Source organism: Saccostrea cucullata, unplaced genomic scaffold, assembly GCF_032062105.1.
Source record: "Saccostrea cucullata isolate Sc308-1 unplaced genomic scaffold, CSIRO_AGI_Scuc_v1 ctg2237, whole genome shotgun sequence".
Classification (NCBI taxonomy): domain Eukaryota; kingdom Metazoa; phylum Mollusca; class Bivalvia; order Ostreida; family Ostreidae; genus Saccostrea; species Saccostrea cuccullata.
Window position 1 is genome coordinate 1 of NW_026938099.1, and position 60,802 is coordinate 60,802.

The 60,802-nt window shown below is 32.0% G+C and overlaps 1 protein-coding gene and 2 long non-coding RNA genes across 4 annotated transcripts; all 3 read left to right on the forward strand.

The window, feature by feature from the left end:
• Window positions 1-5: 5 nt before the first annotated feature.
• On the forward strand, window positions 6-1,671 carry LOC134249434 (uncharacterized). The gene is made up of 3 exons (XR_009988281.1): window positions 6-86; window positions 408-485; window positions 625-1,671. It is a non-coding gene; the product is annotated as an uncharacterized LOC134249434 (long non-coding RNA).
• A 924-nt stretch (window positions 1,672-2,595) lies between these two features.
• Window positions 2,596-6,306, forward strand: LOC134249433 (uncharacterized). The gene is made up of 3 exons (XR_009988280.1): window positions 2,596-3,200; window positions 3,746-3,866; window positions 4,266-6,306. It is a non-coding gene; the product is annotated as an uncharacterized LOC134249433 (long non-coding RNA).
• Window positions 6,307-28,498: 22,192 nt separating this feature from the next.
• LOC134249432 (uncharacterized) lies at window positions 28,499-53,435 on the forward strand. 2 transcript variants are annotated; one of them, XM_062731785.1, is made up of 12 exons: window positions 28,499-28,798; window positions 34,068-34,168; window positions 35,370-35,525; window positions 37,292-37,419; window positions 38,169-38,310; window positions 44,353-44,454; window positions 44,784-44,924; window positions 45,263-45,378; window positions 46,019-46,153; window positions 49,853-50,036; window positions 51,388-51,490; window positions 52,972-53,435. In XM_062731785.1, the coding sequence occupies exons 2-12, from the start codon at window positions 34,120-34,122 to the stop codon at window positions 53,351-53,353; spliced, it is 1,638 nt and encodes a 545-aa protein (XP_062587769.1). In that variant the 5' UTR covers window positions 28,499-28,798; window positions 34,068-34,119; the 3' UTR covers window positions 53,354-53,435. The 2 variants fall into 2 exon arrangements, with proteins under 2 accessions (XP_062587769.1, XP_062587770.1); XM_062731786.1 differs by having other exon boundaries at window positions 51,391-51,490.
• Window positions 53,436-60,802: the final 7,367 nt, after the last annotated feature.

The window sequence follows — 60,802 nt, forward strand, 5'->3', positions numbered from 1 at the left end:
CTTCAATTTATCTGCATCAAACTGTGACAAAACAAATAAATGCTGTGAAATACATATAAATCGTATGAATGAACGAGAAAATCTAAGTGAGTAATTTAGTTTCTATATTTTTTTTCTATTTATTATGAACATAAAATCAACAAGTTACACTCGCTTAAAAAGTACTTTATTAAATTTCGCTTGATTATACCTGTCTATAATTATGTTAAGTAAAAAGATGTAATCAAACTGTATATGATTTCTTTTATAAAAATAAGATTTATTTCTTAAATATATTTCTGAGAAAAGTCAAGAAAGATTATACCTAAATGATCAATGTTCATTTTCCTTGATTTTTGTGAATTTCTCTATAGAACAAGTATTTGCATTTTTTTTTTTTACTTTTTTCACGATTTTTTTTTATCTAGAACTGCTGAAACATCCGTTAAGGAACAGGTCCAGTTGTATAGTTTTCATAAGGCAAATTTATACAGCTTTTGATCAAGGTGTTTTTATTCTCTATGTTTCCTGTAAATACACTTTTAATCTCAATTTGGAAACTTGAATTGATTTGATTTCGAATAACGTGTGGCACGTCTATTAAGATAGTAATAATTAAAGTGCATGAAACATTTACAATTGCAGGTGATAAGTTTACCGACTTCGAGAAATGCAAGAATTCCTCCTGTCAACAGTGCCGTGTAAATGGATGTCCATTTGTTGATTGTTTTGATTGTGTGGATACAGTTTTTCTGCTCAGAAGTATGATTAATAATGTTTTTATATCATTCAAACAGTGCAACATGCAAAACATGAATGTCCAGAAAGAGTTTCGTTTTCATACAAGAAGCGTAATTTGCAATAATTATTATCTTCTTTAATTATCTGGTTGTATAAGTTAAAAATGATGCTATTCAAACCAGCAACCATGTTTTAGCACAGTTCTGGTAAGTGTTTACTCTTATGTCTGTGGTATATGCGCCAGGGTTTCAAAATATTAAATAATTGCAATAGACGACATGCGAAGCTGTGTTTTGAAGGTCGGGTCATTTGATTTTCATGAATATTAAAAGAAATTTGTGACAGTTACACACTTTATAGCTTTCGTAAACATCGAGCACAGGTTTTTTTTTCAAAGTCGAGATCGAAATATAATGTGTATATTATATTTATAAAGGATGTGTGAAAATATCTTTGTTGAACAACCTTGCGCTCTATGTTTTCTACATAAAAGTAACTTGATTTTGAATCTGTTTGGTGAGTACATTTACATAGAATTAACCTCTTGTTGACCTACTATAGGTAATAAGTCACGTAAATCTATACCGTCACAGGTGAATACCTCCGGAAAGCTTGTTTATTTTATGAGGCTACACATGGAGCTTGTATTTGACCAGTACAATTAACCAATTTCATTTTTTAAAATCCAAAACAAAGTTCTCACTAGACTTCGATGAATATCATTTATGTTACACTGTGGGCCTTGATGATTTTCCAGGACATTTTTCTTAATTCTAAGGCGTGTAATCGTAATTTTCCTGGGCATTGCCATTTCGAAGAACACACGAAACAATATATATGTACTAGAATATGTATATAAATACACATTTAAACATTTCCTTCCGGAAAAAAACTAACAAAATCCACGCAAACTATTCCAAAGAAGTTACAATTTCATTTAATATAAACAAATACATGTACACTATACTAGCTTCTTGAATATCCAAAGAAACTTTACACTTTATCCACGTTTTGGGCTCATAAATTCGGACAAAATATTCGAATGTGTTAACAGAATGCAACAGAGAAGATAATAATTAAGTTCGGATTTCATCTCCCAATCTTGTGAACTTTATTATGAGACAGAAAGAATCCGTGTGAAATATAATAATAATGTTTCTTTATTCCAACAACTGAAATTGAAGTGTATAATTATGTATTTGTACACGTCATGTATTGATCAACTATCGATAAGCAATGCAGAATATTAAATATGTACAACATTTAGCGCGAAATTCAGAAATACACAAGTCATACATGTCAGGAAGGTAATATCAGGGGGAGGGGTGAGACTTTGTTTGGAGATAAATCTTACCCCCCCCCCCACCCCCTTAAGAAAATTAAACGCCTTTACGCTGTACGATATGAATAAGATATATATACACATTGATTTTAATTTTTTTCAAATCAAAATGAGTAAAATTTTGTCTCCTACATAAACAATTTTTTTTTTCAAGTTTGGAAACTGGGTTCCTCTTTTTCTTTCGCTTTATCAAACTTTTTTCTATGTATTTTTTTTTCTATTTTTTCTCAAAACAACAACTAAAAATTCCTCGAGAACCAAAAGAAGAACCGCACCCACTACAAGTTAAAAAAAACGAATAATATGCAAAATAAAAGATAAAAACAAGCATTAATATTATCATATTTATCCTATCTCAAGCTACAGCTCACAATGTATTTCTTAATATAGTACCTTATTTAAATGTCTCCGCCCATTTTCTTGTAATAAAAAAACATGCTCTGTTCGAAAGAAAATGTTCCGGAATTTGTATGTGCGGTAGGTGTTGGAAAATTGATTGTATTTCTTGATATTCAATGTTACAAATTATGAGTCACCATCATTTTGATTAGAAATACTATGTTATACATCATGAAAATTAAAATAATGTTGTAACTTTAAGTATATTCTGTGATATAAGGGCGAACAAAGGAACCAAGCTACTATACTTTAGTGGAATACTCCTTTTTAGAAAACAATGAACTGACGTTAAATGATTTTCTTTTCAAAATCTTGATTTGTGCATTCATATTTTTAGTTTGTTCTCTTTGATTCAAAATCCATGCAATAAGTTCTTGAGAAATATTTTTAATGAAAATATGAACAAACATTCTGTGTCTTATTTAACAATGAGATTTTACGTCTATTCTTATTTAGAAGTCCCGCAGTTCCGTCTTTATTTCCTGAATCTAATATCAAAAGAGGCATTGAAAGATTTTATTTCAGTGTATTTCTGACGAATGATTACAATCTAAATTTTTATCAGCTTAAAACGTTTTCGTTCACTCTCTAGACCATATTTACCGCTCGACCTGCAATGAGCACAACACCAGAAAGGGAAACAAATCTTACCACAAACATATACCACAAACAAAATTGGATACTAACGTCAGTTACAGCATTTATAAATCAACCAAAGACGACAAAAATCAACAGTGAGGTAAAATAAAACTCAAAAAGATTGTTTTCAACATGCATATAAATGATACTTGATTTTACAAGATAGTCTACTACTGGAGAATAACATTTTTTGCAATACTTTATTCCTTCATAAATTTGAAATCTACAATATCAGTTGTGAGCCGAGCATATAAAGATCTCTCAAAATCAGAAATGGGATCATGATCAGTTGCCACAAATGAGTGATGATTCCCTTCAAAAGGCCACATCTGCGTCGTGCCTTTCGTCACGATGAGCTAATCAGGAAAATCTATAGACCATTCAATGTGAGAAAATGGGCTACCAGTTCCTTTAACATTTTACTAAATGACTGAATAATGTGACATAAAACATTTTGTCGACCACAAAATTTGAGAAACGTTGGATTTACAATTTTTAATATCGTTGTATTAACAACATATTTATCTATAGATTATCTTATTTTTAACACATATACTTAAACAAGGTAAGGTGACGATAGAAATATTGAATCAAAATTAATTATTAAACTGATAACTTTTTATTCCTTATTCCTTTTTTAAATAGACCGCAGTTCCTCCGCATACTTCATTAAATATATCACTTGAGGGTAAACCAACAGTCATAACAGACCAATTCTCATACGCAGCAACAACAATGAATCAACTGAAAATAAAGGAAATTAATGGTAATATTACATTGCATTGGAATAACTCGACAACGTTAACTTTAGATTTTACAAATAACAAAAAAGGTGCATATTATTATCCTTCACATTCTCTTGATTCTCATACTTTTAAATAACTGTTCTATTAAATTACGTTAAATGTAAGTACATGTAACACGCGCAAGATGATTTCTTTGTATTTTACTTGACGTGTTTTTTTTATTACTAACAATAATAAAAATATGATTGGGTCACATCACACCCCGCATGAACGATTGACCAATATCAGCCCTTGGGCCTTCAGCCCTCCGGCTGATATTGATGTCTCGGGCTATTGCTTAATATGGTAGAGAAAAGTGTTTGTATCATTCAATTATATTTTATACTAAGTATTGATTGAAATTTACTTTTACATTTTAGGTACTACATAACAGCTAGGCCAAAATTTCCCTCAAATTGAATTTTCTGAAGCGTTGATATTTTGTTCTAGAATACAAAATCTATCTTGATATATCATGAAAAAGAAATTTAATCATATATTTTTGCACTCACAGTTAGAAACATGCCCTATCAGACCTCTGTAAGAAGGTTCTGGAATCAGACATTCGACTTGAGAATGAGCTTTTTTACAAAATCATCAATTACATTTTAATTTATTGCACAGTTTTGTAAAGCAATTATCAATTAAAATTAAAGACAACACTTCTGATACTTAATTTCAGTAAAAGTATACTCGTCTGGTAAATTTGAGTAAAAATAGAACATACATAGAGTTATGCTTGAAATTTCACCATTGAAATACGTCACAAAGATCGAGTTAGAAGTAAGAATTGGTATTGCGAGTTAGAATTGGTATTACGTCACAATGGTCGGATTCGTAATTCAGACTATTCTGGGTTTTAATATTTCAAAGCGAATGTCATACCGGTTAAATAAACTGCGCTAAAAATAATGCCGAGAGATAACAAGGAAAGATTTATTAAAGAATCTCGTCAGAAAGAAGGATTAACGATGGGAAGAGAGAAAAGCAAAATACGTAATAGCGGTAAAGTGAGTAATAGTGAGAAATCTCTTTTGTTTTGTTTATTTAATCATTTTTCTTTATTCATATATTAATATTATTATTTATGTTGTTTGAATGTCCAAGCATATGTATAATTGATACCTATGTTGCTTACTTGATATTAAGTTTTTTCTTTTCTGTCAGTACTAGTAAATGTTAGGTACTTTTCTGTGCTTTATAGATGTCCTTACTCGTGAGAGTCATATATTATATATTTCTCTCTATTATTATTCATTCCATCAGCATGTTCGATTCAGTGCTTACTAGAGTTACAATAATCTGGGGCGTATTGTACTTTATATTTCTTTTACCTGTGATAGTCATAAGTTTGCAAAATAATTTATGTTGCTTCTTTATTTCTTAGTTTATTTAAATGGCAGCTAGTAACTGTGCTTGTTTACCCTTAAAGTGTCATTTCAATGGTTCATTTAAATTATCTTTTTCTTTTTACTAGAAACGTTTATTTTTACAGATGTCGACAATCAATACAATTTACTTGACTTACTTGACTAGTCTTAATCTTAAGAACATATACATGTAGTTGGAACAGATCACAAATATTTCGATGGTGATAATGGTGTTGACGATACTTGCCAAATCACAAAAAAAGTTGTATTGTCGCAAGAAAATGAAGAGAAGAAGTCCCAGTGGCGCAGTCGGGTTGTGAATTTGGGCATTATCGCAGACGGGTTGAAGAGCTATCAACTATGCGGTCATCCACTCAATAACTTGTTCAGTTGTGTGAGCGAAAGAAAGTTCTCCCTAGCACATGTTTAAATTGCTAAATGTAATTTTTCGGAATGAGCACCTAAACGAGGTACCAACAGACGGAAAACACAAAACACGAAGTGGTGTTAACATGAGATTTTATTACTAAATTAGCGGCAGCTTGGTAGTGTTAAAGTTTCTCATTTGACACCCCTTTCCATCAAGAATTTGTTTATAACCCTGTATAGAACTGTTGCTCTTTATTAATTATTAAAATGCAAATTTAATGCCTTTTTTAGCATAGTGATTAATGAAGGACTTTGTGAAACTCAAAGCGAATTGTTTATTGGCTTCTCTGAGCATTCCTACAATTACCTTGAAGAGTCTGAAGGAGCAGGAAAGAGAAGTTTGGAACTAGCTGGATTTAATGGCTGAAGAAAGTTGTCTACAGATTCTTTGCTGAGAAATTAAAATGTGTTTTTATATGTTTTGATATATTTATATGTTTTATGTGTTTCATGTAAAGAAGAATCTGATAAAGGAGTTCTTTGTTTAGAATAGACCGTTTCACAATACCTGCGGTACTACTCTTTTGCAGGGCAAAATGATACATTTTAGCAAAATATGACGAAAAGCTTTTTTTGATATACATTATTTAATTATTTATGAACAAAAACTTCGGAAAACGTTTTTTTTAATTTGCCTTTCAAAAAAGTATTGTCGCAGTTATCGTGTAGTGGCTACATCCAATTACTTTGTATCGTATAAGGGAAAAATTATTCTCATCTTATTATATTATTCATATTTTAAAAAAGGAAAACTTTTAATTTAAATATATTTATATTTATATTTTCAATTGTGTAGTCTTGATATATATATTTTTTCTTTTTCTTTTTATACATGATAACTTATGTTGGGACATGTAATGGATTAATTTTGGGAGTGAAAGGAACCTTTCAGCCAGTTTTGATGGAGCATGGCAGATTCGGGGCACAGGGCGAGCATATAATAGCCTCGCAAGTATATTTACAATTATACAACATACTAAAAATTCTATTATATATGTAACAATTTGTCACTGCAATGCAAAAGTTGACATGAAAGAATAAAAGTCATTATAGATTATATTATATTAAATCAGGCAATCCATCGTTATTTGGGGAGAAAACAAAAGAAAACTTATTGGGAGTTCGGAAATGGCCAAGAAATGTAGAATTTATGCAGCAGCCAAAGTCAAAGCAGTCCACCAAGAACACACAAATGCAGTGTAAACTGGACGGATTCTTCTAAAGCGATCGAATCTGCAATGGCCTGCCAAATGCTACGTTGAAGATGAAGGAGTAAACGTATTAATGTACTTAATGGTATCATCCTATGCAAAGCTCAGTGATAATTGTTATGTTCAGTCCATATTCAATTGTTTTAATGAACACTTTCATCAAAAAGACGTTGGTATTTGTATGAAAGCTTCTCATCACCATGTATTGTCTACTAGGTTCAAATGCAATTTTTCCTACTTCAGGTGACAATTTTAGTAATGGATAATAATTTTACAATTCTTTTTAGCTCACCTGAGCCGAAGGCTCAAGTGAGCTTTTCTGATCACATTTTGTCCGTCGTCCGTCCGACTGTCTGTCTGTCCGTCCGTGTTTACGAGAGTGCATTTATTGGGTATTTTTCATGCCAAGATTGTACTTATTGGGTACTTTTTGCTTATTGGGTATACCCAATAAGAAGTGTCGCTGAATATGCTTAAAACACCCTAATTGGGTATTTGCAGGTTAGTACCCAACAAAACTTGGACACGACGATTTGTCCAAAAAAGTGTCCAAAAAAGTTGCTTTCACGGACGCACCTTGTTTTGTTGTTTCAGTTTTACATTCGGAACTCTAAATTCTCGAGAGTTCCGAAAATCAACTTCCGTTGATCCTGATCATAACAACGTTTTTTTTTTCATGGAGAGAAAAAATATGGCGACTAAGAACATGAAGAAACACTTAATGTCAACAAGATTTTCTGATTTTATTCGATTAACATTTATCCATTGCTGGTTTCTGTTTAAGGAAAATAGATTTTAATGTAATTTTGAAAACAATTGTGCACAAAATTAAAATAGATATATCGGAACAATTAATCCTAAGTTGCACTTGTTTGAATTTAGAATTTTCTCTGTCTTTTTAACTCTCTTGGGGGCGAGAAGTATTTAGTAAATGATCGTATATTGTTAGATAATTTTTAATAAATCGAAAGTGTTTATTATTTAATTTTATATCATATCCAACTAAGTATGTTCTGACAATGTATATTGGAAAGGGAAATGAAAATTTCAACACTCGTGTGTTCATAAATCAGCTGTAAACAGGTAAATTATCAGTTCATGTAGACAGTATTACAATCGCAAAGTGAGCTGAGATGATGATAAATGGGATAATTGACAACAACTAAATAATTGTACGTAAGTTTATCTCATCTGATATGCAAATTAAGAGATCCATTGTATTACTGAAAAACTTTCAGTCATAACATTGCTTCTTTCTGTCTTTGATTTTGACTGAGTGTCTGCTTTATTTTGATTTTTTTTTTTAAATTATTGTTTTTGTTATTTGTTTTAATTAATCTAAAACAATACTGAAATTGATATAGGGTTTCTATAACTATTTCACATGATGGGTGTGTAATAAGCATCGCGTTACACCCGGGGCTTCCATTTTTGAGGATGGGGTTAGTGGTTTTCTGCACTGAGGAATCCCCTTGGGCTATTAGGAATTTTAAAATACACATGTAATACATGAAAAGCACCACCGGTATTTTCACTCTTTTTTGCTATTTAATTCCCTAATATGGAAATATTCCAGACAGCATGCTCATATTATCCATAAATCTCCACAACTGCATCCATTTTGCAGTACTACAAGACTGATTTACTTAAAAACGATCTTTTATTTCCTAATTTGAATTCCCCCCTTTCCTTTGTTTAATATAGCAATATTTGCATGTACATATATGCCTCACAGATATCTCATTATTAAATTATATACATTTACTCAATCAGCTCAATAATAAGTGTCATGCAATTAGGTAGCGTTTTTTAAAGCCATATATGGCGTAACTGATCAAAAAATATATTTTTGAAAAATACAAAATTAAGTAAAGAAATATAGTTAATACATTTAAATTAAAGCTTTTCATACAATTCGGAGCACGGAGAACACCTTGTTTTATATAATAATACGATTTTATCTTCTCCTTAATGTGTTATTTAAATCTTTTGTATTTTCTTCCAAGTCGGAGAAAATTCCGAGAATCCAAATTAAATGTTGATATCTTTCTAACGCAATTGACTTAGATTTTGAAATTTACGGAAAATTTCTATCTTTATCATGTTTTTATAAATTAATGATACAAATAATAAGTTCTTATAATTTTAGTCTAATAATTTTCATTGTACATACGCCATATATGGCTTTAAATGATTCAAGAAGAAAACAAAATGATTTTTGCTTCGTTTTAATTAGACAAACTAGTGAATGACCAGAAAAGGAATATTTAAAATCTTTTTTTTCAATTTTTGAAATCATTCATTTATATATGATTAAATTTTACTAGCGAAAATTAAATAAAACTTTAATTCTAAAAAGAATCATTTGTAGTTAATACCCTGACTTTTTTCACGATGAACTTTTTTTCAATGTTACTTTTTAATTTTTGCCTCTATATTTGGGCTTGTCATTTTTTACTCGGGGATGTTAACTTTATTGCCACAAAGCTGTGGATTAGTACTTGATTTCCTTTACTGCACAGCGATGACTATGATTTAATAGCACAAAAAGCTAATGGGTTTGCGTATGTGAATTTATATGATTAATGCTTACTTGTGATTTTAGGATAACTGGAGATAATGATTCCTTTTTTCCATTGATATTACATAAATATTTTCCTAAGTATTATGTTACAATAAATTGGTTTAGATTTTTTTTATAAAAGTAATCAATAATTACAATGGAAATTAAAACCATAATCATGTTCAGAGGATTTTCAATATGTAACAGGTCAAACAGGAACTGCAATTGTGAACATTGCAGAGAACACACTCATCAGAAGATGACCCTCGGCCCTCAGAAATAGGACAATTGTAAGTAATCAGTAAAATGAACAGGGATACTTCATGCCAACCATAAGATTTTTAGAGACATTTTCCCTTCTTAAATTAGAAGAGATAGAGGGAAAACTTGTACACATTGTACATGCATAACTCACGGTGTAGTACCTAAACGGTTGCTATCAGAAAGAAATGCGCGTTCTTTGTTGCTATCTGAAAGTTGGGCGGTTTCTAGTGGAAAAAAATGGATGAACTTGCAGGGGCGTAGTATCCGGGGGGGGGGGGGGGGCAGGGGGGGCCCCCCCCCCACTTTTTTTCCCAACTTTACTTACACTATAGGAAATGTTAATTCAAAGCCTGTTTGGCTCCCCCACTTTTAGAAATGTACCGAAAATGTAGTATAAGAATTGGTACTAAAAGTAGTTGACACTGAGAAAAAGTTGACTAACCCCCTCCCCCACGAAATAGGATTTTCGACTTTGGGCAACTTTAACTTTTTTTTTTTTTTTTGATTGTCATCTTTTTCAGGTAAGTAAAAATTTTTTTGTATTTGTAAATATTTTTGGTTATTTTATATTATTGTCCAATTCGATAGGTTTCTGAAATGCCAGAGCTTTTTTATTAGGAGAATCTTGTGTTACGGCTACTATTAGACAACGGCACCGGTAACTATTGGAAAAGGTTTAAGTTTTCAAATTTCATGAAATCACATCCTCAATTTTCATATGCTATGCAAATTATAGTTAAAGAAAACTATCATATATATTCTTTCTAAAAAAAATTGACTTGTCATGTATGTTACTTTCGATCATAAATTTAATAATAATGACAAATTATTCGTATATATTTATATGTATGATGTAAATAGTTGAGTTTGTTTGTACATGTACCCTGTACACAAAGGCTTTGGAACAGGGGGAAGCTAAGCCTTCCCACTTTTTTGCAAAGATACATGTAGACATACTATATGCACTGAAAACTTATGCTAATTTTTTTGTTGGTGTAGCCCCCACCCCCCACCCCCTCCCTCTCCCAACTTTCAATTTGCTTCCGACGCCTATGGCACATGCACACACAAACACCCTCACACACACATCTGTTTTGTGTTATCCATTAGACCATGTGATCATTCAATTCATTATAGTCCAGCTATGTTATTGTGCCAGATTGATTAAATTTACGATTTGGAATTTTAAAATTTTAACAAAATTATAATTATCGATTCACAAACCCCGAGAGATAATTTATCACAAATATTTACGCAACCCACCTCTACAAATCCAAACATAAACCTACATTTAGCAATCTCTTTATCTGATAAAAAAAATATGAATTGATAAATGAATAAAGCTCACATAAAGTTATAAAGTTTTGCTGCCCAACGTCGATAATTACACAAGTACATGTAGAGTGCACAATGTACATAAGAGTAAAACGTGGACACTCAGGACAGTAACGTATGTACATATTAAGGAGCTTACATTGATTACGATTTATGTACGTAGGACGTTCATATACTGTACATGCACAACGGTAAAGCACGTTGAAGGTAAATATAGGGGGGAGATCTGCTCCTCCCCCCTTTTTTGTTTAGAGAGTTTTCTGTGATTGAAAAAAAAACTTTGCTGTAGTATTGTCAAAGACTCCCAGAGTCACATTAAGTCTATTTACAAGACATTTGACAGTAAAAAGAAGTAAAAAACATCAATATAGAAACCACAATTTCTTTCGTGGCGGGGAGGGGGGCTTGTCTTTTTTAACCTATATAATTTAAAGAACTCTAAAAAGCCTAATGAGGCAAGGGGGGAAAGGGGGTCGATGTTTTGAATATTGCATGTTAGTCGTAAAACGAACCAACGCATCACCGTACTCCGAAAAAGAAATATGGAATTAGAAATATTTGACAAAGCTTATACTTTGACTTTTCTAGATATTATACAAGTTTAAGTGCACATGTAGGCTACAAAAATTCCCAAAGACTCTAACTTAAGAAAGTGAAAGAAATTATTGTAAAAAAAAAATAAATAAATAAAATATAATATATGCTATTTCAAATTGATTTACTGGTCCTTTCGCAAAGCCTTCTTTTTGATTTGGGTAGCAATGCTTTTCGAAGATCAGCTCTACTTCGCAAAAATACGATACATTCGATTTACAGACGCGTGCTCCCCCCCCCCCTCCACTTTGTTCCAAGCATAACCTTTACTTTCTAAAATGTTCATTGAAAGACCTGTTTACTTTCTTCCAAGCATAACTTTATCTATATTGAAATTTTCATTGAATTCCCTTTTTTATTGCAGTATAGTCAAAGAAGGGTAGGAAAGAAGTTTGAAATTTTTCCTTTTTTCCATGTCAGCTTTTTTAAAATAAAGATTTGAATTTTTCTGCCCCCCCCCCTTTTCAAAAGTTACACCCCTGAGTTAAGTTGGAAAAAGTCAACTGCATATATAGACGTCTTATTTCACATGCAATTTGGGGTATTAAAAATGTATATTTTTGACATTTGCTGCATAAGTTTGTCTCATATCTCTGTTAATAAGGAAATTTTCAAATAGCAACCGATGCGATGTTTTCAGTTATAAACCGGTGCAATATATGCTAAGACCCTGATAGCAACCGTAACTTTAAAAAATCGTGTTTCATCCAAAAATCTCTTTCAAAATACACTTTTTAAATTTTAAAAATCATTTCTAAGTATTATTATAGATTGACTCATCTTCATATACCAAAATACCCACAATCTGAATAAAAGCATGAAAACTGGGTATTTATTGACTTATAATTTGGTACAGGCTTCGGAAATTTTACTAATTCTAAATTATTAGACGGCTATTCTTCAAATTACACATGACAGCATCTGTAGAAATACCTTACTTGTTACGTGCACCCGGACTTTTCAGAGACTATCTTGATTTGGGGTCATTTTTTTTTTTTTTTACAGTTTTACAACTTGTTCCAAGAGTTTTCAACATATTTATTTCTGCTAGCAGCCGTACAATTTTCGAATAGCAACAATGAATGCGATTTTGTTCCGATAGCAGCCGTTTAGGTACTACACCGTGATCTTGTAGGTGTATTTTATTTAAGGATCACTACTTCATGTCTGATGTGCTGAAAGTTATTCATAATCTGTTTGACTGTAATTTTTCATATTTTTAATTGCCATTCTCTGTAACCACTTAAACTTCGTTGCCACGCATGGTCACCGATTTTGATGAAACTTCACCCATGCTTAGTACTTGACACCAGAAACAAATATCAAACAAAATTTCGTTGCTAAGTGTCTCGGTTGCTATGGCAACAGCAGGAAAAGTTTGAAAATTCGAGATTTTCAGCCACTTTAAATCCTGAGTGTGACTTAATAAAAACTAGAAAAAGCAAACAAACCATTCTAACAAAAACATGACACCTTGATGTCACTTATACTGTAATGAAACTGCTTAGAATATATCTCTAATTAAGTGGTAACCAAGGGTACATTTGGAATACATTTAAAATGCTGAAATATGCTGAAAAACACTCCGTATTCACTAATGTTAGGTTTTACATGCTCAAACTCAATCAACGACTTAAGAAAAACAATGAAAATGTTTGACCTTAAGTATATAAGTATAAGCAATATTATTCTATAAATAACTTTTATAGTTGCCATGGTAACACAGTGTAACCATGCAAAACCAGTAACTAAGATTGAGTTAATGCTACTGTCTTGAGGAAAAACATGAAAATTCAAGACTGGCAAATATGCATCCTTAGGACCTTGCAACACCAAAACCATTATAAAAATTGGGTATAATTGCTACTTTGCAGTGTTACCATGGAAACAAAGTACCAGTGCTTAAAAGTGAATTATATTTCGCTGCATTGAGAATTAAATTGCCATTTAATCAAGAAACATATTAAAGGACTCAGCTTGAATAGTACTTATCTGTTAGAACTGAAGTTGAATATCATATATTGATAAAATTTGATGAATAAAACAACACTGTTGCTATGGTTACCAAGACGGGAAAATGTTCGATTTTGTGAACTTTATATCAATATTAAACCCTGTGTGCCAACTTCTTGCATCCACTTAGAGATTGGATGATAGTCAAAATTAAAAGTCAAGTTAGCTGTTAATAAATATCAATCATAAAATTTTTGGGAATCTACATTTAAGGGTACGTATCCAAGGAAAGAAAATATTTTTCAGGTTTTTAAGCACATATTTTCTGCTTATTTCCATAGCAACGCTCTATTTAAAGAATCTAACCTGATTTTTTTCAAATGGGAAAACTTGGAACACACCAACATCTTATAAAATTGATCATTAGTTATGAGGAAATGTGCTTTTTTAAAATGATAGGATCAGATTTAAACATACAGAGTGTTACTTTGAAGGCTCTCTGTCATATAAAAACCTTGGCAACCATTGCCAACCAAAATGAAATATCATATTTTGTTCTTGGTATATGTTTCAAGGCTCTTTTTTCTATTATTTGGTCACATTTTATCCTATAATTGCTTTTTATTTTTACGTGTATGACTTTATTCAATTCAATGAATATTTCTTTTTACTTTTGAATACTTTGTTACCATAGTAACGTATGTAATAGTTGATTTACCAAACATGTTCATTATGCATTTGAGACATCTGACCTTCAACTTTTGGAAACAGTCATTGCCAATTGTTTGCTTTGCTGCAAATGTTAACTATGGGGCTCTAAACATGTTAAAAAATGCCATTTTTAGAACTTTAAGACACGTTGCCATGGTAACTATAAAACATAGCAACCAATTTTTGCCTGATTTCAGTTTAGGGTATCAATGACTTTTATCATAGAGAGTTTGGAGAAATTCTGAGACTATGCGTGCCACAGCTCCTATTTAAAATTTCAAATCATTACAGAGAATGGCTCTTAACTTCTATCCAGCTTAGTCAATTTTAATTAAATTTTGTGCAAAGCATACCCCAGGAAGGGGGGATGGAGTGTCAAGTGTGTCTCTGTCCCTGTCAATTATAATTTCAAAGCAGTTAGTAAGGTTTGGGTCAATTTTAAATCCTTTTTAGCAGAACCATTGGGCTAAAAACAATACTAATGTGAAAGCTTTATCATTAAGTGTAGAGATGTTTTTGAAGATTGTGTACCCCTAATGTACTGATAGTGTTACATTAGAAGTCTAAAATTTGCAAGGAATATATAGGTGTAAAATCTTTTTAAAATATCTTTCTTTACAATCAGAAGCTAACATACTGTCTAATTAATATGCAACATTGTTTTGTGTGTTGAATAATGATTCCATTTTGATAAAATTATGGCGGATGGGGGGTAGGATGAAGATGCAGTTAGACGTAGAAGAAAAAAAAGAGTTGACAGAATTTAGTTTTTCTTCCATTTTATTTATCAATACATATTTCTGAATAAGAAATATACTTTTACTTCTTGTTTGGGTTTGATCAACATAAAGGGTGATCTTGCTGTAGTCAAGAAAAACATGTTTTATACGGCAAAGAAATGCCTTTATCTAATTGCAGAATGAATAAAATAGACAGAGGCAGAACTGAAGGAGATGCATGAAATGAGGAGTATTTCAAAGATTGCCTGAGCATAACCACTGCTACTGGATAAACATATGGCGATATAAAAGAGCAGAGTCAATGGAGGTATCATACAGTATAGGCCATGAGAGACCCTGAAGAAGAAAGTATTGAACAGAAACAAAAATAAAACTATTTTGACATTTATTGAAATATAGGATAAAAGTCTTACATGTTAAATTTGGGCATGTAATGACTTTTCTCTAGCTCTAAGACTTATAACAGTGATGATTTGATTTAATATCTTTATCCCGATTTGTCGAAAAGATTTGGAAATAGTGCATCAATTATTTTAAAGTTTTGATACAACGAATTCATTCATTGTACTTGTAACTGAGTTTTCTGGTGCAACACTGTTTTATCGGCTTCAAAACTAAGTTTGTGATTTCCAAACCAGATTAATGAGATCATGTAATATCTTTTAACATCGGTGACTATTTAATTCATTCTTTTACATCTCAGAAGTATTTTTATTATTACAGGGAAAATATGCATTGTACATTATCTGTAATAAATAGGATTATAGAAATTTTCCATATAATACAACACAATCTTAGCAACTGAAGGCAAATATTTTATCAAAGGTGTGATCTATTTATCAATATGGTTTTCAACATCTTGCTCTACCTGTAATGACTTGCTCCAAGTTCCAATATTTAAATTAAAATTTTGCAAACATGGTTATAAAATTCCATAAAAGTTTAGGCACAAAATGCTTATATATTTCCTATCATTTGTAAAGTGTACACTGAATGAGATGTGGAATGTTAGAATTAAAGTATTAAATGTTTTGGACTTATGTATGCTTATGCAGATAAATTTGAATTCAACTAGGGAAGGTAAATGTCATACTTTTTGTGTTTGCAATCTAATGCAAGAGTATAAATATACAAGACAAATTTGACAATTTTAATGAAGGGTATAAGTAACCCAAGAAGAATTGGACAGGTAAACATCACCTGTTGTGTTTTATTCTAATGCTGGGATGTAATATCCAAGAAGAGTTGAACCAATGTCCAATACCTATTGGGTTTTCTTTCTTATGAAAAAAATTTGAGCAACCCAAGAAGAATATCCAAAACCTTTTAGTTTATATACTATTGAAGGGATGAAGATATCCAAGAGAAATTGGACAGGTGTCCATTGCATGTTGGATAGTATTCTGTTGAGGGGATTCTCAAGAAACCCATGAATTAGACAAGTGTCCATTGCCTGTTGGGTGGGATGTAGATATCCAAGAGGAGTTGGACAGATGTTCATTACCTGTTGGGTGGTATTCTGATGAAACAATTCAAGAAACCCAAGAAGAATTGGACAAGTGTCCATTACCTGTTGGGTGGGATGTAGATATCCAAGAGGAGTTGGACAGATGTCCATTACCTGTTGGGTTGTATTTTATGAGGAGATTCAAAAAACCAAAGAATTAGACAAGTGTCCATTGCCTGTTGGGTGGGATGTAGATATCCAAGAGGAGTTGGACAGATGTCCATTACCTGTTGGGTGGTATTCTGATGAAACAATTCAAGAAACCCAAGAAGAATTGGACAAGTGTCCATTACCTGTTGGGTGGGATGTAGATATCCATGGGGAGTTGGACAGGTGTCCATTACATGTTGGGTTGTATTTTGATGAAACAATTCAAGAAACCCAAGAATTAGACAAGTGTCCATTGACTGTTGGGTGGGATGTAGATATCCAAGAGGAGTTGGACAGATGTCCATTACCTGTTGGGTGGTATTCTGATGAAACAATTCAAGAAACCCAAGAAGAATTGGACAAGTGTCCATTACCTGCTGGGTGGGATGTAGATATCCAAGAGGAGTTGGACAGGTTTCCATTACCTGTTGGGTTGTATTTAAAATTTGATGATGCAATTCAAGAAACCCAAGAATTAGACAAGTGTCCATTGCCTGTTGGGTGGGATGTAGATAGGGTATCCAAAAGGAGTTGGACAGATGTCCATTACCTGTTGGGTGGTATTCTGATAAAACAATTCAAGAAACCCAAGAAGAATTGGACAAGTGTCCATTACCTGTTGGGTGGGATGTAGATATCCAAGAGAAGTTGGACAGGTGTCCATTACCTGTTGGGTTGTATTTTGATAAGGAGATTCAAGAAACCCAAATAGAATTGGACAATGTACACATGTTCAATTGTTCTTGGGTAGTTTAATCCCTTCGTCAAAATACAACCCAACAGGTATTGGACACCTGTCCAATGTTTGTTGGATACCTTCATTCTGTCCAACATGTAAAGGGCATTTGCTTATTATTAATTGGTCATGACTCAAAAAGGTTTCTGCTTAAATACTTAATTTTGTTATTCAAGAAAGGTTGAACAGAGTCAGAGATGTGTTGAGTTGTATTTTCACAAATCAGATTTTTTGCACTTAGATATTAATATATTTTAATATTAGATATTTTGAAATATACAGGGGCATATCCTTATTGCTAAGAACAAATTAGTGAGGTGTTACAATAAAAGAGCTATATTACAGAAATTGACCAAAATATGGGTTCAAAAGCAAAGGTTTTCAGTCTTGTCTGAATTTACCAGCAAATATTAAATATATAATAAATTTGAAATGAATAAAAAAAACAATAAGAAAAAACCCAATAAAATACGGACACGAGGATTAATATCCAATAAGATTTGAACAGTAACTACCCAAATAATGCTCTCTCGTGTGTACACTTTTTTTGTATCCAATAAGCAGTATCCAATAGGACTTGGACTTGATGTACCCAATATATAACCAAATGTGTGTCTGTCCGTCCGTCTGTCCGTCTGTCTGTCTGTCCGTCTGTAAACTTTTCACATTTTCGACTTCTTCTCAAGAACCACTGGGCCAATTTTGACCAAACTTAGTACAAAGCATCCTTGGTTGAAGGGGAATTTAAATTATAAAAATGAAGGGGCATATTTCCTCGCAAGGGGAGATAATTAAGAAAAGACAAAAATAGGGTTGGGTCATTAAAAAATCTTCTTCTCAAGAACCACTGGGCCAGTAAAGCTGAAACTTATGTGGAAGCATCCTGGGGTAGTGTAGATTCTAAATTGTTCAAATCATGACCCCCGGGAGAAGGGCGGGGCCACAATGGGGAATCAAAATTTTATATAGAAATATGTTGGAAAAATCTTTGAAAATCTTCTTCTCAAGAACCACTGGGCCAGAAAAGCTGAAACTTATGTGGAAGCATCCTGATATAATGTAGATTCTAAATTGTTCAAATAATGACCCCCGGGGGAAGGGCGGGGCCACAATGGGGAATCAAAGTTTTATATAGAAATATATAGGAAAAATCTTTGAAAATCTTCTTCTCAGGAACCACTGGGCCAAAAAAGCTGAAATTATGTGGAAGCATCCTGGTATAATGTAGATTCTAAATTGTTCAAATAATGACCCCCGGGGGAAGGGCGGGGCCACAGTGGGGAATCAAAGTTTTATATAGAAATATATAGGAAAAATCTTTGAAAATCTTCTTCTCGGGAACCACTGGGCCAAAAAAGCTGAAACATATGTGCCCATGGAAGGATCATGGGGTAGTGTAGATTTCAAAATGTCTAAATTATGATCAGTGGGGTAGGGTGGGTATGCATTATGTATAACAAGGGGGAAATCTGGTAAAGAACAGAATGGTCAAAGCTTCTCAGGTGAGCGATGTGGCCCATGGGCCTCTTGTTTAGAGTGAAGGCATCAATGAAACCAAACATCTCCAAGAAATCAGACAGCAACCATACAAAAAAGGGATTTACTTGCAGCTTGATTGAACTCAGTAGCCAGCGCAAGGTGTAGAGAAATGTAAATGTCAGAGGACATACAGAGCAACCATCAGAATCAAAACAGAGAACAACAACTCAAGGCTGATTTCAGAAACATAGTTTCACATTTATATTGTAAGGGTATACATTTTTAAAATAAGTGAACTTTTAATTACTCGTTCTGAAAGAGTAGAGTGTGTCAAATGGTTGATCAGTCTAATTACAAAAAACCCTGAAAGAAGGAATGCAGTGTAAAAGGGAGGAAAGTAACAATAAATAGACGAACATTCCATATGGAAAACCATTGTCATGTCTTTTCCTTCATAAAGCACTAGAGGAATTTTTCGAGAAGTTAGCCAACAAAGCTAGTGAATTTTCTGGTTTAGGATCTACGCAGCTGTCTGAAAGCTTCAATTAGATGGTGTCTAGTAAAGCTCCAATAAGGCTGTAAGTATTTATCAATGTATTTTACATGTACGAATTTTCATTATTCAATATACATGTACATGACCATAATATGTTGATTACTCTGCTTTCCGCCAAAATAGCTAAAAAGAACACATCGCTAAATGTAATACGTTTACAGTATCTTGCAAAAATAAGGTGTCCGGAAAAATTAAGTGATCTGCAGGATTATATACTAACTTTTTTGTTTCAGTTTATATATATTTCAATTCTTTTTTTGTTATCTGTTAAATTTTAGGAATCCTTGTACTTATAAGGATGATGGTCAAGTCAATTAATTGTTTACATTACGACATTTAGATTTATTGTTAATTTTATATAATTCTTGTATACTCTACTTTAAAATTAAATACTTGTTTGCTTTAGGTTTTCAGTAATGCTATAAAATTTTAAAATAACTTTTCTTATAGCTGAGTAAGAAAAGGACACTGTCATCAGGACATGCTTTTTTTACTATTTAACACACAACCCGCTTAGCCAACAAGCTGAAGGGAAAAAACGTTTGTTTTAGTGTCAGCGTAGTGTGAAAAGAAGACGCATGGAACTCAAAGGTCAAATATTATCAAAGGATGTCTCACAATTGGTCTAGATCTGTAGGGTATGAAAAAGTAGTGGTATTCTATTGAAAATCAATTTTTAAAATGCTTATCCAATACTTTGTTTTGTATTTTAATTTATTTGATTACAGGTGCTACCTACATTTCTAAAAATAGTTTTGAAAAATGGAGATGTTGATTTGTAGGATATTGATTTAAGCCTTTTGAATGTATCTCCAGAGAGCAGTTCTTTGTTGTATGTTGACCTAGAAACAATAGGCTACGTACGTAAACATATTCTGAATAAAAAACTAATACTTCGGGTATCTTATAATTTACGTATTTGTATAGTTTGATTTATTTGTTGCAGAAAGAACATCAGATATACTTCAGATAGCTAAAGTTTCTGCTGACCAGACCTAAATGTGTACATGACTTCAATCAGTGTAATTGCAGAGGTCGCATCAAGAGCAACCGGATTTACTTATGAGGGTGGTGTTTTGAAGCATCATGGACAGCCTTTGGATGCTGTAGAACCTGCAAGGGGACAATTTGTTTATTTTGTCAGATCATTGTCCAAGTCTCTTGTAATTGGTCATAACATCCAAAACTTTCATATTCCCTCACTGATGTTTCATTTACACATGTACAAAAATGCAATTCGATACATGTTTTCAAGGCAGTGTGTCTGGTTTTATTGATACATATGGACTGCCCAAAGTGATTGATTTGGACAAAGTTTGCAACAAAAACAAGAAACACTAGTGAAGTTTTTATAAGGTGTATGAAGCTCACAATGCTTTATCTGATGTGACAAGTTAAAAAAAAACTCAATGAAGAGAAGTTGGCAAGACATTGTGATTCTTCAGATGTATTCACTTTGTCCTATTACAGTGTAAAAGCTAAACTTAAGCTTCTTTGTACAAAAAAAGGTTATTTCTGCTCTTCTATCTAAGAGACTCATCAATTGTTCATTTAGTTTAAACAAGTTTAAAAATTATTCAAAAAAGATGCCAACACAATGGAATATATAACGTGTTCAGTGAACCAAAGTCTGTTTCTAAAACTCCTGGTATTGAAAATCCAAAAATGTTATGAACAAAATTGTTAAATTTATAAGAAAAAAACACTTTAAATCAAATTGTCTACATGAGTGTCATAATTGCACTTTGTCTGTTCAGACAATGAAATGTGATAACTTTTATCATCACAATTGTAATATAATTCGATTGACAACGTTTCTTTTGTTTTATGTGATGTGTATGTTTAGATCTCTATAGAATTTCGCACTGTGCATGTACATTTATGTTTATTAGGCAGGTACTTAAATATGTGAAATTTAAAGAAAAAAATTTAACAATGGTTATGGAGTTAATTATTGAAGTGTTTATTAGTAGTTTGTTAGAAAGTTGTTAGAAAGTATCTGAAATGCATGTACATTTGAGTGAACTAAGTGTCGTTCTCAGCATTCAGCAGTTACCTTTCTCGTTATTTTAGGATGAATATTTGAAAGAAGGATATGGAGATAACGAACAATATTCAATACCAAAATAGGAGCAGAGCAAACACGGACCTCCAAGACATCAGAGGTGGGTTCAGGTGCCATGGAGGAGTGAGCATCCCTGCTGATCGGTCACACCCACCGTGTGATCCTTGTCATGATCGGGAAATAACGATAAAATCCATCGTCAATTCAGTGTATAAATAATGGACTAACAATTAGTATGAAAAAAGTCAGTCAGCATTTGTCTCAATGTTAAATTGTATTTGCTGACACGTCATTGTATTGACCATAGAATTTATGAAATGATGACTTTAAGCAAGACTGTTGATATTTTTATTTCATCAACTTGCTTGTCAATAATTTACCTCTTTTTTTTAAAATTGTTTATATGTAGAGCATGCTCTTGTGTATAGAATCAACTGAGATATATACACTCCGTATGCAGGTGATGAAGGTATATTGCTGCATAAGTAAAGGAAGGCTATTTTCAGGAAATAATTAAAAGTACACTCTAATTGGCATAATACGTGCCTGAAATGTTACTGGATAAATGAAAACTACACGCAACACAATTCTTAGGATGCTAACATCGTGCTTTGAATAAATATAAATTGCAAGAGAAAGGAAAACCATTATGTATTCATTTATTGCTTTAAAAAGTTTGATCGCCGGATCATGACATTCGTAAATGTATAACTCATGCAGTTTTGAATTATTTGGTGTCATCATCTTGGTTATTTTTGTAGACCGTATCACCAATACTAAAAACACAATATCCGTATGCAGAATTGATAGAACATTTTTTAATGCTTCAAGAAATGTTCGAGAATGATTATAAATTACAAAAACTAGCATCCTTTTCATCCAAGTTTGAATATTTCATATTATTACGTTAAGAAATATTAACCAACAGTCTCTAAGACGTATACCAGGTTTCGCATTTACACAAATAAAAGGTCGCTTGGGTCAAAATTTTACAGAAACCAGTTGTAGCACCTACAAAATGAATTTGCTAGTAGTTAGAATGTCTTCCATGGAAATAATTCATGAAAAGCATATTTCTTGTGTTCAAGGCATTTAATAACGTTGAATTAATGTTACATTCACTACATGAGGCTGTCCAATTTGTCCTGTAGTACTTTATGCAGCATTCGAATGCCAGTACATGATAAACACGATGTCAACAGCCATTTTCATGTAGTGTTTCGATATTGAGCCATGTTTGGGATAAAAGCAATCAAATCCCTAACTTTTTCAGAAATCTGCTTTCTAAAATTTCTAGTGATTTTTTATTGTGTTATATCAAAAAATATGTATTAAACTAGGCAATTCACAGGTGCCAGTAGTAGCTGGTGTCCGAAACCAAGATTTTCTCGATTTGCACTTTACCATCAGTGAACCTTATTCTCCCGGACCACTGATTCACATTTCAGTAGAATAATCCCCATGCTTTGGGGCTTCCCTTTCATACTTGGTCCTCAAGTGGACTCTCATGTCCGACTTACGACGGCACTCGGCCAAACAAGCGACCACTTGGCATAAAAACGTCCTGGACTGTATTCTGTGGCTCTCCTCCCTGTGTGTAGTAAATTTTGTCTTGGTGGGAAATTTTATCCTATTGTATCCATATCTCTAGGGTCAAATTTTTACTTCAATAAACTTGGTATCGCATTGTAGTTGTACCTCATTTACGTCGTCTAGGTCTGCAAACAGCTCAAGAAAATCGTCCTCCATCTAAAATGAATATTACTTAAATCTTATAGATGTATTTATGTAACATTTTACATGCTGAAAAAGTACTATGAGTTATACATGTATTTCAATTGGAGAACAGCTACTCCAGTGACCTAACGATTACAATTCCTAACAATGCTATTCTACACTATGCGCACCTTATAGAAGAATACGACACATATGGGCAGGGTAAACACGTCACCGAAAGCAAAACCCATTGTGAAGTACATGTCACCCATTCCACCGTTAGGAATCCAGGTTTAGTACTACTCATGTTCTTTACCGATACAACGTATGTCTTACACAGACACATGTTACTTCAGCAGTTATTTTTTTTTCAAACAACAAATTAGATAAATACACATGTAAAAATATTTTTATATTAAAATAACAACGTTCCTCCCTCTCTTAAAAAGATTTATTTGACTAACTAAGATGAGTATCTGGAAATAGACTTAAAAAGACTTCCTCTTTAAGACTGTTAAAAGATTTTAAGGGGCGAAGCTGGGAGTAGAGGGAAAATCTTTACTGTTGTTTTCCTTGTCTTTGTCTTACTCCTTATTTCTGTTACTGATGTTGGTGTTGCCACATCCTGAACAGTGAGAATGGAACAGAGATGAAGCGATATTTTTTTTTTACTTTTCTACGTTATGATTAAAAAAAATAAATGTGTCATTGTCATCATTCATTTCTTTCGTGATGCCATTTTCTGATTTCAACATATAAATATTGCATGCAGCTGATCTCAATTTATTGAAATGGTAACAAAATTTCCAATAAATCTTCGATTAAAGATATAACTATAGATTTTGATTTTAAGAAATCCGATAATCATTCTGAAAATCTCGTAATTAGTAAAATAATTCATACATTGCCGTCAAACCCAAACACGTTGAATCTCTCAAATATTTACTTTTTTTTTCCTTTCCCTGATACGATAGGTTAAAGCAATTTTTCGATCTACATAACTTATTGACCATGGTCATTTTTAAATAAATGTGGAACTAAAAACGTAATACATGTAGATCATTTCAATACACACTTATAATTGCGTGACTTTTAGTAATGTTCAATTACATTTTACTTAAGATTTTAAATTGGAAGGCTGGGTACCATATTTAGATTATCTTTGCTATTTCTTTACAACTGTCTTTTCTGTTTATTGAAAGATCTACCATGTTTCCACTTGTGGTAGCACTAAAGTTTAAATTTATCATTTCTTAGAATTAACTGTATTTCAAAGAATGTAAAAGTATAGCAAAAAAAAAACCCTTCGTTTTTTTTAAATATGTTATTTGCCTTTATTTAAATTTAACACAATTAGTCTGATAATCAATAAAAAAAAGTCAAATCTATCAGATATTTAAAGTACATGTATTAACTTCCCAAACACATGCGAATTTGAATATTTAAGAGCAAATAATTGAGAAACATATAGAAAACAAGCATTTACAATTATTTTTCAACATATTATTCCGAAATTTGTATAACAGAATGTGTTCAGGTATACGGAAAATTAATAAAAAAAAATCGATTTAGTAAATTCATTGCATCATCTTGTACCGGCAAAGTTGCGCATCTGGGTGAATCATTTTGTTTGAAATATCAATCAGTATTGATCAGTGCCAAGTAAGTTTAAATGTTACTTCATTAACAAATTTTGTCTGCATCTAACTATGAACCTGTATGCCATGTCCTTGAGCAATACAACAGTGTCCTTACTTTATATAAAAATTAAAGAAATTGAATATTTTTTAAGAACTTCATTTCATTAAAACATGTATTTTTATGATTATTAAAATTATTATCCTCTGCACTCTATACTGAAAGTATCAATTCTAATTACATGTAATATTTTATGAAATAGACTACGTGGCGCAGTGATAAAAGCTTTTTCTCTAGTTTTTTTTTACAAAAAGTTTTTATCCGATTGGACGTTAACATTGGTCCTTACGATGATCCCTAGGTCCCATGTTGCAGATTTTGAGACTTTTGTAGATCTCGTGATCTCTTAAGGATCTCGTATCGCAACACGTACAAGCACCATAAAAATCCCCCATGCTCAAAATACCCATAATATCGAGCAGAGCTCTCTAAGTTCGACAGTCAATTTTAGTCAATTTTAGTTTATATCTGCTAAATTTCCTGTCTATAATTCAAAGAATTTCAAAAGTAGTATTTCCCTGTTCGCGGGAACCTACATGTAGCTACAAATTCTCCCACAATCAAATTTCCCTGTCACACAGGAAAATATTTGCTAACACATGAATGCAGTACTGTTTGGAAGCAAAGGTATATTTTTCTCTCTAAATTTTATTTAGTAAATATGTGTCTAATTGTTTCTCTCTTGTCTACCAGTTCGCCCGAATACTTTTCTACACCATTTCCTTAAAAGTTTGCAAATATTTGCTGATTAATGGTATGTCAATGTATCTAGAGTAACAGGCCAAATTATAATTTTGCTGTGATTCTATTTTTTTATGAAATATTCACTTTTAAATTTTTAAGGAATTCTGATGTGCTTTTAATTTAAGCAATAGTGGATTTTGAGAATATTTTTGCTATGTAAGTCTACCTTGATGACTCAAAAGTCTTTTAATTATTTGTTTTGCTTCATTGATGTTTGACCGATATACATGTATCGCAAATTAAGGTGAGATGTTCCTCAGATATCTACTTTGCATATTTTCGTAATGTATACAAATATATTAAAAAAATTAATCACCTTGTGATTTCTAAAGTGGTTTCTAATTGTGTTTTAAACTTTACAATGCTAGGCAACATGATCAAATTCATTCTATGGTTTCTTGCATAAATGCCTAGTAAGTTGTCTCAATTTTTTGTGAGTTAATTTGTAAATGTAGCATTACATTAATTACAAATCTTGGCAAAGTTTATACTTTATTTAAATGGAATCCGGATAGGCCACACAGTACACTATTGCGTCAATACTCTGTGAAGGTTTGTGTCGGTAGTGCGATGACGCGCTATAATGCAATGAAGATGAAGCGATGGTTCGACGGTGATGAGGTAATGGTGCGATAGCGCGATGACGATTATGTTATGACACGATGTTGCGATGAAAATGATGAAATGCATGTAAGATGAGGCGATAGAGCGATGACGCCATGGTGCGATAGCGATGACACGATAGTGTGATGACAATGTTGCAATGAAGACAGAGCGATATTCACTATCGCTCCATCGTGCTATCGCACCATCGTCATCGCATTATCGCGCCATCAAGCGTTGAGTCGAAGCTGAATGGTGCCATAGTGATTTACATGACTCTTTGTGTATTTCAATTGGAGAACAGTTACTCCAGTGACCTAACGATTACAATTCCTAACAATGCTATTCTACACTATGCGCACCTTATAGAAGAATACGACACATATGGGCAGGGTAAACACGTCACCGAAAGCAAAACCCATTGTGAAGTACATGTCACCCATTCCACCGTTAGGAATCCAGGTTTAGTACTACTCATGTTCTTTACCGATACAACGTATGTCTTACACAGAAACATGTTACTTCAGCAGTTATTTTTTTTCAAACAACAAATTAGATAGATACACATTTAAAAATATTTTTATATTAAAATAACAACGTTCCTCCCTCTCTTAAAAAGATTTATTTGACTAACTAAGATGAGTATCTGGAAATAGACTTAAAAAGACTTCCTCTTTAAGACTGTTAAAAGATTTTAAGGGGCGAAGCTGGGAGTAGAGGGAAAATCTTTACTGTTGTTTTCCTTGTCTTTGTCTTACTCCTTAATTCTGTTACTGATGTTGGTGTTGCCACATCCTGAACAGTGAGAATGGAACAGAGATGAAGCGATATTTTTTTTTAACTTTTCTACGTTATGATTAAAAAAAAATAAATGTGTCATTGTCATCATTCATTTCTTTCGTGATTGCCATTTTCTGATTTCAAATATAAATATTGCATGCAGCTGATCTCAGTTTATTGAAATGGTAACAAAATTTCCAATAAATCTTCGATTAAAGATATAACTATAAATTTTGATTTTAAGAAATCCGATAATCATTCTGAAAATCTCGTAATTAGTAAAATAATTCATACATTGCCGTCAAACCCAAACACGTTGAATCTCTCAAATATTTACTTTTTTTTCCTTTCCCTGATACGATAGGTTAAAACAATTTTTCGATCTACATAACTTATTGACCATGGTCATTTTTAAATAAATGTGGAACTAAAAACGTAATACATGTAGATCATTTCAATACACACTTATAATTGCGTGACTTTTAGTAATGTTCAATTACATTGTACTTAAGATTTTAAATTGGAAGGCTGGGAATCATATTTAGATTATCTTTGCTATTTCTTTACAACTGTCTTTTCTGTTTATTGAAAGATCTACCATGTTTCCACTTGTGGTAGCACTAAAGTTTAAATTTATCATTTCTTAGAATTAACTGTATTTCAAAGAATGTAAAAGTATAGCAAAACCCTTCGTTTTTTTTTAAATATGTTATTTGCCTTTATTTAAATTTAACACAATTAGTCTGATAATCAATAAAAAAAAGCCAAATCTATCAGATATTTAAAGTACATGTATTAACTTCCCAAACACATGCGAATTTGAATATCTAAGAGCAAATAATTGAGAAACATATAGAAAACAAGCATTTACAATTATTTTTCAACATATTATTCCGAAATTTGTATAACAGAATGTGTTCAGGTATACGGAAAATTAATAAAAAAAATCGATTTAGTAAATTCATTGCATCATCTTGTACCGGCAAAGTTGCGCATCTGGGTGAATCATTTTGTTTGAAATATCAATCAGTATTGATCAGTGCCAAGTAAGTTTAAATGTTACTTCATTAACAAATTTTGTCTGCATCTAACTATGAACCTGTATGCCATGTCCTTGAGCAATACAACAGTGTCCTTACTTTATATAAAAATTAAAGAAATTGAATATTTTTTAAGAACTTCATTTCATTAAAACATGTATTTTTATGATTATTAAAATTATTATCCTCTGCACTCTATACTGAAAGTATCAATTCTAATTACATGTAATATTTTATGAAATAGACTACGTGGCGCAGTGATAAAAGCTTTTTCTCTAGTTTTTTTTTACAAAAAGTTTTTATCCGATTGGACGTTAACATTGGTCCCTACGATGATCCCTAGGTCCCATGTTGCAGATTTTGAGACTTTTGTAGATCTCGTGATCTCTTAAGGATCTCGTATCGCAACACGTACAAGCACCATAAAAATCCCCCATGCTCAAAATACCCATAATATCGAGCAGAGCTCTCTAAGTTCGACAGTCAATTTTAGTCAATTTTAGTTTATATCTGCTAAATTTCCTGTCTATAATTCAAAGAATTTCAAAAGTAGTATTTCCCTGTTCGCGGGAACCTACATGTAGCTACAAATTCTCCCACAATCAAATTTCCCTGTCACACAGGAAAATATTTGCTAACACATGAATGCAGTACTGTTTGGAAGCAAAGGTATATTTTTCTCTCTAAATTTTATTTAGTAAATATGTGTCTAATTGTTTCTCTCTTGTCTACCAGTTCGCCCGAATACTTTTCTACACCATTTCCTTAAAAGTTTGCAAATATTTGCTGATTAATGGTATGTCAATGTATCTAGAGTAACAGGCCAAATTATAATTTTGCTGTGATTCTAATTTTTTATGAAATATTCACTTTCAAATTTTTAAGGAATTCTGATGTGCTTTTAATTTAAGCAATAGTGGATTTTGAGAATATTTTTGCTATGTAAGTCTACCTTGATGACTCAAAAGTCTTTTAATTATTTGTTTTGCTTCATTGATGTTTGACCGATATACATGTATCGCAAATTAAGGTGAGATGTTCCTCAGATATCTACTTTGCATATTTTCGTAATGTATACAAATATATTAAAAAAATTAATCACCTTGTGATTTCTAAAGTGGTTTCTAATTGTGTTTTAAACTTTACAATGCTAGGCAACATGATCAAATTCATTCTATGGTTTCTTGCATAAATGCCTAGTAAGTTGTATCAATTTTTTGTGAGTTAATTTGTAAATGTAGCATTACATTAATTACAAATCTTGGCAAAGTTTATACTTTATTTAAATGGAATCCGGATAGGCCACACAGTACACTATTGCGTCAATACTCTGTGAAGGTTTGTGTCGGTAGTGCGATGACGCGCTATAATGCAATGAAGATGAAGCGATGGTTCGACGGTGATGAGGTAATGGTGCGATAGCGCGATGACGATTATGTTATGACACGATGTTGCGATGAAAATGATGAAATGCATGTAAGATGAGGCGATAGAGCGATGACGCCATGGTGCGATAGCGATGACACGATAGTGTGATGACAATGTTGCAATGAAGACAGAGCGATATTCACTATCGCTCCATCGTGCTATCGCACCATCGTCATCGCATTATCGCGCCATCAAGCGTTGAGTCGAAGCTGAATGGTGCCATAGTGATTTACATGACTCTTTGTGGATTCCAAACATGTATACCGTATAAGTGGACGGGGTACATTTAGCGAGTTGTCCTTAAAAATGGGTATCAATTTTTAGCAAGAAGTAACTTTAGAGATATTAAAAAGGTCACTAAAGAAGCCATTACAACTAAAACGGAATTGATATTCTTTAGCGATATTCAATTTAAGTGATTTCAGCACCCTCTCTAATAATGCCAAAATTAAATCCTCACTAAAAATACTGCTCATAGGGTATTTAGGCACAGATTGTCAGTCCTTAGAGTTTTATGATGCGAACTTCCACTTACGCGTTGTTTTTATCACTTATTTGAAATAAGTTAAGAGACCTCTTTTTAAAAAAAAATCATCCCAAATTCAGAAAAACATAAGTATCAAAAAATTACCAATATCATCAATCATTATCAAAAAAAAATTTCAAAAATTACCATGTCTGTATACTGGTATATAGGGGACTTTTTAAAAACTGCTAAAAAATTAAATCATAAAACCTATTTTTTTTTTAAGCATGAGAATCGACACTGTAACCTATCGAGTGTAACAAACACTACTTATATTTATTTTTGTTAAAACATGTACTTATGATTCATCTGGCTCAATTTTTCTCCTATCCAGTACATGTATCTTTAAAATCAAATGCAACAATAAAGAGCTTAAGCATTTTAAAGAATTGCCAAAAGATATTTAATTCAAACACAGATGTTATATGTAATATAAATATATAAATATTTGAATAACTTGTCAATTTATTAGGTGTAAATGCTGACAAATGAGAACGTGCAAATTTGCTGATGTGGATCCTTGTCATGTTAAAATACCGGTGATTTATCAAAATATGTGTGAACGCAAAAGAATGGTAAAGTGTGTATTTGCACAAGTAATTCATTGTATTTAAAATCACTTCAAAAAATCACTATGTTATTAGTTTTTAAAGCACTTTAATCCTTTATCTTATACATCACCATCTTGTTGAGCAGTTCATACAACCACTTTTTTATACAATCATAAATAAGCGAGAATATGTTAAGAAACAAAAAAAAAATGAAAATCTTCTTACATCCACAAAAACAAAATACATAGAGCATTTTATTATTATTATTATTCATGACTATAACGTTTGACATCAGTTAAGATTATTTATGTCTATAATGACATATTCATCTTAAAAACAATATTTAAACAAATTTAATTTTACTTTTAATGATTTATGATACAGATGTAAATATGAAAAATTAACTCTTTTTTCCCGTACTAACAAACAAAGAGAGCATTTTATTATTCATTTAAATCATGGACTTATACATGTATGTTGATATTATATTCAATGTCATTATTTTCCTCTTGACTAAAATAACATTTTATACGTGCATCTAGTACGACAATATATTAATTTCCTTGTGAAAAAAATCTGTGTCCTCAAATATTTTGCTCAAAAGTGATTATTCAAATTAAATTCTATTTGCCTGTATTTAATGATCGAGCGTGCGTTGAGTGTGTCCCAAATATAACTCACTTTGAAAAAAAAAAAATCAAAGTGCGTTGATTTTGTGCCAATTTTAACCCACTTTGAAAAGCTTTTTTCACTCATATAAGGCACTGTATATATATAAAGTTTAGGGCTTCAGATTTGGATTTGTACTTGGCACTATAGATCATTGAGTAATGAGGTCTTTATAGTGCCAGGTACGTGGGCACGGGGCCTTGTCAGTTAAAAGGTCTCATGCAAGCTTAAGGACCAACCAATTTTACTTCAAAGGACCGACCACTTGGAGGACGGAGGAATTTTAACCAACTTAGCTCCGTGACAACCGTTATTCGAACAAACGTCCTTCCGATCACGGAGCTTGTTCTCTAATTTCTGAAATAATGAATTATTAAACAATCATTTTCTTCACGGGGACTATTTATAGCATATACGTGTTGACTAGATGGTGGTGTACTTCTCTGACTCGTACACTTTTTTTCATTATGCAATAGTTAATAATAGTTTACATTTTATCATCAGTTTTAATCAACGCATAGTTTTTCATGTAAATAATTTTACTATTTACCCCCCACGACCAATTTTTAATAAAGAACTTAAAAATGATACATGTATCATTTTATTTTGCACTAATCATTACGTGACGTTCACTCTACACTGATAATTTAAATTCAAACATGGGATTTGCCAGTGTGACCAATCAAACTTAACAAATTTTGCTTGATTTATTTAATACCTATATATAATTCAAAACAAACATTAAGCCATAACTGTGACTTAGTTAGTTTGCTGAACATCATGAATTTTAAGCATACTGATTTTTTTTCCTTCTAGACTAAAATAAAATCTTGCAGTCATGCATGTAGTACAATATTAATTTAATTTCCTCGTTTATTAAATCAGTTTCCTAAAATATTTTCCGTTAAAAAACCGGTAGAGAACAAAATATTTAGTTTAATTATATTTATATGTATTTAATGATGTTAATTGATTATAAAAAAATTAAGATCGTGTCAAATGTTCATAGTTATTTCTTTATCAATATAAATTACATGTATTATTTTTAAGTTGAAAGATATAGATATATTTTAACCTTAACCTTCCTTTCATAATTTCATACATACTTGATAAGATTTCATCGGTTAATCTTGTATCTAAAAGATGTTTTTCTGTGTGTTGCTTAAAAAGATTTCCTGTTCTTGGAAACCAGAAAACTTCCATCTCATTAAAATTAGTTCGAGTCAGCTATGGAAGTCAATAGCGATATTTAATCACATTATAATTCTAGAATGGAAAATTAACTGACAGGAGTTAAGGAGAATATTGTCTATCTCAGCCTCTAAGACATTTAAAATAATTCACAACTCGGAGAGTCTTTTATTTTTCTGAAATTTTAAAATCCTGTAATACATGTATCTCATTCAAAGAGCACGATATATCATTCGTTTATGATAAATATAAAGTATGCCAAACATTTTTAAAAATCGCATTTAAATATACATATAAGGTGAGATAAAATTCTCTGCGGGTTGACGACAGCTTCCATATATAAGTCGAAGTCAATGTGTTTAAATACATCGCAAATTGAAATAGAAATTCTTTTGTACAAATGGTTTACCTACTATAAACATGCAATGATGATCTTCAAACTGTGTGAAAGGTAACTCATATTACAACTCCTCGCAAAAAAGACCCAAAGATTTCTGTACTGTAACATGAACAGAATAAATGAATAGTCAAACGCTTGGATTTATCCACCAATCCAATTTAAGACAATAGCTAGTTGATCTTGTATAATTTTTGTATTGATTAAAATTTCAAACATCTTGATTAGGCAAGTTTTTAAAATATCAAGTTTTTTTTTTTCAACAATTAATTTGAATACTTATTTTTGTTTGATGAAACATCTGCTACAAATATTTTAGTTCTATTTCACAGCAAAGAGAATATTTTCAACTGTTTTGAAATCTTAAAAAACATCCAAAATATACTATAACTGACTTTGCGGAAATTTACCTGGATTCAAGAAGAATGGATGATAAATGTGTATCCTTATCCTGTTGTTGAGGATTTTATCTACATTTTTTTAATCATGTGTAACAAAAGAGATAAAAGAAGCAAATGGAATAAATATTTATTAAAATTATCATCTGTAAAAATCCTTTTTTTCAGAAGTAATAACCTGTGCTTTAGTTGGAAAGAAATGAATATTGGGATAAGGAGTTTTGATTCTTAGGGATTGAATTCATAGTGAGTGACAGACAGTTACTTTATTTTGTGAAATTAACGTTATGTCGAAGCCTTGAATTTATAGTATCGTAATAATTCGTGAAAATATAAAGTAGACTGAGATGTAGGGCTAAAATCAAATAATCTCCCCTCCCTTTAGAAAATAAGAACAAACCACGTCTTTTCCACTGTTAAAAGGGACTTGGCGAAAAGTACACGTTGCAAATTACAAGAGGTACCGAATAATTTGAATTCATCCCACTTCATATATCCGTAATTAAAGATTATAGAAAACCTATCTAAATTTAAAAGAAATATTGATATACTGTACATAATAAAAGACTTGCTCATAAACTCAGGTAGAATTGCAGAAAATAAAATTCTCCTAAGAACCTTCTGTTAGGTACAGTACGAGTAAAACATACGAACATATAATTTTCCCCAAATACACAAACATAAACATATCTATTTTATTGTATTTAGTAATTTTCCAGTTGTTGAATGAAGACGTGTACTTTTAACCTTTTTGAGACAGTTTTTTTTCTATTTACAGGACTCTTCAAATACAGGAACGGACTACACAGTGTTCTATTTATCACGTAAAAATGTTTCAGTTGTGGAAAAATCAAACAACGAATGTGTTGATTTTTTCAGGTTCCAATCTCTCTCTCTCTCTCTCTCTCTCTCTCTCTCTCTCTCTCTCTCTCTCTCTCTCTCTCTAATACATAAGATTATATATTTTATTTGTATTGTGATTAAAGTTCTATGATTTTTTTTTCAATTTTATAAATGCAAAATTGTTTTACATATAATATGAACGACTTTTCTTTGTCTTCAAGGAGAATTGCAGTGTAAAGCAAATTTTCTTTAAAAAAACGTAAATGTTATTGTTTATATATATATAGAGAGAGAATAGAAATGGAATTTTAAAAGGCGATAATAACAGTGTAATTACGATTAGAATAATTGACATTAAAATCATCACAGAAACACGAAACATAATGAACTTTCGAATATTTCAGAAAATTTTAATTTTGATACTTCAAGCTGACGAGTTAGTAGCCTATCCAAACTCCAAATTATTGCTTACATTTATGAACAGGCAACGTTCAGAGATAATGGAGGATCCGTTCTTGAGTACTTAAGTAAAGGTGAAATCGAAAGAAAAATAGTCTAAGTGAGGAAAAATGTTCAGCTTATGTCATACTATCTATATATTGCTAGAATTCCTTCATGAAAATTAATATGATTTATACGGAACTTATCTTGAGATAGAAACAATGCCTTAAAGGCATACGCAATGTACCTTACCCACTGATAATTTTTCAACATATTCTAAATTTAAATTTATAATACCATTACATGTTCTTAGACAAAAAAAACCAGCTTGCGTTACCAGGGGTTTTGAAAAGATATCAAATTTTGAAAATTTTTGCATTATTCAAAGAAAAAATGTATAAAAATTACAAAACATAAATTCCAAATTCTTTTCATCAAAATTTTTTTACAAGAGATATACATATCCATATATAGACATTAAAAATATTTCACACGGGTCCTTCTTTTAGTGGAACTCTTCAACTCCAGGGAAAAGTTCGATAAAGTTTAAACTATATTGCGTATGACCTTAACAAATAAAAACAATCCATTTGAAAATGATTTCAAATGAATAAGAACTCTCTTTAAAATGGGATGACTTGCCTTAATTGAGTTTTCCTGGATTGTACATGTATTAAGGACGAGTTTTCTCATGGTTAATTGCCACTGTATAATAAAAAGAAAATTCTTGTTCCGGACAGTTTTGAAAAAAAATATATGCAATTGTGATGTTTTTCTTCTTATTCAACTTATCTAGCTAGTTTTCGTGTTGTGTTTGGTTTTTCCTGGTTTGAAGCCCAAGACAAATGTCATACACATGGGGAAAGATTAGCGGCTTATGTTCCGCCTAAGCCAAGTACACCTTTTTGGTCTTCATATCATAATCGCACCTCCCACTGGATAGGAAATTTGGGTAAGCTCAGTATTAACCATGCAAGTATCTGAATATTTCTTTGCAGTATTTGAAAACGATATTGATAAATTTCATACAAGGGTTATATTATAAGGAAGCGTGCATTTTCTATTTGATTTTACTAAAGTATTTGACTTTTATTACTAATCAATAAATGAACATCCATCGTTATATTTTCTAAATACCATTTACAAAACAAATGGTATGTATCTCATGAATTCTCAAAACTCAATTTCATCCTCAAAAATGTCATTGCTTTTTTTTTTCGGATGACTTGCCAAATAATTTGTCATTCAACAATCACATTTAATTCTAAAATGTGCACTTTTTATTTTACTTCAATAACATCATAATGCAGATATTCTTGCTCATCCAACCGTAGCTCATGAGAACGGGAACGTTTTCAAAAAGAAAAAGAACATAAGGATGTAAATGATCATGAATACCCTTCCCTTTATAAGCATGTACCTAGGTTCTAATAGTGCATTTATTTTATGAATTGTATTGATAAGCTTTTTATATTCTTTATTGTGTAATGTGATCGACAAGATTAAATTGTTTTCATTTATTTACGTAAGGAGACTTTTACTACCTACCCTCCATTCCTATATAAATAATAAATCTAATGTACATGACCGATTAGATTTATTTCACATCTCAATTTTACAAAGGATTTTATTCAAGTATAATAGTGCAGTGCATGTATCAATGTGTATAATTCTTCGGCCTGATTTGTTCATAAAAATATGATTCTAAAAAGAAAACATTGCAATTATTCTACTCAAAACAATTTTCCTATAAAGTCAAAAAACTTTTTTAGTTGCTTGTGTTTCTGCTTGACAATGTCTATGTTGTTTTTAGCGACCAGGTCTTCCAACAATCTACTGGAATTCCCATGGGTACCAATTACGCCCTTTTATTGGCTGACCTATTTTTGAATTCATATGATGTAGGATTTGTGCAAAATCTTATGCGTGAAAAGAAGAAAACACTGGCTGTGACCTTCAGATTTAGATATATCGACGACGTATTTCAAATAACAATCATAATTCCAACTCTTATGTCGATACCATATATCCCGGTGGGCTTGAGGTAAAAGATACCATAAAGTCTGACACATCTGTTTTATATTTGGATATTTTACTTGAAAAAAGACGTTTAATATAATTTAAAAGCCAAGCTCTATGATAAACGTGATGACTTTAACATTTCTATCGTCAACTTCCCTTACTTATACAGCAATATACCTGCATACAGAGTATATATATCTCAGTTGATTCAATGCACAAGAGCATGCTCTACGTTTGAAAAATTTCTAAAACGAGGTATATTATTGACAAACAAGTTGATGAAACAAGAATATCAGACGTCTCGTTTAAAGTCATTATTTCTAAAGTTCTATGGTCGAGTAAATGACATCGTCAGCCAGTACAATTTAACACTGAGTCATATGCTGACTGACGTTTCCATATTGAATGTTAGTCCATTATTTATACACTGAATTGACGACGGATTTTTCCGTTATTTCCCAATCTTGACAAGGAGCACACGGCGTGTGTGACTGATAGGCAGGAGATGCTCACTCCTCCATAGCACCTGATCCCACCTCTGATATTTGGAGGTCCATGTTTGCTCTGCTCCTGTTTTGTATTGTTTAATGGACTTTTGTTCTTGAATACTGTTCGCTATCTTCATATTTTCCATTATGTCAGAATAAATTATAAAAAAAATTAGTTATTGTTAAATGTGAATCTATTTTTTTGCAGGATGTTACTCTGATCAAGATATTTCTTTCAAAAGAATGAATCATTGTTCCCTGAGTGTTCCATCAGCTGGATTATGTCAAGAAAAATGTACTAAGAGAATGCCGAGTACATTTTTGTTTGCAATCCAGGTTCCTGTATATTTTATAATGTGATAACAGCTAAAATATGTCGACAAGATAAATCAAAAAATGATTTTTCAAGTTCTATTATTTTTTGAAATGCAGGATATTATAAGCAAATTTCTGAAAACAAATACTGCTATTCAATATGACTGCTGCTCAAAAAATTCATTTTTTTTTTAAATGAAAAGAAAAATTTGAAATTTTCTGATATACACACAGTAAGATTACGGCTACTTCCGCGACAAAATACCGATTTTCTGTATGACTTTTATTTTCCCTTCTTAATTTCACTTCATTTACATATTCTATCTTTCATTGGTAGTTCATTGATTATCGGTCTTAATTGGATTTTTTTCTATTTTGTATAAATAAATAATAATTTTGAACTTTCGAACGGTTTAAATTGATTGAATAAAAGATTCTTACGATATTCTAGCATTATACAAGTGCAAATGAAGATAATAATAAAGAAGCAAAGTAAAATGTATGTTAGCTTATTGTAAGCTATTGGGGATTCACTTAAATGAGTACCGAAACGTCGTTAATATTTTAACAACGGTATTGACTTGCCTAAATACGATAGACATTACCTAAATATATGTATGCGTTTAATAACGTATAACACTTACCTCAATAATTGATTTAGGCAAACGTCAAAATTGTGAAATGTATTAAGTGATTTATTTAAAGTGAAAAAAACCCTTTAATCTATTTATTTGCATATAACATAACTGAAATATTATATTTATCGTTAGAACAATTCATGCATCTGTCTGAATGAACCTCCCAAAATCCCACAAAGTCAACTTAGGAACTGTAAATTCTGCATTGAAAACAGCAGCTTCCCATCGGAACAAGACTGTGATGACAAAGTGTCCTACAAAATATTCTTGTCCAGTGAGTAAATACCAGTCATGCTTGTAAAGACTTGCTTTTATATTTAATTCTTTTAAGAAATAGGTATTTTTTAAATTCCATAAGACACTATACACAAATGGTTGCTATGGAAACAAAATATTTTATTTTCCATAGCAACAGTTGTTATTGAGTTTTTGTTTACTCTGCGTGACTTCATATGTCATCATTACGAAGAATTGTAAAATGTTTGATTAAAATCCAAGAGTTTCAATTTTCCAAATTTTGCATGATTTTTACTGAGAACACTACTCACATATTTTGTATTTTAAACGTACTTTTCCTCTCTTCTATATATATCTATATATAACAGCTCTATGTCATTCATTCATGTACCCTCTGTGCTTATATTATAACATTTAAAAGAATTGATAAGCCAATTTAGGGAATAACTGCCTACTCATCTGTTAGATTGTTCCAACAGCGATTACAGTTCACGGTAGCTCAGTCGGTAGAGCGCTCGCTCCGTGATCGGGAGGTCGTGAGTTCGTATCTCGGCCGCGACTGACGTAAGTCGATAAAAAAATGGGTAGCAACTGTTCCTTCGCCATGCGCTCGGCACTTTGAAGTGAAAGTTGCAGGTCCTTCGGATGAAACCTTAAAAACCGAGGCCCAGCGGCAGGCGTTGGTATGATAAAGATCCCTCACTGTTCAATGGCCCTGAGTGCCGAGTAAAGGTCAAAATTTGAAGCCCTTCACCGGCATACGGTGACGTCTCCATATGAGTGAAAAATTCTTGAGAGGGACGTTAAACAATATACAATCAATCAATCAATCAATCCAACAGCGATTAATACGGAGATAATAGTCGACAACTTAACGGTAGTTTTGACGACTATGCTACATCTATCGCGTTATCAGTTACATTTTTACGTTTTTTTTTTTTTTTTTTTTGTTTTTTTTTTGTTTAATCTTCCTCAAATGCGTTTTTGAATCATTCAAACATTACTGCATTGAGTTATCAAAATACGTTATGTTAAACAGGTGCATTGCAATAAAATATCCTTAACAATAAGTCCATGTATATGGTGGCATATTTATGCCATCCACATAATTTTTTGTCAACATAAGATATCATGACAAGTCAAGATAACTTTCTCGTCAAGTGATGATAACTTTCTGGTTTGTCGACAAACACCGACTTTATATCTTGTCAAATCAAAATAAGCTATCACCTTTTGTTGCAATAGCTATCTTGACATGACGAGATAACTTTTTATCGCGATACAAGATAAATTACCTCGTTTTGTTGAGATAGCTATCGCAAAAGTACGATAGCTTATCTTGACTGTACAAGATAAAAGTCGGTTCTTGACAACAAACCAGAAAGTTATCATCACTTTACGAGATATTTATCTTGACTTGACATGATATCTTATGTTGACAAAAACTTATGTGGATGGCATGAATATGCCACCATACATGTATCATTTTATTAACAAGATAACTGAAATTTTAATTTTATGAACAGAACCAAAGGGTCACAGTGCCTACTTTAGTCATGTCTATTTTGTCCTGCTTTTCATCATTTTATTTGTATTTCCTCTTAAAGATTGTTAAAAATGTTGACCTCATAATGTTTAAGGAAACTATCATTAAATCAAATTTGAATCCGCTTAAAATAATAATAATTTCATATTAAAAATGCTTTTAAAATAACCACCCATGCTGTTTTGTAAAAGATTTAATTCCCGACATTTACATTACACAATCACAGTTGATCCCTGATTACGGGCCAACCAGAACCGTAGGGCCGATAATTCAAAAGAAATATCATTAGCTCAACCTTGATATAAAAATGTAATTGAAACTAAACTAAACAAGGATACTTTTTCCCTATCCTAACCCCAGTGACAATGATTTATCGTTAGATATACAGTACCGACTAGACCCAACCTGACACAAAGCAGTCCCAGAGCAGTCCCACAGCGGTCCCAGCGGTCCCAGAAAGCAGTCCCAGTAGTCCCAGTGGGCGGGGTTTATTAATTTAAAGGGCGGAGCTAACTTAGAAATGAGATTTGCAATAAACAATGGTACTATAAAAGGCAGTAGAAATTGATTGTGGGTAGTATGCCAGGAATCCTTACATGTGAGCGAAGGTCATTTATAAACAGTACACGTATAGAAGCAAATTGAATCAATATTTTAGTTATATTATTGAGGGAAGAAGTCTTTCACACATACATGTACACGTATGAATTAAACTGAAAAGAATATTCAACCACCATTATCGGGTATATTAATAATTCAATTTCTTTATTTTCTGTGATTATACTGTTTCCCATATTTTTTTTATACAGAAAATTAAACGTGAATTAATTATTTTCCAACAGTAAGAATAAGCTTTAAATAGACCTTATCTTTATATGGCCAATTCCCATACTATCGGGATACTCAAAAGGAATTTTTTGTGGCTTTTAGAAAATTCTTTGCTAATTTTGCCAAGTACTGGTATTACTTTTCAGTCATGATTATTTTTAGTGACATGTCAATTTAATTATATAATTGTTAAATTCTCTATGTCTATTATACTCAGTTTTAAGTGTTTTATTTGTAAATGTTAGAATGTACATACGTAAATCACCAGAATGGAAGCCTCAGATTATGTTCAAAATTAATTAATCCTGAAAGAAATGCATACACAAAGCATTTATTAATTGTACATATGCTTTACATACCGGTAGACTGAAATTAGGGTCATTCTTGACCAGCATGAATGATGTGAAACGCTGATACGTATACCCAAATAACATATACACTGATTTTCTGCCCAGGCCCTAAGGGAATTGAAACCGCCGGTGTTGATACCATTTAATAAACATTAATCGGCCAGGTAAACACAAGCAAAACAAAAAAGAAATAAATCACAATTCCTGGTATTTTCAATTGTTTGTTTACGAAATAAATGTACTCTTTTGATAACTTGTTAACAAATTAAAAACTATCGGTTATTCATTAATAAATTCCCGAATAATTATTCAAATTGTTTCACATTGTTTAAGTTATGGAAGAATTGTAGCATGATTTTATTTCATGGTCATTTAATAAATTCTTAGGCTTTATTTGAGGGTTGCATGGAATACTTTATTAGCGTGGCACTCGTAAAACATGAAACTTTTCAATTAAAAATCATATCTAACTGTAATGATTTTTTTAAATAGTGCTAATGCAAATTTTGAGTGAATATAATTTTACATTAAATAATAAGATAGGCCTACATGTTGATATTTTTTCTCATAAACCTGTAGTTTATTTTTAGGGATAAAAATCTTTCCCTTAGTTCCTTATTTAATAACTTTATTTAAAGAAATATTCTAACTACTAATGTATATTTGTGTAAATATACAGTCTCTGAAAATATTAATTAACTATAATAGAATTTAATCTCTACTTATCAAAAGATTGTAAGAAATTCTTGCTTTTTTAATAGTTTAAACTCCTCTCTGCGGCAAGTAAACAAACCAACTGGGAGCCTGCAAATTCAGAATACTCAAGGCGGCGGAGCAATCCTGTCACTCAGAACGTTTTTCACACATGAGTGAACAAAGCAGTCCCAGAAAGTAGTCCCAGGGACAGCTGGGAGTGTTGGGACTGCTGGGTCTGCTTTTTAGAGCTGTCCCAGGGCGTTCCCAGAGCAGTCCCACAGCGGTCCCAGAGCAGTCCCACAGCAGTCCCAGAGCGGTCCCAAAGCAGTCCCGGGGACTGCTTTCTAAGACTGCTTGGGTGTCAGGTTGGGTCTGATCGGTACTGTATTTGAATGTACACAATCTTAGGATATGTCCATATTAACTAGTGCTAATTGTAACGGGGACCGTTACAGATGTTCCCCAAACGCTCCCCATATCCCTTTTGGTGCCATATTCCATGTAAGCTTCATTAAATAAGTCAAACCCTATGCATTTGAGACTTTAACAATGTTTACCCAAAAGTGTACCAAGTTCATTCAAATTTTAGCATTGCACGCATTCACATGTGAATGCATGTGTGTAATGACCATATCATCTTGTCTAAACAATCTATATATTTTAATATACTAAATATTAAAGTATTTAATTCAAAACTGTTAAAAAATACACTCATCTAAGAGTATTTTTGATTTTACTCATTTCACGTGCACGCACGTGCATACATGAGCATGGTGACCGTACCTTCTTATAGAAGTCCATTACATCTATCTATGTTCTAAATCCCACCCCGTTTCGTTGAAAACCTAGGGAGTTATAGCTGTTTAAAGTTTCAGCCAATCATATTACAGCACACGTACACGCACGTGTATGCATGTGCATGTTGACCATACCTTCTTGTAGAAGTCCATTACATCTATCTATGTTCCAAATCCCATCCTGTTTGGTTGAAAACCAAGGGAGTTATAGCTATTTAAAGCTTAAGTTAATCAGATCGCAGCACACGTGCATGCACGTGTTTTCATGATAATTGCTATATGTCGTGCTTAGGATATCCTACTGCATGACTATGTTCAAAATTTCAAAGGATTTTATTAAAAAAAAACAATAAAGATATTGAAACTTTAGTTTCAGCCAATCAGAGCGAAGTGCATGTGCATGCGCGTGAGATCTTGCTATTTTGACCATGTCATATTGTCTATAATACTAATATATCCTTATATTATGAGTTTCAAAATTTTTCATCAAGAAATAGAAAAGATTCGGCTATATCCATTATATTGGTCATTTCACGTTTTGCACGTGCACGCTCTTGCAAGCACGTGCACGCGAAATGACCTTTGTTCCGCAAATCTACATAACATGCCTACTGACCCTTAAAAGGTTTCACCTAAGTCGGATGTGTAGTTTACGAGATCACTCGCGGAAAAGATTTTCCCAGGAAGAAGGAAAATAATAATAATAATAAGAAACAGAGTAAAAACAATATGTTCCCCAACTTCGTTTGGGGAACATAATTATGACTTGTCATGGATTTGTTGTTCTTAAAGAAAAAAAAAAACGGTTTTCCGGCACGTACATGTAATTTGTCAAATGTTAAATTATAATTGCCCATTGCGATCAAACCACCGAACCCCCAAAGGAAACAAAAAAGATTCCATTAACTCCCACTTGCTACTACGTTTCCCCCTTGAAGGATAACAAGATCATTAACGAATCTGTGAAGTAAATTTCTTAAACAAGGTAATTTGCATACTTTCGTCAAGTTGTTCTAGAGAAGAAGAAATTAATGTGAAATATTTACAGTCGATACAAAGCAGAAACAGACAGCAGACGGACACTCTTTGATTAGAAATTATCATTTAATTGCAAAGCTAAATATTAAAGTAAAAATCCATATCTATCATAAATTGACGAATTTGGATAAAAGAATGATTCAGAAAAACAGATGTACGGACACATAGAAAATATTTATCTAAAATGGTTTATTATGGTTAAAATGTTTCCTATATAAAGTTCACAGGGTAAAATAACTATCCTGTATAGTCCCATATAGCAAACCTATACCCCGGGGTATAGTTTTTGCTATCCACCCTCGAAAAAAATTTCATGCAATTGTTACCGCCAATTTTGATTTCCATGCAGCGATAAATCTTTAAACTGATGATGTCATAATGACTTCAGTTGCATTGTGACGTCATCTGGATTTTAGATTATTCTTGCAGAATTATCTTACTCCAAAAAATTCAAACCTCAGGAACTATATTATACATCAGTATAATAAAACGCTTATCCACTGGGTGTCAGTGGGATAGCTCTTTTATCAAACCTTTGACAGGAACTATTCCCCTCGGGCAAGCCCTCAGGGAATAGTTCTCTGTCGCAGAATTGATAAAAGAGCTATCCTACTAGCACCCAGCGGATAAGTGTATAATATTCAATTATATGAAACAAAAAATCGAACAGAAAAAAGTAATTGAGAAATGCAGATAACAATGGCTTAGTTCAAGAATTTTACATTTTACATTTTGATGTTTCTTTCCAATTATCCAATATATCTAATTATGCATAAATTTTCCTTTTAAATTCCTTATAACTTATATTTACCTCCTTTATATAGTTGTTATTCAAGAGGACATCAAAATTCCTGCATCAAACTGTAATAAAACAAATAAATGCTGTGAAATACATTTAAATCGCATAAATGAAAGACAAATTCCAGGTGAGAAATATAGTTTCCGCAATTTTTTTTTTTATTATTATTATTTATTATAAACATAAGATAAAAAACTAACACACATAAAAAAAAATATTTAATTTTTCGCTAAATTATACCTGTCTATGATTATGTTTAGTAGATAAAAATAAATCAAAATTTATATACATTTTTTTTTATAAAAATAAAATTTATTTAGTTTCTTCTATGTCTCTGAATAAGGTGTAACAAACATTATCTAGATGATAAAAGTTTATTTTCCCTTGATTTTGTGAACTTCTCTATAGACACATGTGTTTGCCTTTTTATATTTTTTCCACATTTTTTTTATCCAGAGAAAAAAAATGCAAAGAAGGCCTTAGGAAATGATTTCACCTTTGCTTTCCTCAAAATATGGGATCTGCTGAAAGGACCGTTAGAAGACAGATCCACTTGCATAGTATTCACAAGGCACACTTATACACGTTTTGATCAAGGTTTTTTTCATAAGTTTCATAAACCCTCTGCTCACTCATATGAAATGTTATTTGAACATTAAGAATTTTCCGAAATAAATGTATTTACATGTAAGTAAAACACAAACAATTAAAGCTTGTGGGGCAAAAGTCGACAAAAAGACATTTCAACTAGGCATATTTATTAAGGAATAATAGACATTTAAGTCAATGAGAGTTATCTCTCTTATCAGAGTATCGATGAACCTTAAATAAAAGTTTCATTTCAAGTTAGAAACTTAAATTGATTTGTTTTTGAATAACGTTTGGCACTCCTATTTAGATAGTAATTAAAGCGTATGAAAAATTTACGATTGCAGGTAATAAGCTTACCGACTTCGACAAAAGCCAGATCTCCTCCTGTGAACAGTGTCTAATTAATGGATGTTCATTTGTTGACTGTTACAATTATGTAGATAAAGTCTTCTGTTCAAAAGTATGATCATTTATTGATTTTACATCATTCATACAGTGCTAGTTTTTAAATCTGAAAATCCTAGATTTTAAATCTGAAAATCATTCTGTTAATTGATATAAAAGAGGACATGACTGTCTCGAAAAGAGTTTAACTTTGATACATACAACATGATATGTTATTTCTTTTTTAAATTGATCTGGTTTTACAAGTAAAAAGCAATGCTATTCAAATCAGCAACCATGTTTAAGCACGGTTCTGGTAAGTGTTCAAACAAGTAACAAAGGTTAAATTTACTTGATTTTTAAAAATATTATTTGTATATATATTTTAAAAATTCTTAGAAAGTATATGAAAATGCTGGTTGAAGATCTTCCTATTAATCAGGGTTTGTGCATTCTAATTTTTTAATTTGTTCTCTTTGGATAATTATCCATGCATAGGATTCTTGATAAATAATTTAAATGAAAATACAACCAAGACTTTTGTGCTTCATTTAACATCTGAGATTTTACGTCTATTCTCATTCACAAGTCCGGCATTTCCGTCGTTAATTCCTGAAACCGTATCCAAGAGTTACTGAAAGACTTTTAGTGTATTTCTTGTAAAAGATTACAATTTAAATTTTTAAAAACTTAAATCGTTTTTGTTCATTCTCTAGACCATATTTACCTCTCGTCCTGCTGTGAGCACAACACATAAAAGGAAAACAAACACATTCCCCAAACAAAATTGGATACCGACGTCAATTACAGTATTAATAAATCAACCAAAGACGACAGATCTCAACAGTGAGGTAAAATTAAAACTCAAAAAGAATGTGTTACAGCATGCATATAAATGATACTTGATTTTACAAGATAGTCTACTATAGGAAAATAACATTTTTGTGCAATACTTTTATTCCTGCTTTAAGTCGAATCATACAACATCACTTGTGAGCCGAGCATACAAAGATCTCTCAAAATCAGAAGTGGGATCATGATCAGTTTGTCATGATCAATGAGTGATGATTCCCCTAATGTAGATTTTCCAAAGGGTTTGGAAAAGTTTTGGAATTCCATGGAATTACAATCATTTCTATACCAAACTCGAAAAGTGTGTCTGAAAGTTTATGGAATATTTTGGAATTTGAAAAAAAAAATGGACTTAGACATTTTTTGGTATGGAAAGTAGTGGAATTCTTTGGGAAAAATGATAAAATGAGAAACTTAGCCATTTTCTGCACTGGAAAACTGTGGAAAATTACTTAGAATTTTTTTAACTGTCGACTAATAGTACAATAACATCGGGATCGAAGTCGGGCTCGATGAACAATTAATTTAAACAACACGCCGAAATTCAAAAATATCAAATGCCATGTTGATGTTGCACAGAAGGAAAGTTGGAAAGAGAGTGTCTAGAAGGGTGCGTATCATTACCGCTACATTTTCAAAATTTTCATTACCGCTACATAGTCATTACAGCTACAGAAAACCTTACGTTACCGCTACATAAAAAAGTATACATTACCGCTACATTGCCTCTTTCGTTAGCCAGCCATTTATGCGTGTACAGTACAACCTATATATGTACATGCATAAGACCCGTTCCCCCTGCTCACCACGGGGAGATGAAAGTAGGACTTTGAACAGGATGGGGTATTTTTATTCAAATCAACCAATAATTCGTCGAGGTCTGTTTTGCAACTTTTTTCAACTCTTTTTAACGCATCTCCACAATTTTGAAATTTTTTCTAAATTTATAACCATCGATAAGTAAGCCGACATTCCCTCGATTTGTAACAAACTTCTCAATGGTGGCCATAGTGTTCAGATGACGCTAAATAATTAGTTTCGACTGCAGAGTTATTTATATATAAATGTACTCATTCTGATTAGATAGTGAGTGAATTTTGTTGATTAGAACTTATATACCGAACCATACCTGGCTAAAGCGATATGTAGCGGTAATGAGTTGTTTTTGGCTGATTCAGTATGTAGCGGTAATGAGTTGTTTTTTGCCGGAAAAGTGTAGCGGTAATGATCGGTCGAAAATCTGACAAAATGTAGCGGTAATGAGTTGAAATTTTTGGCAATGTAGCGGTAATGTTGACCTCCCGTCTAGAACAGGGGAATCATGATTAGCTTGGGATGGAAGAAGATGAAGACATTTTAAGACCCGGTAGGTACAATATTGTACAGTATTTTATGTGCCCTTATATGAAGAACGCTTCTGCTACTGTTCATTAGTCTGGGCACCACACATAAACTGCCCGATGGTGAAATCATTAGTGCACTATTTTAATTTTGTAATAGTTATTTAACAACTCTAAACATATCGTTAAGATCATGGATTTTAACCCGAATTTCTTCGTTTAGGATCGAACTGATGTAAAGAATTTTACCTGTACCTTCCTTTGTTCAAGATAATATTTACAGAGTATGATGTACAAGGTGATTAATTATATATTTTTTAATGCATGTTCATGATCATTTTCAGCTTTTATTTTAATTATTTTATAGTTGCTGCATTGTGCCTGAGATCCCCAAAGCGCTGGCGTTTGATAACTTGGTGGATGTAGATACCTAGCCAATCAATCACCAGGCTTGTGAATATGGTGAGAACTAGCTCAAATTATCATTCAAATCAAGTAAACTAACACTGATTTTATTAATCCATGTCTATTAGTATTAGATTAGAAAAAAATATTGCAACTTTGCCAAGGAAACAAAATTTAATGGTTTATATTCTTAACACGCTTAAATTCCTTATTCTAATAATTTAAAACAATGAATTTTGACAGGTAATCTAAACATGCTAACTGCACAGGCATGCATAATTATTTTAGATCAAATAGCAATCATCTACTATGAAGTATACATGCATTTTACAGGAATCCGGATGCTCTCAAGGAGAAGAGCTGTATGGAAAAAAACAAAAAGGTCAGATTTCTTAATTATTTTCTATTGTTTTGTATAGCTTTAGTTCATTATTTGTCATATGCTAGTATTTATATGGATATCAATAATGATTCATCTTAATGGTCATATTTTCTTTCAGAAATTGTGCAAGGAAAGTTTGAAGTGTCTGTGGGTATTATCAACATCCACCTTTCTGAGCCTTCGTACTGAAAGTGAATCCGTCCCTGACACCAGTTATCTGTCAACCCTCTAACATGACCATTTATCATGGGATATCAGTGAGGAAGTGATTCTCTTGCAAACACGTCAGCAGTTTTGGATCTTCATTAATCGGGATCTTTGGCACGTACATTGGGGGAAAATAGCATCTGTTGATTTTATGGGATCTTTGTATCAAAATAGTTGTGTAGTACATATTTTTTGCATTTAATACATGTGTTTGTCACTCTAGTCATTAACTTTGTACCAGTACATAAGCCACTGGCAGTTCATTGTAAATGTATACCCTGTTGAGGTTTCAATGGCCTCTTCAATTCCATGGCCAATGTCATTTAATAAAACTAGCTTCTTATTTTAGAAAATGTAGACTGGAGTTTACTAAATACATGTATATCATAACATGATTATCATTAATTTAACCAAGGTGATTCTCCAGTAATCATATTTTTCTGTGGATATTTTTGTAAATAACCTTAATCTTTGATGTAAAAATACTTTCAGTGAGAATACATATAAAAAATGTGCTTAGATTGTACACTTGAGAGTATAGGCAATATTTGTCTCAAAAAAACATTGTAAAAGAAACAATGAATTTTTTATTTTGAAAATATAGAGTTGATCTATGAAAAATTTTGATGGTATTAAGTTTTCTTTTGTAATTATGCGGCACTAATTATTTCAGTTTTCATTGTACATGTATTTGGAATTTGGAATCCTGGAATTCCATGAATTTCCATGGAATTCCTTAGATTTACAAATATCCTGGAATTCCACGGATTTCCTCCGCAAATTTCCATTGTGGCATTGTTCCGCTCTTTTCCAGGCTAGATTCAAAATTCCAAATCATTCCGAAAAAAATTCCATCCCAATACTCCGGAGAATTCCTAAGAATTCTGCGGAATAAAGACTCCATGGAATCCCATGGAATATGCCTTGGAATTCCATGGAAGTTGCGGCAAATCTACATTAGGGTCCCTGTTGAAAGGCCACACCTGAGTTGTGCCTTTCGTTACGATCAGTTAATCAGGGAAATCTATAGTCAATTCAATGTGAAAAAATGGGCTATAGGTACATTGAACAAAAAGTTCAGTCAACATTTAATTAACTAACGATAGATCGAATTTGCAATAAAAAGTTATTCTGTCGACAACAAAATTAGCGTTGACATTACGAAATTCTTGATTTCCTAGTATCATTCTTTATTGTTATAAAATGTCATAATTAAAACATGCTCTTGCAAATGAAATAAACTGGGGGCATAACATCCATATTCAGTATATAATGGTATATTGTATAAGTAAGTGAAGTGACGATAGAAAAGTTACGTGAAAATTAACTATTAAAAACTTTTTATTCTTTTTCCCTTTAAACAGACCACAGTTCTCCCGCACACTTCATTTAATATATCACTTGAGGGTAAATCAACAGTCATAACAGACCAATCCTCATATGCAGCAACAACAATGAATCAACATAAAACAAAAGATATCAATTGGAACGTTACAATGCATTGGAATAATTACACAACAACGGTAGAATTTACAACTAACAAAAAAGGTGCATATGAAATTTTATTGTATGCAAAATATATGTTTTATCGTTAATCATAATAAGTTTTATAATTGAAATTGCCTAATTATATAGTTTTTTCGTTATTGATTCTGAAAAAAAAATGGTTACATTCTGATCAGTTTTATAAACGAAATGATTCTAATAAACTGTTTATGGCATACTGGGCAATAAATACACGGCTTTTTGCAAATGCCATATTTGCATGTGTGCTTTGTCCTACCTTAATAGACAGGTAAAAGATAAAAACTTGTCAATTGCCCGTTGATATGTTTGTAGTTGCAAAAAATAATTCATTATTCTTTAAAAACTCTGTACCAAAGCACAATGTCTGGCGGTTTATTTTTCTTCTACTGCTATCATTTTCAGATACTCTTTAGAATAATGTCAGTTGTCTTTAATACACAATGGTGCCCTTTATGCGTAGCCTAAAGGTGTGTAAAACTAACAGTCTTCCTCAATGGAGTAAGTAAAGATAGAAAACAGTGATAAATCTAAAAACAAACAAACCATCTGTGAACAGACCAAAAAACAAAACAAAAAAACTCTAAAAAATTAAGAGGCGGGAATAAGTGCACAAGAGGAGTAAGGTACTATGTCCTCGGGACAAGGATTCTTTGAAATTCGTATTAAACACAGGACATATATTTACATGAAGGTAACATCAATCAGCGATTGGTTCTAAATGAAATTTGCATTGATCATATTGGTCAAAATTTAATGCAGTTTTTATACTTTGCGTAATGTTATTGCTAATCTCCATGAGGAAGCACATTAATATCGGGTAATCACAATATTAGAGAGGTACTGTAGATTTCTTATTTTTCATGAGTACCTATCGGAGAATAAGTTTTAAACTTCCTATCACCAGAACACTGATTCGTGAGTGGAAAGTTAATCGGAAAAAAAATTATATGGATTTCAGCACCATGAAAATAAGAGTGAGTAATATAATTTCACGAGCTATGTTTCTTTTGAAAATAAGTGAGTTTTTTTTTTTTTTTTTTTTTTTTTTTGACAAGCTTCAAAATATACTGCTGATAGATATGTGTTATTAAATAAGGTACATGTCTGTATACATGTATTTTTGAAAATAGGAATAAATTTCTTACGTTTTCTTAGTATTTCAATGCTACTATAGAAAATTAACGTAGGATATGAATTTAAAATGTTTTGTTTTTTTTCAGAGTTTGTCTCGCGGTAAAAACGGATTATTTACTTGTATGTCCTTAATTTGGGTCATATAATTATAAGTTTAGTCTTAATTTTATATAGACATGGGAGTTGATAAAAGCAGACAGGCAAAAAACTGAAAATTTTAATTTGTTTTTTGTCTTAGAAGACGAAGATAGAAGCCATGAAGACTTGATCAAGATTGTAGCTCCTGTATTAGCTATTGTAATTTCAGCATTTTTAATGTGCGTTGTCATCAAACTCCTCAGGTATGAAGAGAAAAAAAATTAATGATGAATGAATCCCAATAGAACATTCATATTTGATATCAGTACAAGTAAAAGCAAAATATTAAGAACTCATCATTACTTAAATTTGTATCTACGGGGAATTTTTTCCCATTACATTCTTCTGATATTTCGTTCGAAAGAGTCACCTCATTAAACTATGAAAAAAACTGATATGAAAGGTTTAAGGTAGGATTCTTCTCACATTTCTTGTATTTAAAAATTAATGAAATTTTCATAGATTCAAGAGGACAAAATCACTAAGTGATGGTATCAGTGAGATTAAATTTGACCGTTTAATATTAGAGGCAAGGTCAGGTCAAGGTCATTACCTTTTTCCTAGACATGAAGAATAAAAAATTACTGTTTCCAATCATGCAATCCCTACTTGTAATTTAAAAGATTGAATGTTTTTCTTTTTGCATAAATAGATACTACAATATAGGGCCTATAAGATAATATTACCAAATTGACATAGATAATTTAAATAAAATGGATACTTGCTAATCCGAATTACCTCTACTTTTCTTAAATTTTTAGGATTTATTAGTTATTTTTATATGCTTCCTATGTTTAACCTTTTCTAATTTTCACATATAGTAAAGTTGTCACATAAAGGTACAAAATGATACAAAAACTAAAAGTTTTGATCGTTTACTAAGAGAGAAATAACACTTTTTACGGATTTTTGGCTCAAATCTGTACTTAGATTTGAAGCATTTAAAAGCCAACATAGTTCAATTATGTTTGAAAAATCTTATTTATTTGATATATTTTGAAACTTTAGTCCCTTATTATTAATTTAACTTACATTTGAAAATTTCATCTAGTCTTTGATTGCGTCAACATTATAACTAAATTCAATGTTCCATAATAGTTTTGAGAGGCAGAAAAGAAGATATTTTCATACGCCACCATTCCGCCAAAAATATAGTCCCTAGTAGTTTTCAAACGCAGTTTACTATTTCTATTTAAAGTTGTATAATTGTGATGAGGAAAGAAAAATATAGTTTTTTAAATCTCGTACATCTAAATATATAAGACATATCAACAAATGTACGGTGAATATTCCATCTAGTCAGAAACCAGAGAAGAATCCTACCTTAAATAATGCACAGGAATAAATACATTTTACAAATGAGTGAATATTTTAAAGCACAGAAAAAACAATAGAATAAAAGACACCTTAATCAGCATCAAGTATCCTCAAAAATCATACATATTTTGTAATTTATATATAGAATGCTAATTATATTAAGATAGGTATCCTAGTTGTACTTAACACTGCTTTCTATATCACTCCTACTACTAAGTATTTTATGTGTATTCTGATGCAATAAGCATCCTATATTTGAAAGGTATTTTTCATTTTAAGATGAAAGTATGCCTATTAATTGCAAAAATTATTTTATATAGAAAGGCCATCTCTCAATTATAGTTTCGGTTTCTGATATTTTATGCAGAAGAAAGCAAAATTTACGAGGAAAAAGAAATTTAGCGTCACAAAAAGATTTCTCATCAGGATGTGTTGTTGACAAAAACCTCTCCAGCCCTCAGTATGCTGAAATTAAGAACAAAACAGATGAACACTGTTTAGAGGAATGCACGTATGATTTGGCAGACAACAGTAACTTGGAGGAAGAAAGGTTTACGTGTAACACTGAAGAAGAGAGTCACTATGACCATCTTAGAGATAATGATCAAAACAAAAATGTGGACGAAGATATCTATAATCATCTTCAAATTGAAAGTGAATCTAATTATTCCACTTTTACACGAGGAATTGAGCTACAGGGAATTGTTGATAATCCTTACGGTGAAGCAGACTTTCAAAATGATACTTAGTACTGTTGCTAGTTCCGTTTACATAATTTTTCCTAATGAGTATTCTAAAGCAAAAAAAAAATCATACAAAAAATAAACTAGAAGGGCAGTAAACAATATTTTCAAAAAACATTTCAAGGAAGGAAAATTGTTTATCTACAGAGTACAGCTTCAATTGTAGTGCATAAAAACTCCAGCATACTAAAGTACGTATATCTGTATTAGTGTTAGGTTCCACGCCATGTCGTTATTTTATTTATTAAACAAAATTAAACATATCTAGAATTATATTATTAGTTACACAGTCAGTTAGGGACCTAATACGGTGTTATGAATTTATCCCACTGAAGACCCTTTTAAAAATAAGAAAAAAACTATGTGCATATTATGAAAATATATAAGTTTATTCCAATAACAATCAAAATTAAATATCGTACCTAAACTACCTACATCAGTACATGTAGTGATGTATGCAAACCGTTTCCTAGCCGCCATTTTATTTACAATAACGTTTCAAACAGAATCGCGTGCCCGATTTTCATAATACTCCTTTTTGGCGACATAATACAGTAAATCTCATCAGGGCGTTATGTGATTAGCTTTTATCAGATCAGTTATCTACAAATTTGTCTGAAGTGGGATAAATTTATATATGAGCAATGCAAGAATGCATCTTAATTGAAGGATAAAATCGAAATTTCCAAACTTCAAGTTGGTACATGTAGATCAAAAGCACTCTCAAATATACTTCGGGTAATTTGCAAATGAATGAAAAGTTACATTTGATGCAAGGGTTGATAATAGATATATATTCAGCTGAAATTTTCATTTCAAAGGTTTAATTTTTTCTGGAATCTGATATATTAGAAAATAAATAGGAGAGGATCAAACAGTTTAGTTGAATTAAAATGCATATCATTTAAACCACAAATTCATCAAAATACCGTCATTGAAATATTTCTAATAAAATTAACTACAGGTAACTATAGTTAACCATAGTTTACCTCATTTATACTGAATATCATGATTAACTATGACACTTTACCCGAGAATGTTTCATTCATTTCATATCAATGAGGATTTTTTAAATTTGTAAGAATACAAGAAATAGTTGATTTTAAGATGAGAAAATTACTTGTAATATGTTTGAAAATTAAAATATTTCTAACTGAAATTCAAATTTAAAAAAACGATTAACTATCAATTATATGATAGTGTTTTTTTTACTATGAAAGTTAATTATATAGAATTATTATCGTTAACTATTGTTAAATATAGTGCTTTTTTGTTAGGGATACATGTACTCGTGTACACTTTTATTAGCTTTTTGCACTTACCTAGCACAGTTATAATACTTCAATACGTTTATGTACGGATGCATTTACGCCTACAAATAAACTTTTATTCAATATTAAAAAAAACATACATTCCACAAACATTCATCAAGCATAATGGAATTTATGTATTGAATGCGATAACTTATTTGGAGGTTTCCGGTAGGGTTATTTTTGGTAAATCGTGAAAATTTATTAGATCCACGCCTTGGTTGATGGATTACATTTAATAGAAGGTGTAAGGTCACGTGGTCAGCTCAGCGAGTCATTCAGTTGTATTGTGATAACCCGCATGCTGACCACGCTAACATGAGGCACGTCTACTTTGGAGACCCTCCTCCACCCCTGCATTCCTACCCCTTTAAATGGGTGTTAATGTGTCGTGTAAAATAATATAGTTGATTAGTTCTGACTCGATTTGTTTATACTGTTTTTATGTATTTGCTTCACTACTATCCTTGGCCTTTTTTGTTTTGATGTGCCATCTTTTTGCTAACTTTCGTATATGATGTTTTGATTGTTTTGTCTTACAGATACTTTTTTCTAGTCATTTTTGGGGGATCAGACATTGTCATATTTTACGTAACTGATAATCAAAGCTTGTGAATCTGATCCCCTTCTTGTTTGTTAAATTGTTCACATTTATACCGTCATTTTAATAAATGACTTTATTCATCTCTATGAAAGTGTTTTATTTGACTTAAACAAAATTAGCAAAAAAAAGCTGCGGTGAGCTTGCCTTTAAGCATAAGAATACATGAAGTCAATTGAGTGAAATTGAAGACCCAACTCAAGCTAATTGCAACAGAAAATATTCTTTGAAAAATAAAATTTTAATTGTTAAAAAATGAAGTTAAACTTGAATGACTTCTGACACGACTGTCTTCCTTGAATTGCAGAGTTTCAATAACTGAAGGACCTATGTGCGACTCTGATTTTGCTGTGATCTCTATAATTATACCTAAAGTAGGAGAATGTAATTAAGGAATGATTTTAAGTTTTGTGTGAATTATTGGTGTGTGAATCACACAGACTTATCACATAGGCATATTTCATGAAGATAGCGCTTCATGAAAAATATGTCTGTTTGCAAGTCTGTGTGATTCACACACCAATAATTCAAACTTAACTTAAAAACATTCCTTATACATGTATTTACATTTAACATGTTTGTAAGCACCATAAATATGCTCAATATTTGAATTTCTCGCTGCCTGATATTGTTATTCCGTCACTAACGTCGCTGTAGCCTTAATATATTATATTAATACACTACAAGCTCGCGACTTTTCCCAAGTATTAAGAATAAAAGTAAAGTTTGTGAGACTACAAGGATGCGTCAATCGAAACCATCCAAAAATTTGATGTTTCAATATCTGTAAGATGAAATAAAATTTTTAATATATTTTTGTGTGAAATGCTATTACAATACATAAGTCTGATATTATACAGAAAATATTATGTTCAAATCTGTGTCCATGCACCTTTAAGAATTTTAGCAAAATGTTATTCTTTATCAAAACTGAAATTATTACATAACACCTTATCAATAAAATTTAATCAAAAAGTAACTGCTTGTAAAACTAGTATTGTGTTAAAAAAAATAGTATATTAAAATTACACGAGGCCCATGGGTGACGTCGCTCACCTTGTTGTAAACCAGATTTCCCCCTTGTAAAACCTATTGTGATTCCAAATTATAGCCCAGCCCTACTACCGGGGGTCATGAATTGAACAACTAGACTCTACACTACCCCAGGATGCTTCCACATAAGTTTCAACTTTCCTGGCCCACTGGTTCTTGAGAAGAAGATTTTGAAAGATTGATCCTACATATATCTAAATAAAACTTTGATTCCCTATTGTGGCCGAACCCTACCCCAGGGGTCATGATTTGAACAATTTGAAATCTACACTACTCCAGGATGCTTACACATAAGTTTCAGCTTTTCTGGCCCAGTGGTTCTTGAGAAGAAGATTTTTTTAAGACCCTGCGCCACCTTATTTTGTCTTTTCTTCATATCTCCCGTTTGGAGGAGATTCGATCCTTCATTTTAACAATTTCAACTCACCTTTACCAAAGAATGCTTTGTACAAAGTTTGGTTGAAATTGGAGCAGTGGTTCTTGAGAAGAAGTCAAAAATGTGAAAAGTTTACAGACGGAAGGACAGATAGCTGGACAGACAGACGGACAGAATGTGATCAGAAAAGCCCTCGGCTCAGATGAGTTAAATACCCACTGCGTTGTTTCGTTCTCTTTATGTTCAGGATATGCACAGGATATACTTTTTTTTATTTCTTTTTGTAATAATAAGGCACTGTTCAGGTTGTTTGGACTATTTCAATAGCGTGCTATTGACTGTGTATTTGTGTATTCAGAACAAGAAGATGCATGCAAGATATGCAATGAACGTTTCAAGTCCAGAACGATCATTCTGCACTCAATGTATTCTATGCATTTTCAGTTTATTCAAAATTTTGATATATCCAGCTTGAGATTTTTTTTTTTTTTTGAGTTTCAGATTAAATATGTAAAATGTCACAAGTTTCCGATAGTTCTCTTTTCATACAGTCTATTCGGTTCAGAAAACTTAAGAATTTTCAAATTTATTGAACGTTTTAATTTATCTTAAATTCAGAAAAAAATTATTAGGATTTCTGTTTTGTTCTTGCAGTAATTATGAGTGCAGCCGTGGCCATTACCGCCAATGCAATGAACCATTATAAAAACTTAATATATGTGTCAGTTTCCTTCTTAAGTTGAATTTGATATTGCACCCTGGTAAGCAAGTTTTGTCTTTGATAAAATTACATGTATAGATATCTGTGATTGTGAAAATTTTGTAAAAAATTCGCAGGGGTAATCAAGAAGCATACCTAGTTGTTGAACAAAAAGTGTTTAAAATCCTGAGAGCTTTAAGGTAAAATCAGGAAAAAGGGGCGGGGCACTTAAATTAAGGGCCGAGAGGGGCCAACATGTTTTAATCGATAACTTTTAAACAGCCAATATTTCACTATACATTACTGAATCAAACATGTTCACCTCAGCGATCTACAAATGTATATTATGATTTTTATACCATATGTTACATGTACATAAATAGAGGCCACGAGGGCCAGAACACTAAATCTTTGACGCTTTAGATCTCGCAAGAAGTGAGAATATTTTGAAAAATAATTTTGAATAAAAGATGTTCACAATAATATTATTAACAATATGCAACCTTTCATATTTTTTTTTTTTATTTGCAAAACATTCCCTTTAAGGAGTTAAAGGGTTTACCCCTAAATATTTCTTTTGCAGCTATCTCAGAAACGAACAACAATGTCTGAATAGTTGTTGAACAAAAAAGTGTTCAAAGTCCTGAAAGCTTTAAGATGATATGAAGAAAAAATGGTTGAACCATCATATAAGGACCACGAGGGGCCAAAAGACGAATTTATAAGTCTTTTAATGTTCAATATATTTTTACATATTATGAAAATAAACTCGTTCTTCTTAACAATCTTTATCATAATTTCTGAATGAAAACCTCAATTTAAATTCTTATCTAATCTCATCAGGAATCAGACGGAAGACCCACTCGTTGCTCGCAACGAGATTGTATCTTGTTATTCTTATTTTACTTAGGAAAAAAATAATATTCACAAGTTAAAAATCAAGCTGCTATGGAAACCAATGTAGTTTTTGACATCTTCCTTATAAAGTTTGCGATCAGAAGTACATAAAGTGACACCTATATGGAGAAAACGAACTGTATTTAAGATCAAAAGTCCATAAAACAATACAAGATAGGAGCAGGGGAAACACAGTACTCCAAAACATAAGAGGTGCCATGGAGGAGTGAGCATCCCCTGCCAACCGGTCGCACCCGCCGTGTGCTCCTTGTCATGATTGGGAAAATCCGTCGTCAATTTAGCTTTCATTTTATATATATTTATTTATACAGGGAAATGACAACAAAATGTTTGTTTTAACCTTTATTTTGGCGAACATTGGCCGTTGCATAGTAATTTGTGGGATGCCAATTAATACACACAACTTTTGGGCAAACCCACACAAATTCAACAAAATTCATCAACACAAACAAATCGTATGTGCAAAAATGACCACCCAGGGTAAACCGCGGGTGGTTACTTATTTAAGGTTACTTATTTAAGTGTAATTAGTTACATGCACAATTCAAGCACAAAACAAATTATATCAACATATCAGCAAATATTTTACATATAAAATGGTTCAACACTTAAACCCCCTTCACAGTTCAATGGTGAAAACTTCACAACAATACAAAGTTTATGTAGGCCTCAGTTGCTTTGGTGTGCGCAAACGCCACTCCTGTACAGGTTATGCCACAACATTTCATTAAGACGACATCCAGTGCAACAGTGATTCTGTAAAATACAAAGGAAAAGCCAGCGACAAGAACCAAATATGCATACGTTTAAACTCAAAATTATGGGAATGGGTGGGTGGGATATTTAAGACAGATGCAAAAAATTTCTTACAAATATTATGAAAAAACTTGACAAAGAAATAATTATTCAACCTACTCTGTATCCAGCAAGTTGATGAAAAGAATGTTGATCCCGAGCTTTCCGACTTATATATACCCAAGGCCGCAGGCCGATCCCGACCAAAAAATTAATACCTTTTCCCGTAAAATAAAGTCATCTGATTATACATGCATAAAATAGATATTATTTATACAGGGAAATGACAACAAAATGTTTGTTTTAACCATTATTTTGGCGAGCATTGGCCGTTGCATAGTAATTTGTGGGATGCCAATTAATACGCACAACTTTTGGGCAAACCCACACAAATTCAACAAAATTCATCAACACAAACAAGTCATATGTGCAAAAATGACTACCCAGGGTAAATCGCGGGTGGTTACTTATTTCAGGTTACTTATTTAAGTGTAATTAGTTATATGCACAATTCAAGCACAAAACAAATTATATCAACATATCAGCAAATATTTTACATATAAAATGGTTCAACACTTCAACCCCCTTCACAGTTCAATGGTGAAAAGTTCACAACAATACAAAGTTTATGTAGGCCTCAGATGCTTTGGTGTGCGCAAACGCCACATGACAGCTAACAACCGAAGGAGAGTTTGCAGTCATCCCACACATGGGGGAGCACCCAAGCAACTGACAAAAAAGCCCCCACGGTCCAATGTTCTTTATGTTTTGTTTAAGGATACACATTGCCTTGCTTTTACAGGAAAAATTCTAACCCCCCTTGGATATTATTTAGAAAGAGTTTATTTCCTAGGTCATTGAGGTGTACGCCATCTGGCAACAGAAATTGTGATATGTTTTTCAATAAATCAGGGTACTTTATGTAACAACCCCCCAACTCTAACAATAATGAAGCAGCTACCCTGTTGGCCTTAATACGGGATCGCGCCATTGCTTTATTGTCCCCCGAGTACCTCCATTTATTTTGTGGCAGCACCTGTGACCAAACAAGTGTAGAATGTGGAAAGCGAGTCTTACCGTATATACTCGCCTATAAGTCGGTCCGCCTATAAGTGGGTTGTATTTTTTGAGGTTTTTTGGCAGGGATTTGCTATTGACCCGCTTATAAGTCGGTACAATTCTTTTTACAGAATCAGATGACAATTTCTAATACATTCTCTGATGTTTTACCCTGATTTCAATTAATATTTTAAGAAATGAAGTCGATATTCAACTTTAATTCATAAAAATATACTGCCCTCTTAAGATTAAAAATAAAAAAAATTATCAAATACATTTATATAAAATACATATAATTTATGTATTATCTAATAATATATAACTTGTATAATGTATCCATACTTTGTTCAACGATATCTGTTGAAAATGTTTATAGAATACTACGATTCGCCATCAAGAAAAATACCTGTCTTTTTATGACCCGCCTATAAGTCGGACATAGACTTTTGGACTAAAATTTCACTCCCAAAATACCGACTTAAAGGCGAGTATATACGGTAATTTTTTTTTTCTTTCAAATCTCTTATCTTTAGCTTTTTTTTTGCATGAAATAATTTAATGACGAATTTCATTTTTTAAAAAATAATAAACATGTAAAACGTCTACCTTATAATCATGATTAAGTAAATTAAACTTTAAAAAT

What these genes read in the sequence shown, in the direction of transcription:
- LOC134249432 (XM_062731785.1), top strand. Translation starts at nt 34,120, where the DNA reads ATGTTTCAGTTGTGGAAAAATCAAACAACGAATGTGTTGATTTTTTCA. An exon ending in CCACTGGATAGGAAATTTGG is followed by an intron (nt 35,526 to 37,291) that starts GTAAGCTCAGTA and finishes ATTTTTTTGCAG; the next exon opens with GATGTTACTCTGATCAAGAT. An exon ending in GTTGTCATCAAACTCCTCAG is followed by an intron (nt 51,491 to 52,971) that starts GTATGAAGAGAA and finishes TATTTTATGCAG; the next exon opens with AAGAAAGCAAAATTTACGAG.